Source organism: Narcine bancroftii, chromosome 3 (assembly GCF_036971445.1).
Source record: "Narcine bancroftii isolate sNarBan1 chromosome 3, sNarBan1.hap1, whole genome shotgun sequence".
In the NCBI taxonomy this organism is placed as follows: domain Eukaryota; kingdom Metazoa; phylum Chordata; class Chondrichthyes; order Torpediniformes; family Narcinidae; genus Narcine; species Narcine bancroftii.
The window spans coordinates 561,026-633,114 of record NC_091471.1 but is presented as its reverse complement, the minus strand read 5'-3'; the positions used below and the strand labels follow the sequence as shown (position 1 = coordinate 633,114).

At 46.7% G+C, this 72,089-nt stretch overlaps 1 pseudogene; it reads left to right on the top strand.

Annotated features, from left to right (window-relative positions):
- The first annotated feature begins 29,053 nt into the window (after positions 1-29,053).
- LOC138756916 (zinc finger protein 229-like) lies at positions 29,054-59,636 on the top strand (annotated as a pseudogene).
- The last annotated feature ends 12,453 nt before the right edge of the window (positions 59,637-72,089 follow it).

The following is a 72,089-nucleotide window of genomic DNA, read 5'->3' as shown; positions in this document are numbered from 1 at the left end:
TCAAAGGATTGACACAGAGGAGACAATTTTGATTAAAGGTGTTGAAGGTGAGGTGGAGTCGATATCTCTTCATAATATCGAGCTAAATTCAGAATTAGTTAAAGGACCTGTTGCAGTAGGAGTAATTTCAAAGTTACCCATGCAGGGAGTCTCACTTTTATTAGGGAATGATTTGGCAGAGGATAAAGTTGGGTCAGTTTTGAGATTAACAAATCGGCCTAGTCAGGATGAGGTTGAAGAGGATTGTGAGATATATCCTGCATGTGCAGTTACAAGGTCTTTGGCGAAGGAAATGATGAGAGCTGAAGATCGAGTTGATAGAGACTTGCCCAGCGCTTCTGAAATAGTTTTGAAAGAGCAGGGTAATTGTCAGAGTAAAGAATTTCTCTTTGTCATGGTAAAAGTTAATTCAATAACAGAAAACAGGTACAGATTTTGTTGACTTAAGGGACAAACCAGTAAGTGAACAGGAGATTAAAGAAATGGCTAGTGGACATTACTTGAAGGGTGAATTGTTGATGAGAAAATGGAGACCTCTTGATATTCCTGCTAATGAAGAGTGGGGAGTGATTAATTAGGTGATAGTTCCTAGAAATTACTGGAATGAATTTTTAAATCTAGCCCACAGTACACCTTTGGCTGGTCATCTTGGTGTAAAGAAAACCATTAATAAGATTTTGAGACAATTTTTATGGCCTGATCTGAGAAAGGATGTTGTAAATTGGTGTCAGACATGTCATTTTTGTCAGGTTGTGGGGAAACCTAACCAGAGTCCTCCAGTGGCTCTAGTGGAAGATCTCTGAGATGCATTTATTTCAATGCAAGGAGTGTGGTAAACAAGGTGGATGAACTAAAGGTGTGGATTGACATGTGGCCTTATGATGTGATAGCAATTAGTGAGACATGGTTGAAGGAAGGTTGTGACTGGCAGTTAAATATTCTGGGATTTTGCTGCTTTAGATGTGACAGAATTGGCGGGGTACGAGGGGAAGGTGTGGCGTTGCTTGTCAGGGAAGATATTACAGCAGTGCTGAGGCAGGATAGACTGGAGGACTCATCGCGGGAGGCTCTGTGGGTTGAACTAAAAAATAAGAAAGGTGAGGCTACAAATATAGGGATATGTTATAGGCCACCAAAAGAGGATAGGGAAGTGGAAGAGCAAATGTGCAGCGAAATAGCTGAAATGTGTAGTAGAAAAAGGGTGGTGATAGTTGGGGATTTCAAATTTCCTAACATTGATTGGGAAAAACAATCAGTGAGAGGGCAGGATGGTTTAGACTTTGTACAGTGAGTTTACAATTGCTTTTTACATCAGTATGTTGAGGTGCCTACTAGAGGGGAGGCAGTGTTAGATCTATTGTTAGGGAATGGAATAGGGCAGGTGACTGAAGTGTGTGTTGGTGAGAACTTTGGATCTAGTGATCATTGGTCCATTAGCTTCAACTTAAATATGGAAAGGGATAGGTTAGGTCTGCACTAGGTGTGTCGAGCTGCAGATTCTCAGGGACCGTGTTAGGGAACTAGAGCTGCAGCTCGATGACCTCAGGCTGGTTAGGGAAACAGAGGAAGTCATAGACAGGAGTTACAGCCAGGTGGTCACGCCAGGGCCACGGGAGGATGAAAGGTGGGTAACTGTTAGGAGAGGGACAAAAAAATGTAAGGTGCCAGAGATGAGCCCTGTGAAAGTAACCCTCAGCAATAAGTACGCCTCTTTGAGCACTGTTGAGGGGGACGTCAAGGTTGGGGGGAGCGACAGTGGCTGTGCCTCTGGCACGAGGTCGGCCCCTGTAGCTCAGAAAGGGAGGGAAAGGAAGAGGAGGGCAATTGTGGTAGGAGACTCCATAGTTAAGAGGACGGATAGGGGATTCTGCGGACGCAGCAAGGAGAACCGGATGGTGGTTTGCCTCCCTGGTGCCAGGGTCCGGGATGTTGCTGCTCGTGTCCCGGATATCCTAAAGTGGGAGGGACAGGAGCCAGAGGTCGTGGTACATGTAGGTACCAATGACATAGGGAGAAATAGAGAGGAGGTCCTAAAAAGTGAGTACAGGCAGTTAGTTAGGGAGTTAAAAAGAAGGACCGCAAAGGGGGTAATCTCTAGATTACTCCGTGTGCCACGTGACAGTGTGAATAGAAGTAGAATGAGGTGGAGGATTAACATGTGGCTGAAGGGGTGGAGTAAGGGGCAGGGTTTTAAGTTTCTGGATAACTGGGACCTTTTTTGGGGGAGATGTGACCTGTACAGTAAGGACGGGTTACACTTAAATCCCAGGGGGACCAGAATCCTGGCAGAGGTATTTGCTAGGGCTACTCAGGATCCTTTAAACTAGAATGGTTGGGGGGAGGGAACAAAATAGTACAGAGCAGTAAAGAGAAGGTTAGAATGCAAACAAAGAAAGTTTGTAGTAAGTATTTGAATATGGATGGGCAGGTGATAGAGAAGGGAAATGCTCTGGAAGAAGATGAAGGGCAATTGGCAGGAAAAGTAAATAATGTTGTTATTAAAGATGAGGGAAAACAGGGATTAAAAATTGGGAAATCTCTGAAATTCATATATTTTAATGCCAGGAGTATTGTAAAAAAGGTGGATGAGCTGAAGGTGTGGATTGATACTTGGAAGTATGATGTGGTAGCGATTAGTGAGACATGGTTGCAGGAGGGATGTGATTGGCAGCTGAATATCCCTGGGTTTCGTTGTTTTAGGTGTGGTAGAGTTGGAGGGGCAAGAGGAGGTGGGGTTGCATTGCTTGTCAGGGAAATTATTACAACGGTGCCTAGGAAGGATAGATTAGAGGGCACATCCACGGAGGCTATTTGGGTGGAACTGAGGAGTAGGAAAGGAGAGGTTACACTTGTAGGGGTGTATTATAGACCACCCGGAGGGGACCGCGATCTAGAGGAGCAAATCTGTAGGGAGATAGTAGATATTTGTGATAAGCACAGGGTTGTAATTATGGGAGATTTTAATTTTCCACATATAGATTGGGAAACACATTCTGTGAAAGGACTGGATGGGTTAGAGTTTGTGAAATGTGTGCAAGATAGTTTTTTACAACAATATGTAGAGGTGCCAACCAGAGAAGGAGCAGTGTTAGATCTACTGTTGGCAAATGGGATGGGTCAAGTGACGGAGGTTAGTGTTGGCGAGCACTTCGGGTCCAGTGATCATAATGCCATCAGCTTCAATGTCATTATGGAAAGAGAGAAGTCAGGGCCAAGGGTTGAGGTTTTTGATTGGGGAAAAGCTAGATTTGAGGAGATGCGAAAGGACTTGCAGGGTGTGGATTGGGACAATTTGTTTTATGGGCAGGATGTAGTAGAGAGATGGAAGTCTTTTAAAGATCAGATTTTGAGAGTGCAAAAGCTTTATGTTCCTGTTAGGTTAAAAGGAGGGGCAAAAGGTTTGAGAGAGCCGTGGTTTTCAAGGAATATTGGAAACTTGGTTCGAAGAAAAAGGGAGGCATACATTAGATATAAGAAGCATGGAGTTAAGGGGATGTTTGAAAGATACATTGAATGTAAGAGGAATCTTAAGAGAGGAATTAGGAAAGCTAAAAGAAGGTACGAGGAAACTATGGCAAGCAGGGTGAAAACTAATCCAAAAGAGTTCTACAAATATGTTAATGGTAAAAGGAAAGCTAGAGACAAAATTGGTCCCTTAGAGAATCAGAGCGGAAAACTGTGTGTGGAGCCTAGAGAAATGGGGGAGATATTGAACAGTTTCTTTTCTTCGGTATTCACTAAGGAGAAGGATATTGGGAGATGTGAGATAAAAAAAGCAAATTGGGTAAATATGGGGAATATAGAGATTACAAAAGATGTAGTTTTAGGGCTTTTGAAGAATATAAAAGTCTCCAGGACCAGACGGGATCTTCCCCAGGACATTGAGAGAAGTGAAGGAGGAAATAGCAGAGGCTCTGGCGGTAATTTTCCAAATGTCATTAGATATGGTGATAGTGCTGGAGGATTGGCGCATTGCGCATGTGGTTCTGTTATTTAAAAAGGGTTCAAGGAGGAAGCCTGGCAACTATTGGCCTGTAAGTTTGACGTCTGTGGTAGGTAAATTAATGGAGAAAATTCTTAGAGATAGTACTTATAAACATCTGGATAGACAGGGTCTGATCAGGAGCACTCAACATGGATTTGTGGGAGAAAGGTCATGTTTGACCAATCTGATTGAATTTTTTGAAGAGGTGACTAGGAATGTGGATGAGGGTAGCGCAGTGGATGTTGTCTATATGGACTTCAGTAAGGCCTTCGATAAGGTACCACATGGAAGGTTAGTTAAGAAGGTGCAGTCTTTCGGTATAAATTTTGAGATAGTCAAATGGATTGAACATTGGCTGAAAGGGAGAGGCCAGAGAATGGTAGTGGATAATTGTCTGTCAGGTTGGAGGCCGGTGACCAGTGGTGTGCCTCAAGGATCTGTATTGGGCCCATTGTTGTTCGTTATATACATTAATGATCTAGATGATGGGGTGGTAAATTGGATTAGTAAATATGCAGACGATACTAAGATAGGTGGAATAGTGGATAATGAAGAAGGTTTTCAAGGATTGCAGAGGGATTTGGGCTGCTTAGAAAAGTGGGCTGAAAAATGGCAGATGGAATTTAATGCTGATAAGTGTGAGGTGCTTAATTTTGGTAAGAAGAATCAGAACAGGACATACGTGGTAAATGGGAGAGCATTGATGAATACAGAAGAGCAGAAAGATTTAGGAGTAACGGTACATCGTTCCCTGAAGGTAGAAACTCACGTGAATAGGGTGGTGAAGAAGGCTTTTAGTATGCTGGCCTTTATCAATCATTGGATGGAATATAGGAGTTGGGAGATGATGTTGAGACTGTATAAGACGTTGGTGCGGCCTAATTTGGAGTTCTGTGTGCAGTTCTGGTCGACTAATTATAGGAAGGATATAAACAGAGTGGAGAGAGTGCAGAGAAGGTTTACCAGAATGTTACCTGGGTTTAAGCATCTAGAGTATAGGGAGAGATTGGACAGATTAGGTCTTTATTCTTTGGAGCGTAGAAGGTTGAGAGGAGATTTGATAGAAGTATTTAAGATTATGAAAGGGATAGACAGAGTGGATGTGGATAGACTATTTCCGTTAAGAGGAGGAAAGATTAAAACAAGAGGACTTGAGTTAAGAATTAAAGGGCGGAGGTTTAGAGGTAACATGAGGGGGAACTTCTTTACTCAGAGAGTGGTAAACATGTGGAATGAGCTTCCGGGAGAAACAGTGGCGGCAGAGTCAATTGTATTATTTAAGAAAAGGTTGGACAGATATATGGATGAGAAGAAGATGGAGGGTTATGGGCATTGTGCAGGGAGGTGGGACTAGAGAGGGGTGTTTGGTTCGGTGCGGACTAGAAGGGCCTAATGGCCTGTTTCCGTGCTGTAAATTGTTATGTTATGTTATGTCTGAGGTTGAAGGTCCTCAACTGTGGGTAGGCTAGATTTGAAGAAATGAGAAGGGATTTGCCGAAAAGTATATGGGCTGATCTTTTTTCTGGAAAGGATGTAGAGGGGACTTGGAGAGTATTTAAAGAAGAGATAAGGGTTTTTATAGATACATGAACAGTAAAAGGAGGGTTAAGGATAGGACTGCTGGAAAATGGGAGCAGTGAACTGTGCGAGGAACCATATCAGATGGGAGAGATATTAAACGATTTTTTCTCATCTGTGTTCACTAAAGAAAAGGACATTGGACTATGTGAGATAAGTGAGGCAAATGGCTTAGTTATGGAAAGGATAGGGATTAGTAAAGAGAGGGTTTGGGAGCTTCTAGGGTCAGTAAAAGTGGATAAATTTCCTGGTCCTGATGGGATTTTCCCCAGGATGTTAAGGGAGGTCAGGGAGCAAATAGCTGAGGCACGATCAGTGATTTTTCAACAATCACTGGAGGAGGGTGTAGTGCCATGGGACTGGAGGGTTGCTAATGTAGTTCCGTTGTTTAAAAAAGGCACGAGGTATCGACCAAGTAATTATAGGCCTGTAAGTTTCACTTCGGTGGTAGGGAAAGTTATGGAGGGTATTCTTTGAGATGGTGTGTATGAATATCTGGATAGGCAGGGATTGATCAGAAGCACCCAGCATGGGTTTGTGAAAAGGAAGTCATGTTTGACGAACTTTGTTGAGTTTTTCGAAGAAGTGACAAGAAAGGTGGATGAAGGTAGTGTAGTTGATGTAGTCTATCTGGATTTTAGCAAAACTTTTGATAAGGTTCCACATGGAAGGTTAATAAGGAAGGTTCAGTCACTAGGGATTAATAGAGAGATTGTGAGATGGGTTCAGAGATGGCTGGAAGATACACAGCAGAGAGTCATGGTGGACAACTGTCTGTCAGGATGGAAGCCTGTGACAAACGGCGTGCCTCAAGGATCGGTGCTTGGTCCCCTGTTGTTCATAATTTATATTAATGATTTGGATGATGGGGTGGTTAACTGGGTAAGTAAATACGCAGACAATACGAAAATAGGGAGAGTCGTGGTGAAGTGCCAGTTGATGAAGTAGACAAAGAGGATGTGGTCAAACAATAATCATGGCTTTTATTAGCAGAAACTAATGGTACAATAATGAAAGACAATGGGTGCATATACAGTTATACACAAGGGGAGTGTCCTTAACAGTAGAGATAATGCACAGCCAATGTTAGTACAGCAAGGCTCATCAAAGAGAAGACAGGCAGCTTAGCAGAGATTCATCACAGGTGGATAGCGAGGAGGGTTTTTAGGGATTACAGAGGGATTTGGTTTGTCTCAAAAAATGGGCTGAAAGATGGCAGATGGAATTTAATGTCGAGAAGTGTGAGGTGCTTCATTTCGGAAAAAATAATCAAAATAGGACATTTGTAGTAAAGGGGAGGACATTGTGGAATGCACAAGAACAAAGAGATCTTGGAGTTACGGTGCAGCGTTCCTTGAAAGTGGATTCCCACGTTGACTGGGTTGTTAAGAAGGCATTTGGTATATTAGCCTTCATAAATCATAGCATAGATTATAGGAGCTGGGAAGTGATGTTGCGGCTGTTTGAGGTATTGGTGTGATAGTATAGATTCTATCACCAATGTGTATATGTACAGATGGTCGTGTAGGATGACTGTGATTGGCTGAGAGTGTAGCACCACCTACTGGCAGGTCTTAAAGGATTGCTCCTAGCCAGACCAGGTCATTCTGGACTGGTCGACCTACATGTGATATGCTCCAGACTTTTAGTTAATAAAACCTTGGTTTGGATCAACAAGTCTTTGGTTCTTTTGACGCGCATTACAATTTTATTAACTAAAATAAATTTTGAAGGGATGAAGCGTATGCTACGGCTGGAAAGCCTCAACATCGACCCACAGTCAGCTACAGCTTGAATGACTTTAAGTACTGGGTGAAATGCTTCAAAACTTATAGCTATACTTATAGCTCTCTGATCCTGCCATGATAGAGGACAGCCATCGACTACTAATATTGATGACTATGGTGTCCCCGAGAGTCTACCAGAGTGTCCAGGATGCGACCACATATGCCGCAGCCATGAAGATGCTGGAAGAGCTCTACAAGCGACCGGTGAACAGGGTCTATGCTCGGTACAAACTTACTACAAGGAGGCAACAGCCCGGTGAGTCCTGTAAAGCTTATATTCAGGCACAAAGGGCAATGGGCAGGGACTGTGCCGGCACAGACAAAACTGCTGTGGAGACTACAGATGATCTCATTTGGGATGCTTATGTAGTTCGATCCAATGAGGTGAGGCAGCGCCTGCTAGAGCATGGGGGAGAAAACCTAGAGGATGTGATCTGGATCGCAGAGACGATGGAGGCTGCAATCTTAAGTATGGACATGTACTCTCGGGGCTGGACCCCACACTCTAATGTGAGTAGGATGCCCTCCATCTACCCTACTACTGCCGCTACACTGCCCGATGCAACCCCAAAGTGTTATTTCTGAGCACAGAGCTGCGGCAGTACCTTCTGGAGCGTGGTATTGCTTCAAGCAGGACCACCAGCTATAACCCACGCGGTAATGGGCAAGTCGAAAGAGAGAATGCCATGGTCTGGAAAGCGGTTACACTTGCCCTCTGGTCCAAAGGTCTCCCCACCTCTCACTGGCAGGATGTGCTTACTAGTGTCCTACACTCCATCCACTCCCTCCTATGCACCGCGACCAATGCCACCCCCCATGAAAGGATGTTCTCTTTCCCGAGGAAATCTGAATCGGGTACAACCATACCAGCATGGCTCATGGTTCCCGGTCCAGTCCTTTTATGACGCCATGTCCGGTACTCTAAGAATGACCCCTTGGTTGACCGAGAGACTCTGCTCCATGTGAATCCGCATTATGCCTATGTTGAGTACCCGGACGGACGGGAGGATACTGTCTCGGTAAGAGACCTAGCCCAAGCCGGATCAGGCGCAGCAGTGCCTTTAACCCAACCTCCCCCTATTCCTTCTCTCCCAGGTCATCTGCTTGAACAGAGAGACCAGCATCACCCCACCAGCTCAGGCCAGACTGTCGACAATGCCGTTGGGGAATTGAGCGAAGCAGTGGCCGCACCTGGTGACACGATTCCGGCAAACCCTATCCCGGCACCACAGTTGTCACGCCGGATGGTCAGGCCCCCTGACCGGTACAGCCACTAACTTCCATCCACCCTGGGGTCGGTTCTCAAAGAAAGGTTGAATGCAATAGTAGATTCAATCACCAATGTGTTTATGTACATATGTACAGATGGTAGTGTAGGATGACTGTGATTGGGTGAGAGTGAGGCCACACCTCCTGGCAGGTCTTAAAGGATTGCTCCTAGCCAGACCAGGTCATTCTGGAGTGGTCGACCTACTTGTGATATGCTCCAGTCTTTTAGTTAATAAAAGCCTTAGTTTGGATCAACAAGTCTTTGGTTCTTTCGATGCGCATTACAATTGGTGAGGCTAGGTTTGGAGTATTGTGTTCAGTTCTGGACTCCAAATTATAGGAAGGATATAGATAAGATGGAGAGGGTGCAGAGAAGATTTACAAGGATGTTGCCTGGCTTAAAATACCTAGAGTACAGAGAAAAATTGAAGATGTTAGGACTTTATTCATTGGAATGTAGATGGTTGAGAGGGGATTTGATAGAGGTGCTTAAAATTATGATGGGCATAGATAGACTAGATGCAAGTAGACTCTTCCACGAGAATAGGGGAGGTTGAAACAAGAGGACACAAGTTGACGGTAAGGGGGCAAAATTTTAGGAGAAACAATAGAGGATGCTTCTTCACTCAGAGAGTGGTGGCTGAATGGAATAATCTTCCGGAGGAAATAGTTGAGGCAGATTCAATTCTTTCATTTAAGAGGAGGCTGGATATATACAGGGGGTTGGAGGGTTATGGCTGGAGAATAGGTGGGGGGATCTAGCGGAGTTGTTTGAGTGAATCAGCATGGACTTGAAGGGCCGAGATGGACTATTTCCATGCCATAAACTGTTTCTTCCAATCGACTCCTTTCTCATTTCCACAAAATTGGCCTTTCTCCAATTTAGGACCTCAACTCGAGGACCAGACCTATCCTTATCAACAAGGAACTTGAAACTAATGACATTATGGTCACTGGGCCAAAAATGTTCATCTACACAGACTTCTGCACCTGACCTGCCTGGTTCCCGAGAAGGAGATCCAGTATTGACTTCTCTCTCATTGGTACCTGTACATATTGATGTAGAAAACATTCCTGAACACATTTGACAAACTCTAAGCCATCCAGTCCTTTTGCAGTATGGGAGCCCCAGCCAATATGTGAAAAGCTGGATGTTAGTTCCCCTCCAGTTCAGATGCAAACCGTCCCATCGGAACGGGACCCACCTTCCCTGGAACAAAGCCCAATGATCCAGAAACATGAAGCTCTCCCTCCTGCACCATCTCATTAGCCATGTGTTTAACTGTATTTTCATTTGTTTCAAGTATCACTAGCATGTGGCATGGATAACAATCCTGGGATCACCACCCTGGAGGTCCTTTGCTTCTAACTTTGATCCAACTCCATAAACTCGCCTAGCAGGACCTCCACACCCTTCCTACCCACGTCATTGGTCCGTACCTGGACCACGACATGGGGCTGCTCATGCTCCCCCCTTAGTGCCAGGAGAACTCAATCCGAGATAGAGGAGCTGCAGCTGGATGCACCTCTTGGGCACAGACTGTAATGGTCTGGGGTTTTCACAAACCCTCTGATTCTACATATATGATAAGTGTCCATTTGCAAAAGATACTTATAAAGGGGTCAACTGTGATATAGAGAATTTAGGTTAAAAAGACTTAAGTTAAAATGTGATGATTAATCATAAACAGGGAAGCCAGAACGGACAGAGAGTTTACTAGCAGTCAAGGACAGAAGGAGCTGCTGAATATGTTTTTTTAAACCTATCTTTTCATGGTCATAGTGAGAGACATGCAGGAGACAAAGGATTGATAAGAAGTGTGAGAAACAGAATTCAGTGAATGTAGAGTTCACAGCGTACGTAACGAACGTGATAATTAATAATGCAGTTATACTTAGAATGTTTTTGTAATACTAACCAATTAAAACAGTATTAATAAGAAGGGGAAGGGCAAATAATAAAGGTATAAAAATCAATGCACTGTATGTATCGGGGCTTAACTGGTGAGAAACCAGTTGAGTCCAACTCTGCAGACTTGTAAATAAAGCTTGTCGTGTCATCAGTTTTAAAGAGACTCATGTGTGAGAAGTTTTATTTCTGACAAATGGGGGCTCGTCCGGGATCTACACTCCGGCCGTGAGGGGAGGCGAGAAGAGGGACATCGGAGGCGGTGCACCCCACTGAGTTCAGCGGCTCCTAGTCCCTTGCTCGTCGCTTCGGGCGGCTTGAGCGAGTGGTATCCGGACAGGGTGACACGACAAGATGGAGAGGAGAAGGGTGACGGTTCAATCCCCGGGAAGACACCGGTAAGTGACGACTTACGATTGTGGTGTGGGGATTGGGTAACAGGTGTAACGGGATACACCTGTTTGGATAAAAACCTAACGGAATAGATTAAGTATAGATCTTTTGTCGTTGTGTGAGAACCCTGTCGCGGGACTCTAGGATAGACCCCAGGGAAACCTCGGCGGTAACCGAAGGAGGGACAGCACCTCCGACGAAGTGCCGAGAAGAGAGGGGTCAACCCCAGGAAAACCTCAGCGGTAACCGAAGGAGGGACAGCACCTCCGACGAGGCGTCTGAGAGGAAGGGAGTAGGGTCCAGAGCGAGAGGGTCCTCAGCAACGATAAACAGATCTAGGTGGGAAAATGGGAGGATCAAAATCTAAGGGCTCGTCTGAAAATTCAGGACAATTCCTGGGAGTACCCCTTGACAGCCCTTTGGGGAGAATGTTTGAAAATTGGGATAGTAATAGATATCGGGACAAAAACCAAGAAAAAGATGGTTCAATATTGTCTCCTTTGGTCGAAACAACCTATTAAAGGTTCCTCGGTCTGGTGGCCGAAATTTGGATCTGATGAGGATTGGGTTAGACAAGCATTAAACATATATGTAAATTCGAGACCAAAGGTGAATCAAGAAGAGTCAGCATATGCATTTTGTTGGGTTCCCTGGCCAGGATCCTTAACAGAATGTTTTAAATTGAGAGTGGCAGGAGAAAAGAAATGGGAACCTCTGGACAACCTTCCCCCTCCTTATATTCCCCCGGTGCCTACTGCGCCCGAGGAAAGCTTATTACCGGAGGGGAAAGGTGATGAATCTGATTGCCCCGAAGGGGGCCGGGATAAAAAGGATGAATTAAGGGAGTCGGACCCTAAACTTCCACCGGTAAACCGACCCTGGACAAGATCCCAGACTGGTCCAGGACCATCAAAGTTTTCAGTAAGCCTAAATCCCCTGAGGGAAGTTCCTATGGGAGGACCGGGAGGGGGAACGGGATATGTGAATGTTCCCCTAACTAGTACAGAGGTGCGGGGATTTAAGAAAGAAATGAAAAAGTTATTGGAAGATCCTATAGGACTGGCCGAACAGCTCGACCAATTCCTGGGACCAAACACATATACGTGGGAAGAGATGCAGGCAATAATGGGAACATTATTTTCACCCCAGGAGAGGCAGATGATTCGACGGGCTGCCCTCCTCATGTGGGAATATGAACAACCTGGGGACCCTAGACCCCATGAACAAAAATATCCCTTAAATGAACCCAGGTGGGACAAACGAACACCCGAGGGATTGGCAAGTATGAGACAATATAGAGAGTGGACAATTAAAGGGATACGGGAGGCTGTGCCAAAGGGTCACAATTTCACCAAGGCATTTGGGAACCACCAGGGGAAAGACGAGTCCCCTACTGATTTTTTGGAGAGGGTGAGAAAGAATGTCCAACAGTATGCGGGCGTGGACCCTAGTACACCAATGGGTGAACAGCTTATTCGAATTGAATTTGTTTCAAAATCATGGCAGGACATTAGAAAGAAACTAGAAAAGGAGGAGGACTGGAGCGAAAAACCCCTAAGCGACCTGTTAAAAAAGGCGCAAAAAGTATATGTGCAGAGAGAAGAAGAAGATCAAAAGAAGGCGACAAAGGTTATGGTACAGACTATCCGACAGATGAATGCCGAATCCAGAGGGGAAAGAAAACAAAACCTTCCTCTAAACAATCCAAGATATCCAAGAGAGGGAAGACCCCGGAGATTCGTTAAGTGCTATTACTGCAATGAGGAAGGACACTTTAAGAGGGAATGCCCCCGATACAAGAGGGAATTGCGTGCCCTCTAACTTATGGAAGAAGATTAGGGGTGTCAGGGGTTCCAAATGTTAGGGACCAAGTATAAGAGGGAACCCCTGGTAAAACTAAAAATTGGTCCCAAGGGAGAAGAGGTGGTGTTTATGGTGGACACAGGAGCGGAACGAAGTAGTGTAATAACTGTGCCAATCGGAACTGAGCCTATAAAAAGTAATTTGACAATTTCTGGGATAGAAGGAGCTCCCAGAATGGTATCAATAATTCCCCAAGTAACAGTGAAACTGGAAGAAAGAGAAGGGGTACAAGACCTCTTGTTATTACCTTCGGCTGGATTTAACCTCCTAGGAAGGGACTTACAGGCTCTCCTAGGTTTGGGTGCTCTCCCTGTGGACGGAGAAGTGCGAGTCCACCTCTGCGCTTTAAAGGAAGAGGATGAACGGCAGATTGACGAGAGAGTCTGGTATAAGGAGGGAAATCGAGGAGGTCTGGACATCCCACCTTTACATGTCACATTAATACCAGGTCATCAGCCGGTAAGGAAACGTCAGTATCCTATTTCTTTGGAAGGGAGAAAAGGGCTACAGCCGGTAATTGAGACTTTAATACGAGACGGACTATTAGAAGAATGCATGTCACCTTATAACACCCCTATACTCCCAGTAAAAAAGTCAGATGGATCCTATCGCCTAGTTCAGGATCTAAGAAGTTTGAATGCTATTGTTCAGACCCGCCACCCAGTGGTGCCTAATCCCTATACTATTATGAGTCGGATTCCCCCAGACCATGAGTGGTTTAGTGTTATCGACTTGAAGGATGCCTTCTGGACTTGTCCGTTAGAAGAGGAAAGTAGAGATATGTTTGCGTTTGAATGGGAAAATCCATGGACAGGTAGACGGAGACAGCTTCGGTGGACTGTATTGCCCCAAGGGTTCACTGAATCTCCGAACCTGTTTGGACAAATGTTAGAACAAATCCTGGCGGACTATCCACAATCTGATGATTCCCAACTAATGCAGTATGTGGACGATTTACTATTATCAGGACCCAAGGAACAAGAAATGAGGGGAGATACAATTAGACTCTTGAATTATCTGGGGAAAAAGGGTCTACGGGTGTCCAGGAACAAGTTACAGTTCGTTGAGAGAACTGTGGTATATCTGGGACACCAGATAAGTAAAGGACAGAAACGGATTACCCCTGAACGGATTGCGGGAATCACTAGAATGCCGTTACCCCGTAATAAGAAGGAAATAAGACAATTCCTGGGACTCTTAGGATACTGTAGGTTATGGATAGAGGACTACTCAGCTTTGGTGAAGTTTATGTATGATAAACTGACAAATGAAAATGACTATCCATTAAAATGGACCCAGGAGGAGGAGGGATGGTTCGAGGACTTGAAACATCGCCTAACACGAGCCCCAGTGCTCACTCTGCCCTCTTTAAAACAGCCCTTCCAGCTATTTGTCACTCATAACCAAGGAACAGCTGTGGGAGTTTTAACACAGGAAAAAGGCGGTCAGCGACACCCAGTAGCTTTCCTTTCCAAAATGATGGACCCAGTGTCTCGCGGATGGCCGACGTGTATCCAGGGAGTAGCGGCTGCTGCTCTGTTGGTAGAGGAAGCACGTAAACTTACTTTTGGAGGAAAGATGACTGTGTACACCTCCCATTCTGTGAGTGTTTTATTAACACAAACTGCCCATCGATGGCTGACTGATTCTCGTATATTAAAGTATGAAACCATTTTAATGGTTGGAGAAGATTTACAGTTTGCAAAAATTAATAGCTGCAACCCAGCTCAGTTTTTATACGGCAGTGAAACAGAGAAAGAGGTGGAGCATGACTGTGTCGAGTTGACAGATCTTCAGACCAAGACCCGAGAAGACCTTTGCGATACTCCGCTGGGAGAAGGATATGAATTCTACATTGACGGCTCCGCCAGATGTGTTGACGGAATGAGAAGAAATGGGTATGCTATAATAGAAGGAAATACTTGGAAAGTAGTAGAATCCACGAGACTACCCGGAAGCTGGTCAGCACAATCCTGTGAACTATATGCCTTGCAGAGAGCCCTCAGAATATTGGCAAAGAAAATTGGAACGATTTACACAGATTCCAAATACGCATACGGAGTAGTGCATACCTTTGGTAAGATCTGGAAGGAGCGTGGTCTAATTACATCAAGAGGAAAGGAATTGGCACACGAACAGATGATTACTCTGACTCTAGAAGCCTTAACATTACCCCAAGAAATAGCAGTGGTCTACATACCAAGCCATCAAAGGGGAGATAACCCGACAGCAATTGGAAACAGACTGGCTGATGAAGAAGCCAAAAGAGCAGCCATGCAACAAGAAGTCCGTTTGCTGACTTTAATCCCAATAAGGCAAGGCATAAAGACAGCTCCCATTTTCACTGCTAAGGAAGAAAAGAACATGGATCAGCTGGGCGCAAGCCAATTACCTGATGGAACATGGAAAACACCAGATGGAAGAACTGTTCTAAATAAAGAAATAACTCGCAACATTTTAAAACACCTGCATCAACAGAGCCACTGGGGCACTCAAGCCTTATGTGACACAGTGCTTCGAGAATATGTGTGTAAGGGAATCTACACCTTGGCCCAACAAGAGGTGCAAAATTGTTACCTATGCACAAAAATTAATAAGAAGATAATGAGGACAGGGACCATGGGAGGTCAACCATTAGCCATACGCCCTTTTCAACGTATCCAGATCGACTTCACAGAGTTACCTCAAGTTCAAAGATGGAAATATCTGTTGGTGATAATAGATCACTTTACCCGATGGGTAGAAGCCTTCCCAACAATAAATACTACAGCCTCTACAGTAGCTCGCCTCCTCTTAGAGCAGATAATCCCCAGATATGGTATAATGGATTCTATAGACTCAGACAGGGGTCCACATTTTTCTTCAAAAATCCAGCAATTGATTTGTGATGCATTACAGGTCTCTTGGAAATTACATACCCCTTGGCATCCACAAAGCTCAGGGAAGGTCGAGCGTATGAATGGAACACTAAAAATCCAATTGACAAAATTAATGGTGGAAACTAAAATGCCTTGGATAAAGTGTCTGCCCCTAGCCTTATTGAGAATTCGTACTGCCCCACGAAAAGATGTAGGGCTGTCCCCTTATGAAATGATGTTTGGGCTTCCCTTCTGGAGTACAGTTGAGGGGTGTCCCACCTTGGGGGAAGGGGATATATTTGTTAGGAACTATTTACAGGCACTGTCACGCTCTCTTACAGATTTACGAAAGAGAGGACTATTGGCACAAACACCGCCTCTAGACTTTTCTTTACACAAAGTGGAACCAGGAGACTGGATTCTTATCAAGACCTGGAAGACTGAAAAACTCCAGCCCCAGTGGGAAGGTCCATACCAAGTTCTCTTAACTACAGAAGCTGCAGCACGAACAAGAGAGAAGGGGTGGACACACGCATCCAGATTTAAGGGACCTGTAGAGGCGCCACAGGACCCTGATACGAACTCAGATTGGACTTGTATTCCTGGAGAAAAACCTCTTACCTTACGATTTCGCAAAAAGACTTAATTCACAATGTTATTGTTATGTTCTTTGATTTTTCTTAGTTTGCCTATGTCTTTATCAGGTGTGAAATGTAAGAAATGCAGAGATACAGTGGTCCTGTTTCAGGACCACATTTGGGGAAGAAAGGAAGGTAATTTCATTTCCCATACCTCAGTTCCTGAGAAATGCTGGGCAGAAAATACCACCCAACATCCATATACCCCTTGTGTGGAAAAAGAAGGAAATAATATGGGTCATTATATACAGATTCCTAATACCACTCCTTTCCCTCTTAACGGTTGGAAAGGTGACTCAAGCCCACCATGCCCTGATGGACTCTGGTTTTGCATACACCAACGTACTGTTCCAATGAGAAGTTACACTCCACACTCGAAATTGCCTGTCCCTTTAAGACAGCCGGACTTAGTTCGAGTCCATCCAAATAACCATGTAAGTTTCGGTAATGTAATTGAGGGAGATAACCTTTTTGTAGATCTGGCAACTAAAATTGCAGGAACTTTTAATGTAACTAATTGTTGGGTCTGCGGGGGTCCACGGATGTCAGAACAATGGCCTTGGTGGGGAGAACCTCTCAATTCATTGACCATGATTTCCCGCATTTGGACAACTAACCGAACGAGATCAAGAGAAACCTGGTCTCTCTCTAACGTCCCCTCTGGTTTTTATTGTCTCTCACGAGCCGGCAAATACCCAGTAGGAGAAAGTCCCTGCAAGGCTGTATGGATTCGCATTTCGCCTGGTGTTTTCACTTGGTTTCCTAAACCTCAGACTTGGTTCTTATCCACTGTTTTTAAAACTAATTGCCTACCCCTGTCTAATAGCAGTATTCAGTTTTGGAATTGTACCACTTCCACCATCACAGGACCATACCAATCAAATCCTGTTCTTAAAAGAGTTTGGGAAAGGGGGTATGGAGTATCCCCAAATGGATTATTCTGGGTATGTGGTAATAAAGCTTATACTCGTCTTCCCTCACAGTGGAGTGGAACTTGTTTCCTAGGAATAATCCGCCCAGAATTTTTCCTTCTACCCCACGATCACGGTCATAAATTAGGCGTGAAGCTCTTTGATACATTACATCGTGAACCCCGCTCTACCACGGTACATTTGGGAGAATGGAGAGATGATTGGCCTCCAGAGCGCATAATTCAATATTATGGTCCCGCTACATGGGCTCAAGATGGATCTTGGGGTTATCGTACTCCTATATATATGTTAAATTGCATAATTCGCTTACAAGCAGTGCTTGAAATTGTTACAAATCAAACAGCTATAGCCCTGCAATTACTTGCATCCCAGCAAGGTCAAATGCGCTCTGCTATATTATCAGAACCGTCTAGCCCTAGACTATCTCCTAGCCACGGAAGGAGGTGTATGTGGCAAACTTAATTTGACTAACTGCTGCTTACAGATTGATGATAATGGAAAAGCCATTCGTAAAATCGCTGATAATATTCGTACATTGTCCCATGTACCGGTTCAAACCTGGCATCCTTTCCCACAATTTAATTGGATGGACAAATGGTTTGGAGGAACCTGGTGGCGTACCTTCTTGTGGGTCATCGGAGGTATTTTATTCCTCCTACTTATTTTGCCCTGTATTATTCCCTGTCTACGCAGCCTGGTGATTTCCATGGTCGAACAAGCTATGCAACCAGGGGGGATGGGAGACCCTGTAAGACTTTTATTTCAGCGTGAGATTAATGTATCATAAAACATTTCTCTTCCCTAGCTTAGAATCCCCATTCATATCTATACATATATTCAACACATTTTAAAGAGAGAAAGGGGTGGATTGTGATATAGAGAATTTAGGTTAAAAAGACTTAAGTTAAAATGTGATGATTAATCATAAACAGGGAAGCCAGAACGGACAGAGAGTTTACTAGCAGTCAAGGACAGAAGGAGCTGCTGAATATGTTTTTTTAAACCTATCTTTTCATGGTCATAGTGAGAGACATGCAGGAGACAAAGGATTGATAAGAAGTGTGAGAAACAGAATTCAGTGAATGTAGAGTTCACAGCGTACGTAACGAACGTGATAATTAATAATGCAGTTATACTTAGAATGTTTTTGTAATACTAACCAATTAAAACAGTATTAATAAGAAGGGGAAGGGCAAATAATAAAGGTATAAAAATCAATGCACTGTATGTATCGGGGCTTAACTGGTGAGAAACCAGTTGAGTCCAACTCTGCAGACTTGTAAATAAAGCTTGTCGTGTCATCAGTTTTAAAGAGACTCATGTGTGAGAAGTTTTATTTCTGACATCAACTGTGTTAGATATTATGGATAATAGTCATTTAATAGAGATAAAATTTAACCCTTTTGAATTGCATCTTCTGTTGTTGCTGGTTTGAGACGTAACCCTAAGAGTCTCAATGTTCCAGCCTCCACCACCATCCCTGGCAAGGGATTGCAGTCCCCCACAACTCTCTGCGTCTCCTCTAAACTTCCCTCCCTTCACTTGTACACGTCCTCTGGTGTTGCTATTCCTTCCCTGCAAAACTGGTGCTGTCTGTTCAACTTATATCTTGAAGACATCTACAGTCTCCATTCTCACACACCAGTGCAAGAACGGTTCCTGAGTCCGTGGCACGCATGCGCAGGGGGACGGAGCCTAGGTCCGTGGCACGCATGCGCGGGGACGGCTTCCCTTTCGCTTCATTCTTGAACAGGTTTGTTGTCGCGGATCGAAGTCGATTCAACGCCGAATCCGGGAGCGGAGATCCGGATCCCGAACTGGGGGCTCCCGTGGTTCCAGGGCTTGCACCACCCGGCTAGAGATCGCTTCTCCCCGGGTCCCAGCCTTGGTGTGGATTCCTAGCTCTCCAGGAACCTCCATCGGGCTGGGCACACGCTGTGTGCTCCAGGGGCAGGACTGCATTGATTTATCCCCTGGTCACACCCTCTCGTTCCCGCAGAGATGAACCCATTTCACTGCTCCGATTGCGGGAAGAACTTTAAAAGGTCGAGTGACTTAACGAAGCATCAACGGGTCCACACTGGGGAAAAGCCTTTTGTCTGCTCCGAGTGCGGGAAGGGCTTCACCCAGACCTCCAACCTCCGGATGCACCAGCGGGTCCACACCGGGGAGAGGCCCTTCACCTGCCCCGAGTGCAGCAAGGGCTTCACCAACAGGTCCAGCCTTGAGATACATCGACGGATCCACACCGGGGAAAGGCCCTTCACCTGCCCAGAGTGCGGCAAGGGCTTCACCCAGACTTCCGACCTGCTGATCCACCAACGAGTCCACACTGGGGAGAGACCCTTCACCTGCGCCAAGTGCGGCAAGGGCTTCACCCATACCTCCAGCCTGCGGATGCACCAGCGGGTCCACACTGGGGAGAGGCCCTTCACTTGCCCCGAGTGCTGGAAGGGCTTCACCAACAGGGCCAACCTTGAGATACATTGGCGGGTCCACACCGGGGAGAGGCCATTCACCTGCCCTGAGTGTGGCAAGGGCTTCACCCAGCCCTCCAACCTGCTGACTCACCAGCGGGTTCACAGCAGCGAGAGTCCATTCACCTGCTTCAGCTGTGGCAAGAGCTTCACCCAGTCAGCCGGCCTGTTGAAGCACCAGCAAATCCACAAATGAGCCAGATTTTGTGGTTGATCTGACCCCTCACTCCTGTTGTTCTAACCAGGGTCGGACTGTGTCCAATGTCCAGCTGATCTTAACATCCTGTAACCATCATGCAGGTTAATGTACTTGACACATGCCAATTAAATGACCTGGACCTTGAACATCCAGCAGATTGTCTGTTGAATAGTGAATGGTCTTTCTGCTGCTCAACCACAGAACTTTACAGAAGCAGGTCATTTGGCCCGTCTATTCTGTGTTGAACTATTCTACCCAGTTCCATTGACTTTAAGTCAACCAAGAGCTTCTCCCTCCTCTGGTGATGGAGGGAGCTGGGGCGGGGGGGAATCTGGATGAGGGAGCCTGGCCATTTGAGGAGCAGTACCTGGGGGGGGGGGGGGGGGTGGGTGGGTAAGAGTCTGGAAACCTTTGCCACAAGTGGGGATGGGTGTTTCATAAACTGATATTTGGAAACTCAAGGTGAATAAATGTTTTCCGAACCAAGGGGCATGGGGTGTGGGTGGTCATTCGGAGTTGTGTCGCAGATCAGCCTTGATAGGTCATAAAGTTATGCAGCCCATAAAGCAGGCCCAGCTTGTTCATGCTGCCCCATTTGGCCCACACCCCTGTTATACCCTTCTGATCCATGTTCCTGAATATATTTCTTATAAGTTCACCCACCTCTGGTGGTTCATTCCACATGCCCTCCCCCCACCCTCTGTGTAAAGTTAAATAGGGGAGTCTGCAGACGCTGGGACTGCAGAGCGATACTGGAGAAACTCAGCATCAATAGGGTGACCCACGTTTCGGGCCTGGCCCTTGATTGGGTCTGAGCAAAAAGCAGGTAGACACCTATATAAAAAGGAGGAGAAGAGGGAGGAACAGGGGAAGCAGAGACATGATGGGGGTAGCTCTCTGGGGAAGGGGTGGGGAGCTGGAGGAAAGGAGACAGGGAATAGGGAAAGAGAGGGACTCGGGGGAGGGGTTTAATGGAAACAGGAGGTCGATGTTAATCCCACCTGGTTGGAAAGTGACTGGATGGAATATTAGAGGTTCCTTCAATTTGCAGGCAGCCTGAGTTTGGCTGTTCTTGAGGCCGTGGACAGACGTGGGTGTGGGATTGGGACCTAGAATTGAAATGGTTGCTCACTGGGAGATCTGTTATTTACAGCAGACAGAGGCAAGGTGCTCGACGAAACGAGCTCCCCGTCTTGGGTCCAGTCTCTGACATAGAGGAGGCCACATTGGGAACAATATACCTCTGAGTCATGGTGTTCCCCTTCAGACTGTTCTAAACCTTGCCCCTCTGCCCTTAATTCTCTGCCCTCTAGTGTTAGATCCCCTCCATCCTGGGGAAAAGATGATGCCTGATGCCCTTCTCCATACCCTTGGTGATTTTATACATCTCCATAAGGTCCTGCCTCCCTCAGCTCCAGCCTCTCCTGACAATTCACAAGAATGTTGAATCCTTTTTTTGGCTCATTCAACCTGTTATTAACCAGGGATCTCTGATGGTGTAGGTGGGGATGTCTTTGTGGGTATATGTATGTGGGGGTGTGTCTGTGTGTGTTTGTGTATGTGTGTCTGTTATTGCTTTGTGTGTCTGTGGGTGTCTTATTTGTGTCTGTGTGTGTGGGTGTGTGTGTAGGTGTGTATGTATGTGGATGTGTGTGTGTGTTTTTTTCCTGTGTGAATTCTATAGTTTACACTAAGACATGCCCAGGACCTACTGCATTGTGAATCCTTCCAACATGTTCCACCATCACAGCCCTCTGTCCTCTTCCCCATCACCTCTCAGCTTCTTTCCCTACCACCTGTACCAGCCTATTACCCACTCCCTCCCCCTCAGTTTTCATTGCCACACACACACTCTAACTTGCTTTACCATTTCTCTAGTCCCTTTCCTCCTCGTTCCTCTCCCCCGAACCACCTTCCTTGTCCAACACCCCCACCTTCCCTCCTCCAGCTCCCCACCTCCCTCCGTTCCACCAATCAGAATGCACCTTTCTCAGCCCTTTACTCCCTCCCCCTCCATCACCTCTTGGCCCTTTTGCTTCTTCCTCCTGCCACCTGTCAGAGGCCAGCCCATGCCCCTTCCCCACCACCCAGCCCATTTCTCGGGTGAAGGGTTCCAGCTCGAGACGACGACTGTTGATTTTGTTGCACAGTTGCTGCCCGACCCACTGAGATCCTCCAGCATTCTGCGCCCTGCTCCAGCTTCCCAGCATCTGTGGGCTTCTCGTTGGATCATCTTCACTACTGGATCCCCGTGTGGGTTTGAACATCTTCGATCAGTGGGTGGCCCAGTTCACCCATGTGAGCTCACGGCTCGGTTCAAATCTCGTCTGGAGAAAGTCCATCCTTGACTCTCCACCTTCCCCTCATCCATCTTGCTGGATTCCCGTGTCCACATTTCAGGAATTGGAGAGAATAGGAAGGGGAAGAGGCTGAAAGAGCAGAGCACCCTTGTGGCCATTCCTCTCAACAATTACACTGTTTAGATACAAGGAAAAGTAGAGGTGGTGACATCTCTGGCACAGAAGCTAGCCCCCCACCCCCCACACAGCTCAGAAGGGAAGGGAAGAAGACAAGAGCAATGGTGATTGGGGACTCATTGGTTAGACAAGTGGATAGGAGATTTTGTGAATGTTTTCAATGTCAGGGGAGTCTCTGATTGAGTTCATTGCATTCTAGAGTGGGTGGGGGTGCAGCTGGATGTCATGGCCCATGTGGGGACCAATGACATAGATAGGAGTGGGGATGAAGTCTTGATGAGGGAATATAGGGAGTTAGGGAAGGAGTTAAAAAGCAGGACCTTGGAGGTGGTGATCTCGGGATCGCTGCCTGTGCCACGTACCAGAGAGGTTAGGAATAGGAAGTTGTGGCAGATGAATGTGTGGCTGAAGAGTTGGTGCTGGGGGCAGGGGTTTGGATATGTGGATCATTGGGATCTCTTCTGGGGAAGGTCTGACTTGTACAAAAAGGATGGGGTGCACCTAACTGGAGGGGAACCAATATCCTGGTGGGCAGGTTTACTAGTTGTTGGGAAGGGTTTAAACTAGTTTGACAGGGGGTGGGAATCAGAAAGTGAGTGCAGAGATTAGGGTAGAAGGACAAAAGCATGATGCTATGTGTTCTGAGTTGGGGAGGAAAGATGGACAGGGGACAAAACATAGAAGGAGAGAGTTAGAGGGGTTGAAATGTGTCTGTTTCAACGCTAGGAATATTAGGAATAAAGGGGGTGAATTTAGAGCTTGGATCAGTACGTGGAACCACGATGGTGTGGCCATTACAGAGTCTTGGCTGAAGGAAGGGCAGGATCGGCTGATATAGGAACTGGAGTTTAGGGATTTTAAAAGAAATAGGATGGGAGGGAGAAAAGGAGAAAGGGTGGGAGTAGGATTACTGGTCAGGCTGTAGAAAGGGAGGGTCCACTGAGTCAGTGTGGGTGGAAGTCAGAAACAGGAAGGGAGCTATCGCTGTGCTGGGAGTTGTCTATAGGCCCCAAATAGCTCTCGGGACATGAGGAGCAGATGAGCAGGCAAATTTTGGAATGGTGGGAAATACAGGGTTGTAGTTATGGGTGATTTCATCTTCCCTAACATTGACTGGCACCTCCTGACTGCAAGAGGGATGGACGGGGCTGAAGTTGTCAGGTGTGTTCAGGAAAAATTCCTTACACAGTACGTGGAGCGGCTGATGAGAGGAGAGGCCAGACTGGATCTGGTTCTGGGGAATGAACATGGTCAGGGGACGGACCTCTTGGTGGCAGAGCATCTTGGTTAGAGTGATGACCACAACGAAGCTCAGGGAATAGATAAAAACAGACAAACTGGGGTAAGTGCTTAACTGAAGAAGGGCTAATTATGCGTATGTGAAAAACAGAAGGATGTCGAGAGTGAAAGAGGGGCCACTCAAGGATAAAGGAGGGAACATGTGCCTGGAGGCGGAGGTGGTTGTGGAGGGGGATCCTAAATGAATACTTTCCGTCAGTATCACAAGAGAAAAGGACCTTGATCAGGGTGAGGTTGGAATAGAACAGGCCTGTGTGCTCGACAGTGTGGAGATTAAGGAAGTGTTGGATCCGCTTAAAAACATCAAGATTGATAAGTCCCTGGGGCCGGATGCGATATACCCCAGGCAGCTGTGGGAAAGGAAGGAAGAGATAGCTGGGGCAGTAGCTATGATCTTTGAATCCTGTTTCCGCAGGGGAAGTGCCGGAGAATGGCAAATGTCATCCCCTTGTTTAAAAAAAGGTAATATGGAGAATCCTGAGAATTTTGGAAGACCGTGAGTCTTAAGTCAATTTTGTGTAAACTAATAGAGAGGATTCTTAAGGATAGGATCTATGAGCATTTGGAGAAGTCCAGTCTACTCAAGGAGAAGGTCTATGGGATGGTGGGATTCATTAATTGGGGAATTGAATTGAAGAGTCGAGAGGTCATGTTACAACCCTACAAATCTCTGGCGAGACCACATTTAGAACATTGTGTTCAGTTCTGGTCACCTCATTACAGGAAGGATGTGGAAGTTGTGGAGAGAGGCAGAGGAGATTTACCAGGATGCTGCCTGGATTGGGAAACAAGTCTTATGAGGCAAGATTAGCAGAGCTGGGCCGTTTCTCTTTGAAGCTTAGAAGGATGAGAGGAGACTATAGATGTCTACAAGATTATGAGAGGCAGAGATAAGTTGGATAGACAGCGCCTGTTTTGCAGGGAAGGAATAGCAACACCAGAGGACGTGTACAAGTGAAGGGAGGGAAGTTTAGAGGAGACGCAGAGAGTTGTGGGGGACTGCAATCCCTTGCCAGGGATGGTGGTGGAGGCTGGAACATTGAGACTCTTAGGGTTACGTCTCAAACCAGCAACAACAGAAGATGCAATTCAAAAGGGTTAAATTTTATCTCTATTAAATCCATAATATCTAACACAATTGACCCCTTTATAAGTATCTTTTGCAAATGGACAGCTGTCATATATGTACAATCAGAGGGTTTGTGAAAACCCCAGATCATTACAGTCTGTGCCCAAGAGGTGCATCCAGCTGCAGCTCCTGACAAACTGAGTTAGGGAACTGGAGCTGGAGTTGGGTGAACTCAGGATCTTTCGGGAAGCAGATGGGGTGATAGTTTTAGGGAGGCAGTTTCCCCTGGGAGACAGGTAGCTGGGTGACTGTCAGGGGAGGCGAGGGGAAGAGGGAGAAGGAGCAGAGTACCCCTGTGGCTGTTCCCATCAATAATAGGTAAACCGATTTGGATACTGTTGATGGAGACGACTCACCAGGGACAAGTTGTCGTGGTCACGTCTCTGGCTCTGAAACTGGGCCCTTGGCTCAGAAGGGAAGGAGGAGGCAGAGGAGAGCAGTAGTGATATGGGAATCAATAGTTAGGGGGTCAGATAGAAGGTTCTGTGGGAGAGATCGAGTATCTTGGATGGTCTGTTGCCTCCCTGATATCTCGGATCGTGTTCTCCTGGTGCTAAGGGTACTGAGGGTACTGGTACTGAGCAGCCAGATGTCGTGGTCCAGGTACGGACCAATGACGTGGGTAGGAAGGGTGTGGAGGTCCTGCTAGGAGAGTTTATGGAGTTGGGTCAAAGTTAGAAACAAAGGACCTCCAGGGTGGTAATCCCAGGATTGTTATCTATGCCACGTACTAGTGAGGCTTGAAACAAATGAAAATACAGTTAAACACGTGGCTAATGTTTCTGGATCTATGCCACATGCTAGTGAGGCTTGGAACAAATGAAAATACAGTTAAACACGTGGCTAATGTTTCTGGATCTATGCCACGTGGTAGTGAGGCTTGAAACAAATGAAAATACAGTTAAACACGTGGCTAATGTTTCTGGATCATTGGGCTTTGTTCCAGGGAAGGTGGGTCCTGTTCCGATGGGATGGTTTGCATCTGAACTGGAGGGGAACCAACATCCAACCTTCCACATATTGGCTGGGGCTCCCATTCTGCAAAAGGACTGGATGACTTGGAGTTTGTCAAATGTGTTCAGGAATGTTTTCTACATCAATATGTACAGGTACCAATGAGAGAGAGGGCAATACTGGATCTCTTACTGGGGAACCAGGCAGGTCAAGGGCAGAAGTCTATGTAGATGAGCATTTTCGGCCCAGTGACCATAATGTCATTAGTTTCAAGTTCCTTGTGGATAAGGATAGGTCTGGTCTTCAAGTTGAGGTCCTAAATTGGAGAAAGGCCAATTTTGTGGAAATGAGAAAGGAGTTGATTGGAAGAAGCTATTTTCTGGCAAGGACGTGTCCGGCAAGTCAAGGCCTTCAAGGGTGAGATTTTGAGGGTTCAGAGTTTGCATGTTCCTCGCAGGATTAAAGGCAAAATCAACAGGCATAAGGAGCCTTGGTTTTTGAGGGATATTGGTGATAAGATTAAGAAGGAGAGAGAGGTGTATAACAGATAGAGGCAACAAGGAGCAAATGAGGTACTAGCAGAGTAGGGAAAATGTAAGAGAATAGTAAAGAGGAAAATCAGGATGCAAAAAGAAGGCATGAGGGTGATTTGGCAGATAATGTGAAGGTAAATCCAAAGGGTTTCTACAAGTACGTTAAGAGAAAGAGGAAAACAGGGACAAAATTGGTCCCCGAGAGGTTCAGATGGTTAACTATGTGGAGTCTCACGTAATGGGGGAGTTTTTTTTTCATCAGTATTTACTCAGGAAACTGGCAGAATCTATGTGGATGGAAGTGAAACAATTGGATGGGTTATGGAATAAACAGAGATTAAGGACGAGGAGGTGGTGCTGCCTTACAGCAGATAAAGGGAGAATAATCCCCTGCGCTGGAAATGATATTCCCTGGCACCTTGAGGGAGACAAGTCAAGAAATTGCAGCGGCCGTGATGGATATATTCAAAATGTCCTCAGCAATGGGAGAGGTGCTAGAGGATGCAAGGTAGCTCACATTGTCCTGTTGTTTAAAAAGGGCTCCAAAAATAAACCAAGTAACTATTGGCCAGTGCACCTGATGTCAGTAGTAGGTAAATTATTGGAAGGAGTTCTGAGTGACAAGATATTTATGTTTATGGGTGGATTAAGGACAGTCAGCATGGATTTGTGCATGGTAAGTCCTGACCTCTTACTCAATATATTCTCTCCTATTCTTGTCCATCACTCAGCCTGGACTCTCCCCCCCCACCTGCCCCTTGTCAAACCCGGACCCCACGACAAGCCTGGACCCCCCACCTGCCCCTTGCCGAGCCTGGACACCCCCCACTTGCCCCTTGCCAAGCTCAGACCCCCACACCTGCCCTTCATTAGGCCTGGACCAACTCACCTGCCACTCAATGAGCATGAAGGGGGGTCCTGCCCCTTTGACTGTCTATTTTCCCCATTTCTGCTCAGTTTTATTCCACACTCCCATTTCCCTTCTCCACTTTATCCCCCTTGTTCCCCTCCTCTTTGCCCCTTTATCTCTTGTGCCCTTCCCTTGCCCTTTTATCCCTTGTTCCCCTGCCTTTCGCCCCTTTATCCCCCTTGTTCCCCTCCCCTTTTATCCCCCCTTGTTCCCTCCCCCTTTATTCCCCCCTTGTTCCCCTGCCCCTTTATTCCCCACTTGTTTACCTCCCCCTTCGCCCCTTTATCCCTCCTTGTGCCCTCCCCTTTGCCCCTTTATCCCTCCTTGTGCCCTCCCCTTTGCCCCTTCATACCTCCTTGTGCCCTCCCCTTTGACCCTTTATCCCTCCTTGTGCCCTCCCCTTTGCCCCTTTATCCCTCCTTGTGCCCTCCCCTTTGCCCCTTTATCCCTCCTTGTGCCCTCCCCTTTGCCCCTTTATCCCTCCTTGTGCCCTCCTCCTTTGCCCCTTTATCCCCCTAGTTCCCCTCCCCTTTGATGGATCCTGGATTTCCTCACCTCCAGACCACAATCAGTGAAGGTCGGGAAGAACATCTCCTCCACAATCTCCATCAGTACCAGAGCACCACAGGGCTGTGTTCTTAGCCCCCTGCTCTGCTTACTTTACACTTCTGAATGTGTCGCTCCGCGTGACAATAACCATTGACAATTTGCTGACGATATCCCAGAATTAAAGGGGTGATAATGTCAGCGGGCAGGAGAGACTCAATGTCACCAAATCCAAGAAAGTGATTGTGGATCTCACGAGGGGAAAACCAGAGATGAACGATCCAGTGATCATTGGGGAATCAGAGGGTGAGCACATTTAAATTCCTGGGAGCCACTATTTCTGAGGACCTTTCCTGGACCCTACACACGAATGTCATGGTGACGAAAGCACGTCAGCACCTGCACCTTCTTCAGAGTTTGCGGAGGGTTGGGACGACATCAAAAACTGGCCAACTGATTGAGAGGGTTGTGGAAAGTGTGAGCCTGGTCGGTGGGCACCAATAGCCCTGAGCGGAAAGATCTGCAAAACATCATGGACACAGCCCAATACATCACTGGCAAAAGCCTCCCCACCATCGAGGACACGGATGGAGAGCAGCAGCGACCATCAAAGACCCACCCCACCCAGCAGACGCTCTGTTCTCGCTGCTGCCATCAGGAAAGAGGGGTCGGGGCCACAGGACTCCCAGCAGCAGGTTCGGGAACAGCTGCTCCCCCTCCACCATCAGACCCGTCAACGACTCGTTGAAGGACTCTCACTTTGAACTTGATTTGTTCTTGGAGATTTCTTTCCTGCTTTGCATCGTTCGTTTGTTTGCACCAAGTGAAACCCGGAAGTGCAGACCCCGGGGTTGAAGTGGAAACACACAAGGCGGGAGAAACTCGGCAGCTCCAACCGTGTCCTGATGTAGCAAAGGGAACGATCCAGGACGGAGGTTCCGGGCTGGTTCCCATCATCCAGGGCCCTTCCTCCCCCTCCTGACAGTCGCTCAGACTCTGTCCCCCCTTCCTCGCTGCTTTCTTCCACCTTCTTCCCGGTCACGATTCACACTGCGTTTCCCCGGGGGCAGATTTCACCTGGGAACGTCTCGCTGACCCGGGCCGGCCGCTCCTCTGATGGACAGCTCACACGCCCCGCCTCCTCTGATGGACAGCTCACTCCGCCCCCTCCTCTGATAGACAGCTCGCCCGCCCCGCCTCCTCTGATGGACAGCTCACACGCCCCGCCTCCTCTGATGGACAGCTCACACGCCCCGCCTCCTCTGATGGACAGCTCACCCCGCCCCCTCCTCTGATGGACAGCTCACACGCCCCGCCTCCTCTGATGGACAGCTCACACGCCCCGCCTCCTCTGATGGACAGCTCACCCCGCCCCGCCTCCTCTGATGGACAGCTCGCTCAGCCTCGCCCCCTCTGTTGGACAGCTCACCCCGCCCCCTCATCTGATGGACATCTCGCTCAGCCCCGCCTCCTCTGATAGACAGCTCGCCCGCCCCGCCTCCTCTGATAGACAGCTCACCACGCCCCCTCCTCTGACGGACAGCTCACCCGCCCCGCCTCCTCTGACGGACAGCTCGCCTCGCCCCCTCCTCTGACGGACAGCTCGCTCCGCCCCGCCTCCTCTGACGGACATCTTACCCCGCCCCCTCCTCTGATGGACAGCTCACACGCCCCGCCTCCTCTGATGGACAGCTCACCCCGCCCCCTCCTCTTATGGACAGCTCATCCCGCCCCCTCCTCTGATGGACAGCTCACCCCGCCCCCTCCTCTGATGGACAGCTCATCCCGCCCCCTCATCTGATGGACAGCCCACCCGCCCCACCTCCTCTGATGGACAGCTCACACGCCCCCTCCTCTGATGGACAGCTCGATCAGTACCGCCCCCTCTGATTGACAGTTCGCTCCTGCCCGTCTATGATTGACAACGCTCTCAGCCATTGCTCGCAGGCTGCTGCCGACCGTCACGTGCTGCCGGTCGAGGAGTGCGTACTGACGTCATGGAGACGTTTCGCGTCATGAGCGCCGTTCCCTCCGCGCCTGGTGAAGCGTTGGGACCCCTGGCGTGGAGGTGAGAGGTATCCCGGTGCTCTCCGAGGTTGTTGGGGGGGGTGTGTGTGTCCCGCGTTCTCGAGGGGGGGGGAGTGTGTCCCGCGTTCTCGAGGGGGGGGTGTGTGTCCCGCGTTCTCGAGGGGGGGGTGTGTGTCCCGCGTTCTCGAAGGGGGTGTGTGTGTCCCACGTTCTCGAGGGGGGGGGGTTTTCCGCGTTCTCGAGGGGGGGTGTGTGTCCCACGTTCTCGAAGGGGGTGTGTGTGTCCCACGTTCTCGAAGGGGGTGTGTGTGTCCCACGTTCTCGAAGGGGGGGTGTGTGTCCCGCGTTCTCGAGGGGGGGGGGAGTGTGTCCCGCGTTCTCGAGGGGGGGGGTGTGTGTCCCGCGTTCTCGAGGGGGGGGTGTGTGTCCCGCGTTCTCGAGGGGGGGGGTGTGTGTGTCCCGCGTTCTCGAGGGGGGGGGAGTGTGTCCCACGTTCATGAAGGGTGGGGTGTTTGTGTTCTAAAAGGTTGGGTGGCGTGTTTCCGTGTTCTAAAAGGTGGGGGTTGTCCTGTGTTCTAAAAGTGGGGGGGGGGCATGTTCCCATGTTCTAAAAGGTTGGGGGTCCCATGTTCTTAAAGATGGAGTGTTCCCGTGTTCTTAATGGTGGGGGGTGAACTGTGTTCTTAAATGTGGTGGGGCATGTTCCTGTGTTCTTAAAGTTGGGGACCTTGTTCCTGTGTTCTAAAAGGTGGGGGGGGGGGGTCATTCCATGTTATAAAAGGTGGGGGTGTGTACAGTGTTCTAAATGGTGAGGTGATGTCCTGTGTTCTAAAAGGTAGGGTGGGGCCTGATCTAAAAGGTGCGGGTGTCCCATGTTCAAAAAGGTGGGGTGGCGTGTTCCCATGTTCTGAAAGGTGGGGGGAGAGTGTCCCATGTTCTAAAAGGTGGGCTGGTGTGTTCCTGTGTTCTAAAAGGTGGGGTGGCGTGTTCCTGTGTTCTAAAGTTGGGGAGTGTCCCATGTTCTTAAAGGTGGGGGGGAATCTCGTGTTCTAAAAGGTGGGGTGGGGGTATCCCATGTTATAAAAGATTGGGGCCATTCCTGTGTTCTAAAATGTGTGGGGAGTGCATGTTCCTGTGATCTAAAAGGTGGGGTAGTGCATTGCTATGTTTAAAAGGTGGGGTGAGTTCCCGTTTTCTACAATGTGGGGGACGCGTTCCTGTGTTCTAAAGGTGGGGAGTGTCCTGTGTTCGAAAAGGTGGGTGGGCATGTTCCAGTGTTCTAAATTCTGGTGGGCATGGCATTATCATGTTCTAACAGGTGGGGGGCTTTGTGTGTTCTAAAATGAGGGGGTGCATTCCTGTGTTCTAAAAGTTGGGGGTGTCCCAGGTTCTAAAAGGTGAGGTGGGTGTGTCCCATTTTCTAAAAGGTGGGGTGGCATTTTCCTGTGTTCTAAAAGGTGGGTGGGTGTTCCCATGTTGAAAAAGGTGGAGGGGTGTCCATTGTTCTAAAATGTGGGGGCGAGTTACAGTGTTCTAAAGGTGGGGAGTGTCCCGTGTTCAAAAAAGTGGGGGGGGCATGTTCTATTGTTCTAAATTCTGGTGGGCATGGCGTTATCATGATCTAACAGGTGGGGGGCTTTGTGTGTTCTAAAATGAGAGGGGTGCGTTCCTGTGTTCTAAAAGTTGGGGGTGTCCCAGGTTCTAAAAGGTGGGGTGGGTGTGTCCCATGTTCTAAAAGGTGGGGTGGCATTTTCCCGTGTTCTAAAAGGTGGGTGTGCATTACCATGTTCTAAAAGGTGAGGGGTGTTCCTGTGTTCTAAAAGGTGGGGGGTCTGTTCCTGTGTTCTAAATGGTGCAGGGCTTGTGTTTCTGTGTTCTAAAAGGTGGAGGTGTTCCAGTGTTCTTAAAGGTGGGAGGGTGTTCTCATGTTGAAAAATGTGGGGGGGGGTGTCCATTGTTCTAAAATGTGGGGGCATGTTGCAGTGTTCTAAAAGGTGGGGTGGGTGTATCCCATGTTCTAAAAGTTGGGGGGTGTCCCATGTTCTAAAAGGTGGGGTGGGTGTATCCCATGTTCTAAAAGGTGGGGTGGGTGTATCCCATGTTCTAAAAGGTGAGTTGGGTGTATCCCATGTTCTAAAAGATGGGGTGGGTGTATCCCATGTTCTAAAAGGTGGGGTGGCATTTTCCTGTGTTCTAAAAGGTGGGTGTGCATTACCATGTTCTAAAAGGTGGGGGGTGTTCCGTGTTCTAAAAGGTGGGGTGGGGTCTGTTCCTGTGTTCTAAATGGTGGAGGGATTGTTCCCGTGTTCTAAATGGTGGGGGGGAGGTCATGTTTCTGTGTTCTAAAAGGTGGAGGTATTCCAGTGTCCTTAAAGGTGGGAGGGTGTTCCCATGTTGAAAAAGGTTGGGGGGGTGTCCATTGTTCTAAAATGTGGGGGCATGTTGCAGTGTTCTAAAAGTTGGGGTGTATCCTGTGTTCTAAAAGTTGGGGTGTATCCTGTGTTCTAAAAGTTGGGGTGTATCCTGTGTTCTAAAAGTTGGGGTGTATCCTGTGTTCTAAAAGTTGGGGTGTATCCTGTGTTCTAAAAGTTGGGGGGTGTCCCATGTTCTAAAAGGTGGGGTGGGTGTGTCCCATGTTCTAAAAGGTGGGGTGGGTGTGTCCCATGTTCTAAAAGGTGGGGTGGGTGTGTCCCATGTTCTAAAAGGTGGGGTGGGTGTGTTTCTGTGTTCTAAAAGGTTGGGTGGCGTGTTCCTGTGTTCTAAAATGTGGGGGTGTCCCGTATTCTAAAAGGGGGGGGAATTTTCCTGTGTTCTAAAAGGTGGGTGGGCATTACCATGTTCTAGAAGGTGGAGGGTGTTCTGTGTTCTAAAAGGTGGGGGTACGTTCTCATGTTCTAAAAGGTGGGGGGGTGTTCCTGTGTTTTAAAAGGTGGGGGGGCATGTTTACATGTTCTAGAAGGTGGGGGCGTGTTATTCAATGTGGGGGTGTATCCTGTGTTCTAAAAGTTGGGAGGCGTTCACATGTCTAAAAGGTGGTGAGGGTGTTCCCGTGTTCTAAAAGGTGGGGGGGGCGTTCCCTTGTACTAAAAGGTGTGGGAGATCCCGTGTTCTAAAATGAGGGGGAGTTTCCATGTTCTAAAAGGTGGGTGAGGGTGCAGCGTTCCGTGTTTTTAAAGATGGGGTGGGGTCCCCATGTTATCAGGGACTGGGTGGGCTGCAAGTCCGTATTGTCAGGGGAAGGAGAAGTGAGTCTGTGTTGTCGGGGGGAGGGGGATGTTGGTGTCCCAATGAGACAATAGGTAGAATCAATGAGATAGGTAGAGTAAATGATGTAATCGTTAGAGACCATCTAGGAAATAGCGCTCATAGTAGGATTGAATTTCTCATTCAGATGGAAGGGGAAAGAGTTAGATCTAAAACTAATATATTATGCTTAAACAAGGGTGACTACCATCGGATGAGGGAGAAATTGGGCAGAGTGGACTGGGAGCACAGGCTAATTGATGAAACAGTTGAGGAACAGTGGAAGATTTTCAAATAAATATTTTGTAATGCTCAACAAAAATATATTCCGGTCAGGAAAAAGGGCAGCAAGAGAGGGAAAAATCAACCGTGGTTAACAAAGGAAATAAAGGAGAGTATGAAATTGAAGGTGCAGGTGTACAAAGCTGCAAAGAGCAGTGGGAAACTGGAAGATTGGGAAAACTTTAAGAGACAACAAGGGGTTACAAAGCGGGTAATAAGAAATGGGAAAAAGGATTATGAAAGTAAATTGGCACAAAATATAAAAACAGAAAGCAAAAAATGTTATAAATATATAAAACGGAAGAGGGTGGCCAGAGTTAACATAGGACCCTTGGAGGATGAGAAAGGAAAACTGGTAGCAAAAAATGAGGAAATGGCTGAGGCATTGAACAAATATTTTGCATCAGTCTTCACGGTGGAAGACACATCCAGCATGCCCAAGTGCAGAGTTAAGGATGCGAATGTTGGGGAGGGCCTTGATAAAATAGTTGTTACAAAGGAAGTAGTGATGGAGAAACTAATGGGACTAAAGCCAGACAAATCACCTGGTCCTGATGATATGCATCCAAGGGTTCTGAAGGAAATGGCAGGTTATAGTTGATGCATTGGTGGTCAAAGACCAAAATTCCTTGGACTCTGGGCAGGTCCCGGCAGACTGGAAGACAGCAAATGTCGCACCACTTTTTAAGAAGGGATGTAGGGAGAAGACTGGAAATTGTTGGCCAATTAGCTTGACGTCTGTAGTTGGAAAAATGCTTGAAGTCGTCATTAAAGATGAAATAGTGAAACTTTTGGAATGTAAGGGTTCAATCAGGCAGACGCAGCATGGTTTTAGAAAGAGAAGATCTTGTTTGACAAACTTGTTAGGATTCTTTGAGGATATAATGGATGCATTGGATTGAGGGAAACAGATTGATGTTGTATATTTGAATTTCCAGAAAGCGTTTGATAAGGTGCCACATAAGAGACTTATCAGTAAGTTACAGCAAAGTGGAGTCCGGGGAAGTCTATTGGCCTGGATTGAAAATTGGTGGTCTGACAGGAGGCAGAGAGTCGGGATAAATGGGAGTTTTTCAGGTGGGCAGAGAGTGGTAAGTGGGGTGCCGCAGGGGTTGGTGTTAGGCCCACAACTGTTCATCATTTACATTGATGACTTGGAGGAGGGGACAAAATGTGGTGTAGCCATGTTTGCGGATGACACCAAATTGAGTGGAAGAGCAAATTGTAATGAGGATGTGGAGAGTCTGCAGAGGGATAGAGTTAAGCTGGATGAGTGGGCAAAGGTCTGGCAGATGGAGTACAATGTTAGTAAGTGTGAGGTTATCCACTTTGGCAAGAAAAATAAGAGCTGAATATTATTTAAAGGGTGAAAAACTACAGTATGCTGTTGTGCAGAGGGACTTGGGAGGGCTTGTGCATGAATCGCAAAAAGTTAGGTTGCAGGTGCAGCAGGTTATTAAGAAGGCAAATGGAATGTTGGCCTTCATCGCTAGAGGAATTGAATTCAGGAGTAGGGAGGTAATATGGCAACTGTACAAGGTACTGGTGAGACCGCACCTGGAGTACTGTGTCCAGTTCTGGTCTCCATATTTGAGGAAAGATATACTGGCTTTGGAGACGGTCCAGAGGAGGTTTACTAGGTTGATCCCTGGGATGAAGGGGTTGACTTGTGATGAAAGATTAAATCGTCTAGGATTGTATTCGCTTGAGTTCAGAAGAATGAGAGGAGATCTTATAGAAACATATAGGGTTATGAAGGGTACGGATAGGATAGATGTAGGAAGGTTTTTTGAGCTGGCTGGGGAAACTAAAACGAGAGGACACAGTCTCAAGATTCGGGGGAGTAGATTTAGGACAGAGATGAGGAAAAGTAGTTTTCCCCAGAGAGTAGTGAATGTTTGGAATTCTCTATCCAGGGAAGTGGTTGAGGCTGCCTCATTAAACATATTTAAAATTCGGTTAGATAAATTTTTACATGATAGAGGAATTAGGGGATATGGGGAGAAGACAGGTAGGTGGAGTTAGGTCATAAATTAGATCAGCCATGATCGAATTGAATGGCGGAGCAGGCTCGATGGGCCATTTTTGGCCTCCTCCTCTTCCTACTTCCTATGTTCCTATGTAAGTTCTCTGTTGCAGTGCACTCTGTGTTAACTGAATTCAAGTTTTGCAGAAATAATAAAGTTGTACTTTTAACAAAGTTACGTCCTGAAATTTGTTCAAGGTTTAGAAGCCACAAAAACATTAACACTTGTCCTTCTTTCCAGGGTCTCAATTTAGGGGTCGCTGAGCAGGAGTGGGCTGAATAAGTTGCCAACGCCAGTCTCTGGAGACAGAGACCGAGGGGCCCACAAGGTAAGATTACCTTCGTCTCTCTGTTATCGTTGGTGCGGTGTAGACCCTTTCCCCTGTCTGACCTGGACAAGTGTGACAAGATCCCTAGAGACCCGAGTAGTAAAAGGTGGGGTTGATTTTCCACCCCAGCTGTTGATTACAGATGATGTAAGAGGAAGGGGAGGTCCTGTTGTGTTAAAAGGGTGGTGAGTTCAAGTCTCACCAAGTTACGATTAAAACAAAATGGACGGGTGTTTCAGAGAGTACAGCTATACCCCTTTCTACAAAACTAGAGTGTCCCAACGGAACCTTTCGTAAGCCGAAATGTCAAATTGAAGAGGCGATGTGATTGCCCCCTCTGGCCGTGTACTGACCATGGCAAGGAATTGGGTGGCCACTGGGAGATCTACACTATTGTGGGGGACAGGCCTGAGGTGCTTAACGAAACAATATTCCATTCTGGTCCAGTTTTTCCAATGTAGAGGAGACCACAGCAGGAGCACTGGATGTAGTAGATGATCGCTGCAGATTCACGAGTGAAATGATGCTTCAGTTAGAAGGATTGTTTGGGGCCTCGAATGAGGGAGGAGGTGTGGGTGCATCTCCTGTGGACACGGGTAGGTCCCAAGGGGATGATTGGTGGGAGAGTGGACAAGGGAGTTATGGAGAGGCCAGTCCCTGCGGAAGGCGGTGAGGGGAATATGCATCTAGGGGTGGAATCTTCTGGAGACCTTTTGCTGCAGAAGGTCAATTTGAACGGTTCCTTGTCACTACTCAGACAGGAGTTGAGACGTTTTGACACCAGCCTCTCAAAACACTCATCTGGCCTGCGGGAACACCAGAAGGTCACACCAGGGGGGAGAGACTGTTCATCTGCACCCAGTCTGGTACGGAGCTCTCCAAGCCCTCTACCCTGTTGAGACACCAAGTTTGACACCAGCATCTAGTTCAACCCGTCTCCTCCAACCTAAACAGGGAGGAGCCAGGTCCGCCTGATGCCCAGGTAGTGGGGAAACCTGTTAAAAGTGGAATGGGCTGTCGCACTCAGGGGGCAGCCACTCATGGGGGCGGGGGGTGGTTGGGGGGAGGGGAAGGTGCTCAGGCTGAGTGGGGGAATCGGTAACCAGAGGACATAGATTTATGGTGAGAGGGGAGAGCTTTATTAGGAACCTGAGGGGTAATTGTTTCCACACAGAGGGTGTTGAGTGCATGAAATGTGCTGCTGGAGGAGTTGGATGAGGCAAGTCCTGCTGCAATGTTTCAGAAACATTCCAACAGATTCATGGTTAGGAAGGGGCAGGGGTCCCCAAACCTTTTACGCTGTCGACCCCTTCAGGGACTATGTGGCCCCTCTTGGACCCACAGGCATGGAATCCCAGTGCTGGACGGGGTGGGGACTGATGAGGAGGAGGGGGGGTGGTGGCACTGGATGTGCTCCGTATCTCCTTCTCTCCTGTTCCCTCCAAACTACAGTATAGATCGAGGCCAAATGCAACATGGCAGCCACCAAGCTCTGCTCTCATGTTGGCAGTGAATAGTGCAATGCTGTCGGAGGTTGGGAAAATACAAAGGGTTTCAGACATTAAATGCTAACGATAGAAGATACAGGTTTAACCTGGATTTAAAGCAGTTGAGGTAGGGGAGAGTTTAATGGCCAGGGGAATGCTATTTCACAGTTTGGGGGCTGCAACTGTGAAGGCCTGGTCTCCCTTTGTTTGAGCTTAGTGCTCGGAACAGGTAGGTGTCCTGCGGTAGTGGAGTGGAGTAGGTTGTAAGCAGATTAGAGATGTGTGGTGGGGGGGAAGGTCAAGGTAGTTGAGGGCCTTGTATTTAAATAGCAGCATCTTGGTCGATTCTGAGCCACACAGCAGCCACTGGAGGGCAGAATTCAGGTGATATGGCCCCTCTTCTTGGCATCTGTCAGGTGTGTGGACAAAGGCGTGGTTCAGTTAGGTTCTGGGTGGTGGGGGGGAGGGATATTTTTCCTTTGTTGATGAAGAATTTTTAAAATACTCACATTTGGCAGGATATGTGTCCAGGTTTGTAGTGGGTGGAGGGCCGACAACTGACGTTATGGTGCTAAAGAAGACTCTGGGGTTACAGGAGTTATTGGCGAGGAATTTTGTTTTCTCGGCCTCCTGATGTGCGTTCAGGTTGCATTTCCAGATCTCGAGGGAGACATAGAGTTTGTCTCACTTCCACCTCTGTTCAGCTTTCCTTCATTCTGTTCTTAGGGCCTTGGTCACATTGTTAGGTCAAGGCATTGTCTTGGGATTGGGTTTATTAATTTGAATGGAGCCAGGATTGAAGAGGAGGTTGCATTGAACAGATAAGTGAGCTCCTCAGTATTGAGGTAGGGTGGGGGGGGGGGTGGTGGTGCCTCAATGGTGGGAGTACCTGGAGCAGCAATGAGGGCTCTTGCAAACTCCCACAGGTGAGCACATACCTTCTGATTTATTTTGGGCGTACCTGTGACGGCCCCATTAGCCGTATGGGGTATAAAGCCAAACACGAAGAGGAACTGGGTCTCTTTACTCCTGGAAACAAACCTGAGCTCCACTCCAGGTTGCAAACTATGGGCCATTTGCAAGGTGTGTGCTAGTAATGGGCTGGGGCTTATTGTGGTTCATGCTGAGAATCTTTATTGTGCCTGTGTTGTGACAATACTTTCCCTGACTAATCAGGGTGCTGTACCCACCCAGATCGATGGTGGCAGGTGTTTGTTGCATCTTTTAACTTTTTAATTGTCTGTTATAGTAGTGAGTGATGTAAGTGTATTGTCTGCCCCTTGTCTGTGCGCATGTGTGCATGAGCCAAGGCAGCCACGTGGTCAGGGACTCTCCCAGCTGTCATCTATAGCGATTTTCCCCAGTCCAGTCAGCTTTTTGGGGAAACTCGTGGCACCCTGACCCTCCTCTACCTCCCCATTGGAACAGGCTGGTAGAGTGAATCTGTCCCATTGGGAAGCGGGCATCCTGGGAAACAACCTGCGGGTGTCGCCGGAGGTGGCTGGCCAGGATGCATTCCTCTGGGACTGTGTGAGTGTGGTGGTCCAGGCCATGTCCCCCTCCCTTTTGGGACTGTGTGAGTGTGGTGGTCCAGGCCATGTCCCCCTCCCTTTTGGGACTGTGTGAGTATGGTGATCCAGGCCATGTCCCCCTCCCTTTTGGGACTGTGTGAGTGTGGTGGTCCAGGCCACGTCCCCCTCCCTTTTAGAATGGGATCTGCAGTGCCAGGCAGAGTGGAGCGCACTAGAACATGGAACCAGGGCTATCAGGGAATGGGCTCTGATCACTGGGTTCTACAAAGGCACCTACGACCACGACTTTCATGAAAGACATGGTAGAAAAATCAAAACAGAGGACAAAAAAAATTCAACGCAATAGACTAAGAAGGCCACATTGCAACTTGATTGAAAAAGTCATTTGGGCTCAGTCAGGTCAGACTCGGGGTCGGAGGAGACAGTGAGTCAGTGCCTGGTGTCGGGTGAGAGGAGGAGGAGGAGCTGGGAGTTAATTGGGGTTAATTGGTAAGGGGCAAATAAAAGGAGTAGAAAAGGGGGGAGCGGCCAGCGAGGAGCGGCGCAGTGAGTGAGTGGCCCAGTGAAGCAGTGGGGACTTTGGTTTGAGGGACTTCGGTGAGCAGGGGCTAAGAAGGAGCTTATTAGTAAAGGGTATTATAGTAAGAAAGGAGGAAATGGAGTCAGTTGGGGTAGTTAAGTGCTCCAGTTGTGGGATGTGGGAAGTCGGAGACACCACAGCTGTTCCTAACGACTACACCTGCAAAAGGTGCATCCAATTGCACATAATGAGTTACCGTGTTAGGGAGCTTGAGCTGCAGTTGGATGAACTGAGGATCATAAGGGAAGCAGAGGGAGTGATAGTGAGGAGTTACAGGGAGACAGTCACCCCTAGAAGGCAGGAGTCAGGGAATTGGGTGACTGTGAGGAAAGGAGGGAGAGCGCCAGTGCAGAGTACCCCTGTGGAAGTGCCCATCAGCAACATGTATTCGGCTTTGGATACTGTTGGGGGGAACAGCTTATCAGGGACAAGTCGTGGGGGTCAGGTCTCTGGCACAGGGGCTGCCCCTGAGGTTCAGAAGGGAAAGAAGGATAAGAATAGGATTCTTGTAGTTGGGGACTCATTAGTCAGAGGGACAGATAGAAGGTTTGTGGGAAGAGATCGGGGATCCAGGTTGGTTTGTTGCCTCCCTGGTGCCAGGGTCAAGGATATCTCTGATCGAGTACATAGCATTCTGCAAGGGGAAGGAGAACAGCCAGAAGTCGTGGTCCATGTGGGGACCAATGACTTAGTTAGAAGTGGGGATGAGGTCCTGAAACAGGATGATGTAGAATTAGGTAGGAAGTTAAAAAACAGGACTTCCAAGGTAGTAATCTCTGGATTGCTGCCCGTGCCACGAGCTAGTGAGGGTAGAAATAGGAGGATGTGGAGGATGAATGCGTGGCTAAAGAGATGGTGCAGGGGGCAAGGGATAAGATTTCTGGATCATTGGGATCTCTTCTGGGGAAGGTCGGACCTGTACAAGAGGGACGGACTCCACTTGAACTGGAGGGGGACCAATGTGCTGGCAAGTTGATTTGCTAGAGCTGTGGGGGTAGGTTTAAACTAGTTTGGCAGGGGGGTGGGGAACAGAGGGTGAGAGCAGTGTCCAGGGAGTATGGCCACCTAGCTAGGAATAAAAAAGATAACAAAGGTAGGATGGAGATTAGGGTAGAAGGTAAAAAAGAGAATATATGTGAGGGTCATTCTCTGAGATGCATATATTTTAATGCAAGAAGCATAGTGAACAAGGTAGATGAGCTGAGAGCATGGATAGATACTTGGGGTCACGATATTGTGGAAATTAGTGAGACCTGGCTGCAGGAGGGGCAGGACTGGCAACTTAATGTTCCAGGATACATTTGTTTTAGATGTGATAGATCAGGGGGTAAAAAAGGAGGAGGAGTTGCTCTGCTTGTTAGGGAGGGCATTACTGCCGTGAGGTCGCAGGATGGTATGGAGGGATCGACCAGTGAGGCTGTTTGGGTGGAATTGAAAGGTGGAGGAGGCAAGAGGGTGCTAATAGGGGTGTATTACAGACCACCAAATGTGCCAAGGGAATTAGAGGAACAAATTTATAGGGAGATAACGTATATTTGTGAAAATCATAGGGTAGTGATCATGGGAGATTTTAACTTCCCACACATTGATTGGGATACCCATACGGTTAGAGGGCTGGATGGGCTGGAGTTCGTTAAATGTGTTCAATTAGTAGAAGAACCGACTCGGGATGGTGTAATACTGGATCTCCTGTTAGGGAACGAGCTAGGTCAGGTAGCGGACATTAATGTTGGAGAACCAATTGGGTCTAGTGACCATAATTCTGTTAGTTTTAGGGTAGTTTTAAGGAAGAGCAAGGAGAAGCCTAAAGTTGAGGTTCTGGATTGGAAAAGAGCAAATTTCGTAGGAATAAGAAGGGATTTGGGGAGTATTGAGTGGGACAGGATATTTTCAGGTAAGGATGTTAATGAAAAATGGAGGATATTCAAAAAAAAAATTTTGAGGGTACAGAGTAGTTATGTCCCAGTCTGGATCAAAGGAAAGGCTGGAAGTCATAGGGAGGCTTGGTTTTCGAGGAATATTGGAAATTTGGTTAGGAGAAAAAGGGAGGTGTACAGGAGGTATAAAGAGCAGGGAGCTGAGAAGTTGAAGGAGGACTACAAGGAGTGTAGAAGGAATCTTAAGAAAGAAATTAGAAAGGCCAAATAAAGGCATGAAGAGGCTTTGGCTGACAGAGTAAAAATAAATCCAAAGGATTTCTATAAGTACATTAAAAGTAAAAGATTAGTGAGAGATAAAATTGGACCCCTTGTAGATAGCGAGGGTAGGCTGAGTGAGAAGTCAGAGGAAATGGGGGAAATTTTGAATGATTTCTTTGCCTCGGTATTCACTAGGGAAAAAAATGTTGAACCAGTTGAAGTGAAGAAAAATAATGGGGAGGTCATGAAGCATATAAGGATAACCGAGGAGGTAGTGATGGCTATGTTAAAAAAGATAAAGGTGGATAAATCTCCCGAACCGGACAAAATATTCCCTAGGACACTCAGGGAGGCTAGTGGACAGTTAGTGGGGACATTAACAGAGATATTTAGGACGTCACTGGCCACGGGGGTGGTACCAAAGGATTGGAGGGTGGCGCATGTGGTTCCTCTGTTTAAGAAAGGGTCCAAATGCACACCTGGGAATTATAGGCCTGTAAGTCTGACGTCTGTGGTGGGTAAGTTGATGGAACACTGTAATAGCATCTGAGGGATGCTATTTACAAATTTTTGGACGTACAAGGATTGATAGGGAGTAATCAGCATGGTTTTGTCAGGGGTAGATCATGCTTGACAAACCTGATTGAGTTCTTCGACGGGGTTACAAAAGAGGTTGATGAAGGGAAAGCTGTGGATGTTGTCTATTTAGAGTTTAGTAAAGCTTTTGACAAAGTTCCCCACAGGAGGTTAGGAAAAAAGGAGGAGGCATTAGGTATAAATGAGGAGGTAGTGAAATGGATTCAGCAGTGGTTGAATGGAAGGTGTCAGAGAGTAGTGGTAGACAATTGTTTGTCCAATTGGAGGCCGATGACTAGTGGAGTTCCTCAGGGTTCGGTCCTGGGTCCACTATTATTTGTTATATATATTAACAATCTGGATGTAGGGGTAGAGAATTGGATAAGCAAGTTTGCAGATGACACAAAGATTGGTGGTGTTGTGGACAGTGAGGTAGATTACCGTATATTAAAAGGTGATTTAGGAAGGCTGGAGGTGTGGGCTGAGAAATGGCTGATGGAATTTAATACAGATAAATGTGAGGTGCTGCATTTTGGAAAGGCAAATTTAAATAGGTCATATACATTGAATGGTAGACAATTCAGGAGTGCAGAGCAACAAAGGGATTTAGGAGTTATGGTAAATAGTACCCTCAAGGCTGATACTCAGGTAGATGGTGTGGTGAAGAAGGCATTTGGAATGTTGGCCTTCATAAATCGGAGTATTGAATTCAAGAGTAGGGAGGTTATGATGAAATTGTATAAGGCATTGGTGAGGCCAAATTTGGAGTACTGTGTACAGTTTTGGTCACCAAATTATAGTAAAGATGTAAACAAAATAGAGAGAGTGCAGAGAAGGTTCACAAGAATGTTGACAGGATTTCAGGGTCTGAGTTACAGGGAAAGGTTGTGCAGACTGGGGCTTTTTTCTCTGGAGTGTAGAAGATTGAGAGGGGACTTGATAGAGGTGTTTAAGATTTTAAAAGGGACAGACAGAGTAAATGTGGATAGGCTTTTTCAATTAAGAAAGGGGGAGATTCAAACGAGAGGACATGGTTTAAGATTGAAGGGGGAAAATTATATGGGGAACATGAGGGAAAATTTGTTTACGCAGAGGGTGGTGAGGATGTGGAATGAGCTTCCAGCAGACGTGGTCGAGGCGGGATCATTGGTTACATTTAAGGAAAGACTGGATCATTACATGGATAGGAGGGGACTAGAGGGGTATGGACCGGGTGCTGGTTGGGGATTTGCTATAGCATGGACTAGTAGGGCCGAACTGGCCTGTTCTGTGCTGTAAGTGGTTATATGGTTATTGAGTGTGAGGGCACTTTATCGGAAAGCCCAGGGCACTGGAAACCAGGTGAATAAACCATTGGCACAAATCAGTCCAAAGGGGAGTGAGTTAGTGGCCATAACACAAAAGTAGTTGGAGATTATTGGAAATTAAATATAAGGTAATTTGAAGGACAGGCAGGAAGATAGAGGAGGTGGGGAATCTCTGTTGATTCAGGGTGATATCAGGGTGACAGTGGGAGATGATAAAGTTTGTGGGGAGATGAGTGTTGGAGATGGGAGAGGTGGGGAATCCCTGTTGATTCTGGGTGAGATCGGGGTGGCAGTAGGAGATGATGTAGTTTGTGTTGGTTGATCTGGGGAGAGATCAGGGATTAGGTGACGTCATGGACATGTGGTTCTCACTGGTGGTTCTCAGCACCACCTGCTGGCCACCTGGTGTATGTGCAGTTCATGTTGAGAATTCGTCTCATTGGTCAGTTGTGGTCACGTTGTAGTTCAACAAGCAGACTCAAAGTTAGTGATTAAAGATTTTAATAACCTGAAATGTGAGGCCCTTCTTGAACCATATAATCATATACAGCACAGAACTGGCCAGTTTGGCCCTACTAGTCCATGCCGGAACAAATCCCCACCCTCCTAGTCCCACTGTCCAGCATCTGGTCCATACCCCTTCAATCCTCTCCCCTCCATGTAATTATCCAGTCTTTCCTTAAATATAAATAACGTCCCTGCTTCAACCACCTCTGCCGGAAGCTTATTCCACATCCCAACCACCCTTTGCATGAAGAAATTTCCCATCATGTGCTCCTTATAATTGTTAGAAATAGAAGTACCTTTAAAGAAATTGCTCGAGACAAATATTGAGAACAAAGAACATTTATTACAACAACAATGCAAAGTTGGGTGCTTCCCCTTACCCTGGGAATACACATGTACACTGGGGCTCACCCAACTTTTATACAGTAAATTTCAGTATCAGAATACCCTCCCCCTTACATTCTTCTGCCCCCTGGATGGGTTTGGCAGAGGCAATCCTTCCTGCCTACGTGCAGTTTCAGTATACTTGGAGGACCAGGGGGTATCCTGTCGGTGTCCCTTCATGTTATTGTCCTTATTCACACCTTCCTGATTCTCAGAGCTACAGTCTCTTGGTATGTAGAGTTGGCTCATCCTGCCTAGGGTTGACTAATTTAATATGTATAACTTTGTAAATCAGTGTAAGGTTAACTAATTAGATATGTAGAACTTGGCACTTCTGTCTATCCAGACTACCTCAACTTCCTACATTCTATTGTTCCTTACCGCTCCTTATCTTATTCTTATGGTGGCTCATTGATCTTGTCACAAAGACTAGAAGATTCATATGTTAATCGTGCTGACTCTGCTTTCCTGCATCCTAATTCCCAAGCTCATCCTGTTTGTACTGGTTACAGCCATTAACTGATGTATGAATTTTAGTTTCCTTCATGTTCATAATTTTAGATCAGTTTTCCCATCTCTCACATAATTTTCCCCCTTCAATCTCAAACCATGGCCTCTGGTTTGAATATCCCCCACTCTTAATTAGAAAAGCCTATCCACGTTGACTCTCTCTGTCCCTTTTAAAATCTTGAACACCTCCATCAAATCCCCCTCAATCTTCTACGCTCCAGAGAAAAAAGCCCTGTGAGGTGTTGTTCTCATTGCAAAGAGAGCCAGGGGGAGAACCTTTAGCCAATTTAATCCTGTCTCCTCCGCTAGTTTAGCAAGTTTATTTTATAAAGTCCCATTTATGCTTTTTACTATCCCTGCTGCCTGAGGGTGGTGGGCTCAGTGAAACTGCAGTTTGATCCTGAGATGTCTACATACTTTTCATTTACTTTAGCTGTAAAATGCGGCCCATTATCAGAACTGATGATGGTTGGCAACCAGAACCTCAGTATTATTTCTTGCCGAATATCACCTCCTGTTGTTCCAGCTACACCACCATTCAATATGATCATGGCTGATCAGTACACGGTTCCTGCCTTCTCCCCAAATCCCTTGATCCCCTTAGACACAAGGGCCAAATCTAACCTACTCTTAAATATTGACAAGGAACCAGCCTCAACTACTTCCTGTGCCAAAGAATTCCACAGATCCACCACCCTCTGAGAAAAGAAATTTTTTCTCATTTCAGTCCTGAAAAGCTTCCCCCTTATCCTTAAACTGACCAGTTCTGATTTAAGAATTTTATAAGATCCCCCCTCAATCTTCTATATTCCAGAGAATACAAGCCTAGTCTATCCAACCTTTCTTTATATGCAAGTCCTTCCATCCCCGGTATCATTCTAGTGAACCTTCTCTGCACCCGCTCCATGGCGAGGATGTCCTTCCTCAGATAAGGAGACCAAAACTGCACACAGTACTCCAGATGTGGTCTCACCAAGGCCCTGTACAGCTGTAGCAGGATCTCTGTACTCCTGGACTCAAATCCTCTCACTATGAACGCCAACATAGCATCCGCCTTCCTCACCGCCTGCTGCACCTGCACGCCCACTTTCAACGACTGATGCACAGCAACACCCAAGTCTCTCTGCAGCTCCCCTTTTCCTAAACAGATATCATTTAAATAATAGTCCTCTTTCCTGTTCTTACCTCCAAAGTAGATAGCCTTGCATTTATCCACATTATATTGCATCTGCCACATCTTGGCCCACTCGCCTAACTTGTCCAAATCACTTCGCACCCTCGTAGCATCATCAACACAGCCAACCTCGCTACCCAACTTCATGTCGTCTGCAAATTTTGAGATATTGCTATCTATTCCCACATACAAGTCATATCATAGGAACTCCCTGACCACAGCGGGATGGTAACTGGGTACAAACCCAACACTGAGACACTCCCATGGTCTTAACACGTAGGAGAGATGTACGAAAATATGTGTGGTCATGCGAAGGGCCCCCCTCATTCCCTATTACCAAGTATGTAAAAAAAAAAATCCCAGAATCAATATATGCAATGTCCATGGTGTTGTAGCAGGCTGGGTCAACCCCACACACGATGGGCTGAATTGCCGTAGCGAACAGCCAGCACGGAAGGGCACAGGGGCTTTCCCCCTACCGCGCAGAAGTTCCAGGCTGCAGGAGCGTGTTGCCAGGGGAACAGCCAAGCCTCACAGCAGCATTATGACATGACTCCCATGAGCCCGTCACCTCCCCTGAAAAGGAACACGCAAGGTTTGAATAAATGGCAATCACTGGTTTACTTGCTTGGTGTGGACAGCGTTTATTTCAGCAGCTCTGCCTTTAGCACTGATACAGTGGTGACCCTGAACAGGTTCTAACATCTTTAGAACCCACAACACACAGTAAGATGAATCCTGTTGACTCGTCCATAGCCCAAGCGGATCTCCAATAGATCTCCTGCGGCAGTTTACATCCCCAAATGTACAACGGACATTCGCCATGTCGCAGGGAAGTCCAACGTGGTAGCTGATGCACTGTCCAGGTCAACGGTCATTGAGACACAGCTCATCTTGCCAGGGACCAGGCTGAAGATGCCGACGCACAGGGATACCGCACCGCCATCACCAGCTTACAACTTGAGGAGTTTGCGCTGGACCCAGGAGGCCCAACACCCCAGGTCAATCCTGCCCACAACCTGTAGACAGTGGGTATTCAATGAAGAGCATGGACTCTGTCAAACTTCCAACAGTCTGCCTCATTTCTGACAGGTTCGTGTGGCATGGGATTTGATGCAAAGTTTCCCTTTTGGGCAAAAACCTTGAAGGATGCCAGTGAGCCAAAGCCCATTGGCACACTAAAGGCCCAGTGTAACATTTCCCACCCGCAGAAGGCAGGTTCGACCATATGCACATGGACATTTTAGGACCCCTTCCCATCAGTCGGGGATGAGTTAATTTTTCACCATGGTCAATCACTTTATACGGTGGCCAGAGGCAGTGCCCATGCCAGCCTGCAACATAGAGACCTGTGTAAGAGCCTTTACCTCACAGTGGGTTGCCCATTTTGGAGTCCCTTCACACACAACTTTGGACCAGGGAGTCCAGTTTACCTCTTCCCTCTGGGCGACCATGGCCGAATTCTGCAGCAGCCAGCTACACCACACAACTGCCTACCACCCTCAATCCAAAGGGCTGGTAGTGCTCTTTCACTGCCATCTAAAAGCAGCACTCAGATCACTGCTGCATGGGTCCATCTGGATGGATGGACTTCCATGGGTCCTGCTGGGCATCCACACAGAACCTAAAGAGGGCCTCCCCACTTCATTGGCGGAAATGGTCTACGGTGCACCGCTCTCCATCCCAGGCAAATGCCCTGGACATCCTACAGAAGCTGAGGATCCACACCGCCTACCCACGTCCACAGCCAACCACCACACACGGGACGCCAACCAGCCATGTCCCACAAGAACTCAAAGGCGTGGACTTGTGAAAGGGCTGTCAAGGTACTGAGAAGGGAGGGGGTTGTATATACTCTAGACATGGGAGGCAGGCATGACATGTTTACAGTCGACCACCTCAAGAAAGCACACTTGGACTGTTCAGAGCCTTTCCCTGCCCCTATATTATGGCATAGGGGGGGGGGTCACCTGCCCAAAGACAATATCCCAAACCTTACCCAAATAGACTACAATTCTGGGGGGTGGGGGGGGGGGGGATGGTGTAGCAGGCCAGGTAAACCCTACACATAATGGGCTGAATCGCCGTAGTGAACAGCCAGCGCGGCAAGGCACAGGGACTCCCCCCCCCCCCCCCCCCCCCCTCCTACTGCGCAGTAGTTCCAGGCTGCAGGAGCGTGTTGCCATGGGAACGGCCAGGCCTCACGGCAGCGTTATGACATGACTCCCGTGTGCCTGTTGCCTCCCCTAAAATGGAACTCGCGTGGATTGAATAAACGGCAGTTACTGGTTTATTTGCTTGGTGTGGATGGTGTTTATTTCAGCAGTTCTGCCTTTAGCGGGGCTAAAGTGTCCTGTTTATGAACGACTCTGGTTTCAGTGACATCACGAGTTCTCCCTTCTCTCACCAATCCTCTTACAGTCCTTAAAGTGTATCTACCGGGATTGCCCTTCGACCTTTACCACTGTGGGTATGGTAAGTAATACCTGAAATGGACCCTTCCACTTAGGAGCCAACTTCTGCCCCCAATTCCTGATCAATCCTGTTTCCAGTTGGACTTCCTTCCTTTGAGCATTCCGAACCTGTAAATATACAGTCTCAAGAATCTCAGTGAGTTGTCGAACATAGCTAATCATCTTTTCACTCAGGGGATGTAAATCCAGGCAAGCTTCCATACTTTTAGCAGCTGCCCAAGGGGTATGTAATGGTTTCCCAAATAAAACTTCAGCTGGTGTTAATCCTGTACCACTGTGAGATGTCGTTCTCATTGCAAAGAGAGCCAGGGGGAGAACCTTTAAGCAATTCAATCCTATCTCCTCAGCTCGTTTAGCAAGTTTATTTTATAAAGTCGCATTTACGTTTCTACCATCCCTGCTGCCTGTGGGTGGTGGGCTCAGTGAAACTGCAGTTTGATCCTGAGATGTCTGCATACTCTTCATTTACTTTAGCTGTAAAATGCGGCCCATTATCAGAACTGATAATGGTTGGCAACCAGAACCTCGGTATTATTTCTTGCAGAATACCACCTCCTGTTGTTCCAGCTATGGCATTTGGAGCAGGGATACCCTCTATCCATCTACTGAAATGATCAAGTATCACCAGACAATATATATCGTTATGTACTCCAGGTAATTCAATAAAATCAATCTGAGCGCATTCAAATGGGCTGGTAGGCAGTTGTGACTTTCCCAGCATATATTTAACAGCTTTACCAGGGTTATTTTTCTGACAAATAGTACACTCAGATGCTTTTAGAAACATAGAAAAATAGGTGCAGGAGACGGCCATTTGGCCCTTCAAGCCTACACCACCATTCAATATGATCATGGCTGATCAGTACACGGTTCCTGCCTTCTCCCCATATCCCTTGATCCCCTTAGACACAAGGGCCAAATCTAACCTACTCTTAAATATTGACAAGGAACCAGCCTCAACTACTTCCTGTGCCAAAGAATTCCACAGATCCACCACCCTCTGAGAAAACAAAATTTTTCTCATTTCAGTTCTAAAAAGCTTCCCCCTTATCCTTAAACTGAACCAGCTCTGGTTTAAGAATTTTATAAGATCCCCCCTCAATCTTCTATATTCCAGAGAATACAAGCCTAGTCTATCCAACCTTTCTTTATATGCAAGTCCTTCCATCCCCGGTATCATTCTAGTGAACCTTCTCTGCACCCCCTCCATGGCGAGGATGTCCTTCCTCAGATAAGGAGACCAAAACTGCACACAGTACTCCAGATGTGGTCTCACCGAGGCCCTGTACAGCTGTAGCAGGATCTCTGTACTCCTGGACTCAAATCCTCTCACTATGAACGCCAACATAGCATCCGCCTTCCTCACCGCCTGCTGCACCTGCATGCCCACTTTCAACGACTGATGCTCAGCAACACCCAAGTCTCTCTGCATCTCCCCTTTTCCTAAACACATACCATTTAGATAATAGTCCTCTTTCCTGTTCTTACCTCTAAAGTGGATAACTTTGCATTTATCCACATTATATTGCATCTGCCACATCTTGGCCCACTCGCCTAATTTGTCCAAATCACTTCGCACCCTCATAGCATCATCAACACAGCCAACCTCGCTACCCAACTTCTTGTCATCTGCAAATTTTGAGATACTGCTATCCCCACATCTAAGTTGTTGATATGTAATCAACTGTGGCTCCAGCACGGAGCCCTGTGGTACCCCACTTGTCTGTATTTCAGCATTTAAATGATGGAGCCACCATGTCTAGCACTATTTTCACCATTTCCTCCTTAGCAAGGTGGGTCACAGTGTGTATATAGTTAAGCAACACAAGTAAAAATGCATCAGGTACACAGTCTTGTCCAGCAGGGCTGGTCCATCATTCAGTTTCTGGATCTCTGACGCACCCCTGCTGTTTCCAGAGCTTAATCAAATGAGCAGGTGCATCCCCCTGAAGTTTTGCTACATCCCCCATATCAGGCAAGACTATTCTACAGGTGCCTAACCTTATTTTGGATTTTCGGGTCTGGACACCTGCCGTTGTTCAGAATCTTCTGGATTTCAGAATCATTTTGATTTCGATCCCTTTAAGTTCACCCAAGTAATACTGCCATCTCCCTCCCCCTTCTTACCCACCCGAGTCGCACTAGCATCTCTCTCTTTCTCTCTCTTCCCCCCACCCCCCCCCATGCTAGAGCTAGGAGAACAGCCCCCTTCTTGGTTCCCCTGTGCTGGCGCTGGCACAACGGTTGAGCTACCACTAGAGGATGTTGACAACTGTCAGAGGACTGAAAGTGGTGGCGGTGGGGGGGTTTGACAGCTGTAGAAGTGCTGGGCTACCACTAGGGGACATTGACAGCTGTCAAAGTGCAGGAACCACACGCTGGAAGTCGGTGGGCTTGCAGGAGAGTGAGCCTGCAGCTGCTAACCTCCCCACCAATGGAGAGAGCTGGAGGCAGCGCTGGGCAGCTTAAAAAACCCAGAGGATCATTCTGGAGAGGTTCATTGGTGGAGTGTGCAGGACTAACTAGTGTCTCTCCTGACCTCTTTCAAGGAAGAGGACTCATGTGCCAGAAGGGTATGACTGAACCCTAAGGAGGACTTTGGATGGTCACTCAAGAAAGGTGTCCGAAGAAGAGGACTCGTGTGCCAGAAGGTCACCTGCGAACCCTTAAGTTGGCTTCGGAGGTGTGAACCCCATCTCGTGACCAGGAAGTCATTGTGGAAATTCCTGGATAAAGGAAGTGGTAGCCCATTCAAACCCCAAGACGGCCTTGTGTTCCCCTGACAAACTTGACAAGACTTGTGTGAGGGTTTTTGGTTTTGTGGTTAATTTTTGGAAATGTTGGTGATTTTTGGGGCATTACAGCCTGGACTGTAATGGTCTGGGTTTTTTCCACATACGCTGTATATAAGTATGGAAGTATATAGAGTGGCCAATAAGACTGGTGATCTGGTGTTGGATTTATTGAGTTAATTCTATTATTGTTCGTTTGTTAATAAATTTTGTGTTAAACTTAACTCATTCGTTTGTGTGCCTCCCAATTCCTGCTGGGATGTGTAACTTTATTTTATGTTGTCTCTTCTCCCTTTGATGTGCGTTGTCCATCAGGAAATGGCGTCACAGAGAACACTGCCCACCGGCCAATCAGTGCCTCCCACGGCTGTTAGTCCCACCTGTGAGCGGATTGGCAGATGCAGCGTCCAACAGCGTGTGAGCTGGTGTCAATCAGAGAAACACAAGCAACTGCAGCAAATACACGGACGTGCTGGAGAAACTCACGCATCCATAGGGAGTAAAGGGAACCAACATTCCGGAACATTCTCTCTTGCCCTCCTCCTCCATCTCCTTCCCTACATCCCCAGCCCCTTCTCTCCGTTTCCTGTCAGAGCATCCCCTTCTCGGTCCTATCCTCGCCCCATCCCTTCTCAGCTTCTCCCCCTCCACGTACATCCTCTAATGTTCTATCCTGGGTTCCTCCCCCCACCTCTTTATTCAGGGGTTTACCTGATTCGTGACGGGGGGCTCAGGCCCCTAACATTGTTTACCTTTTACTTCCTATGGATGCTGCGTGACCTGCTGAGTTCCTCCTGCCCTCCACCCCAGCATCTGCAGATTTTCTTGTTAACAGACTGAGAAGTGGGAAATTTGTGCAAATTTACCACATAGCAGGTTATGTAAAAAGGCCACATGGGAAATTATTAGCTCATTTCCATCCCAACATTTTTCCCGCAGGAGCCCTAGAAATGTTTGCGGACCATCTGCAGTCTGAATTGAACTGCAAGCTGTCCACAACAATACGCCAATGAATATGATTTACCTGAGGATGCACGATGACAACGTTCAGCCCATCATGCGTCATCACCAACCTCCCCACAGCCTGTGTCTCACTGAGAGGATTCAGACAAGTCGTTGGATCAAAACCGCAAAACAAACTCACTGGTCCCAAATGAATTTTCAAAAGCAAATCCATTGGTGATTATCAGATTGATTTCAATATCTAAAGCAAACATGGCGGGGGGATAGCGGACGCATTGCATTCAGCATAATTTAAATTTATGGTTCAGTCGGGTGTGGTTTAATTCATGCCCTCTTCCCCCATGCCCAACTATTCATGGGAAGGAAATTCAAACTATTACTGCACCAAATCTTTGGCCTCCTCTAATTATTTTCATCTCTAACTTGCATACTTTTGTGATCCCATTCTGGTACGGAACTTAAAATAACATTAGGCTCCTGATTGCAAATAGACAAACATTTGTTCCTGTGACCAACCTCTCTCACTACTCTGCAAACTTCTGGTGAATGAGAGGCAATCATTTGCTGAATATAAGTCAACATACTAGGATTAAATGTGGCAAAATGAGTGTGTTTAGTGGATCCCAGGTTACATTTGACATTGATGTCGCTGACAACATTGATGTAGTGATACTGTACATTGACATAAGTTGCACATCCTAGTTGATGTCAACCCTCCAGCATCACACAACAGAGGAAGTCAGTGTAAACGTGCTTCCAGTGTGAACAATCATCACTCCAGAGGTAAATTTATTTTGGGAAGTTATCAGAACTTGTGTCTAAGAACCATAAAAGGCTCGTTGCTTTGTCTTTTGTTGAATGTTTTGCTGAATGTTTTCCACTGGTTATTTGCATCGTCGGACAGACAAAGGTGACAATTGGATATGGATGGGTGGGTAGGCAAGAAAAGGTTATGATTGATGTGGAAAGGAGATTGGAGTGTGGAAGCAGAGCTGGGGGAAAGGAGACGGAAATGGGAAGAGAGATTCCACTTTGTATCCGGAGGTGCCAGCATCCAGGCCTGTGTACTCTCCTTGTTCCTTGCCCATCACCCACCCCATTATCCGGCATCTGACCTTACTCAGCTCTTGGATGTGCTGAATTCCTGCCACCAGCAGCATCTTTTCAAAGGAACCATTGCTGCTCGTGGATCCCTGTGTGCAGTTGGGAGCGAATGTGATTGACTCTTGGACGTTGTCATGTGGGGTGGTAGTGATTGAGTGACAGGTCCCGAATGTGACTGTGGGTGGGTCGGGTGGTTCCAATTGGTTGGAAGTTGTTCATCCTTTTGACATCACAGTGGGAAGTTGATGTGGGGATACAGTTTACATGTGTGTTGTTGAGGCTCTTTTCTCAGAGCAGTTTCTGGACCAATAAGGATTCTGGGTAATAATGCAGTTATCGACCTCCCAAACATGAGCCTTCTGCTTAAAAATGTGAAATATTTCCTGCTACGTCTCTCATCGTTACACGTTTACTAAAGTGTTGTTCACAGAAATAGGCCCATAGAACAGTAAATCCTGGGTTCATAATGTGTTGCTTGGTCTCCAGTGTTTGTTGCTTCCTCTCCTTTCCATCAACACGTGCTAAATTTCACCCACATGTGTCTACATGTCTGTACTCATCCTCCTCACAGTTCAGGACACTCCACGGTTTGTCATGTTACTGGCCATGCCTCCAGGGTGTCGTCCTGGAACACTGGCTGCAGAGAATGCCTTGCTCCCTCTCACTCCACCATCTTATATAACCACTGAAAGCATAGAACAGGCCAGTTCGGCCCTACTTGTCCATGCCATAGCAAATCCCCAACCTCCTAGTCCCACTGACCAGCACCCGGACCATACCCCTCTAGTCCCCTCCTATCCATGTAACGATCCAGTCTTTCCTTAAATGTAACCAATGATTCCGCCTCGACCACGTCTGCTGGAAGCTCATTCCACATCCCCACCACCCTCTGCGTAAACAATTTTCCCCTCATGTTCCCCTTATAATTTTCCTCCTTCAATCTTAAACCATGTCCTCTAGTTTGAATCTCCCCCTTTCTTAATTGAAAAAGCCTATCCACGTTTACTCTGTCTGTCCCTTTTAAAATCTTAAACACCTCTATCAAGTCCCCTCTCAACCTTGTACGCTCTAGAAAAAAAAGCCCCAGTCTGCACTACCTTTCCCTGTAACTCATACCCTGAAATCCTGTCAACATTCTCGTGAACCTTCTCTGCACTCTCCCTATTTTGTTTATATCTTTCCTATAATTTGGTGACTAAAACTGTACACAGTACTCCAAATTTGGCCTCACCAATGCCTTGTACAATTTCATCATAATTTCCCTACACTTGAATTCAATACTCCGATTTATGAAGGCCAACATTCCAAATGCCTTCTTCACCACATACCACATACTCATACCTGAGTATCAGCCTTGAGGGTACTATTTACCATAACTCCTAAATCCCTTTGTTCCTCTGCACTCCTCAATTGTCTACCATTCAATGTATATGACCTATTTAAATTTGCCTTTCCAAAATGTAGCACCTCACATTTATCTGTATTAAATTCCATCAGCCATTTCTCAGCCCACACCTCCAGCCTTCCTAAATCACCTTTTAATCTACGGTAATCTACCTCACTGTCCACAACACCACCAATCTTTGTGTCATCCGCAAACTTGCTTATCCAATTCTCCACCCCTACATCCAGATCGTTAATATATATATATATAACAAATAATAGTGGATCCAGGACTGAACCCTGAGGAACTCCACTAGTCACCGGCCTCCAATTGGACAAACAATTTTCTACCACTACTCTCTGACACCTTCCATCCAACCACTGCTGAATCCATTTCACTACCTCTTTATTTATACCTAATGCCTCCACCTTTTTTCCTAACCTCCTGTGGGGAACTTTGTCAAAAGCTTTACTAAAGTCCAAATAGACAACATCCACAGCTTTCCCTTCATCAACCTTTTTTGTAACCCCCTCGAAGAACTCAATCAGGTTTGTCAAGCATGATCTACCCCTGTCAAAACCATGCTGATTACTCCCTATCAAACCCTGTACCTCCAAAAATTTGTAAATAACATCCCTCAGAACACTTTCCATCAACTTGCCCACCACAGACGTCAGACTTACAGGCTTGAATTTGGACCCTTTCTTAAACAGAGGAACCACATGCGCCACCCTCCAATCATTTGGCACCACCCCCGTAACCAGTGACATCCTAAATTTCTCTGTTAATGTCCCCACTAACTGTCCACTAGCCTCCCTGAGTGTCCTAGGGAATATTTTGTCCGGTTCGGGAAATTTATCCTCCTTTATCTTTTTTAACACAGCCATCACGACCTCCTCGGTTATCCTTATATGCTTCATGACCTCCCCACTATTTTTCTTTACTTCAACTGGTTCAACATTTTTTTCCCTAGTGAATACCGAGGCAAAGAAATCATTCAAAATTTCCCCCATTTCCTCAGACTTCTCACTCAGCCTACCTTCGCTATCTACAAGGGGTCTAATTTTATCTCTCACTAATCTTTTACTTTTAATGTACTTATAGAAACCCTTTGGATTTATTTTTACTCTGTCAGCCAAAGCCTCTTCATGCCTTTTTTTGGCCTTTCTAATTTCTTTCTTAAGATTCCTTCTACACTCCTGGTAGTCCTCCTTCAACTTCTCAGCTCCCTGCTCTTTATACCTCTTGTACACCTCCCTTTTTCTCCTCACCAAATTTTCAATATTCCTCGAAAACCAAGCCTCCCTATGACTTCCAGCCTTTCCTTTGATCCAGACTGGGACATAACTACTCTGTACCCTCAAAATTTCTTTTTTGAATATCCTCCATTTTTCATTAACATCCTTACCTGAAAATATCCTGTCCCGCTCAATACTCCGCAAATCCCTTCTTATTCCTTCGAAATTTGCACTTTTCCAATCCAGAACCTCAACTTTAGGCCTCTCCTTGCTCTTCCCTAAAACTAACAGAATTATGATCACTGGACCCAATTGGTTCTCCAACATTAATGTCCGCTACCTGACCTAGCTCGTTCCCTAACAGCAGATCCAGTATTACACTGTCCCGAGTCAGTTCTTCTACTAACTGATTTAGAAAACAATCCTGAGCACATTTAACGAACTCCAGCCGATCCAGCGCTCTAACCCTATGGGTATCCCAATCAATGTGTGGGAAGTTAAAATCTCCCATGATCACTACCTTATGATTTTCAGAAATATACGTTATCTCCCTACAAATTTGTTCCTCTAATTTTCTTGGCACATTTGGTGGTCTGTAATACACCCCTATTAGCACCCTCTTGCCTCCTCCACCCCTCAATTCCACCCAAACAGCCTCACTGGTCGATCCCTCCATACCATCCTGCCACCTCACGTCAGTAATGTCCTTCTTAACAAGCAGAGCAACTCCTCCTCCTTTTTTAACCTCCTGATCTATCACATCTTCTCTCCACAGGGTTAAGAAAGCGGCGTGTTTCCAGGCAGGAAGCTTCAGACAATGCCACGTTGTGGTCTGACCCTCTGCTGGGTCTTCTCAGTGAATTAGGAGCACAGAGATCACTGCATGGAGAATTCCTACACCTCCTGTGTGCGTGTACTGGACGTTGATGTGGGGATATAGTTTACATGTGTGTTGTTGAGGCTCTTTTGTCAGAGCAGTTTCTGGACCAATAAGGATTCTGGGTAATAATGTCCATACTGATCCTTCTCACAGTTCAGGACACTCCACAGTTTGTCATGTTACTGGCCATGCCTCCAGGGTGTCGTCCTGGAACATTGCCTGCAGAGAATGCCTTGCTCCCTCTCACTCCACCATCTTCTCTCCACAGGGTTAAGAAAGCAGTGCGTTTCCAGGCAGAAAGCTTCAGACAACGCCATGTTGTGGTCTGACCCTCCGACTGGATTCCTTGGGACCGTGGTATCGGCTAGCACAGGGATCACTATGGAGAATCCCTATACCTGTTGAGTGCATAAAATGGTCTTCAGCTGATGGCTGACATGGAGGGTCAGGTGAACAGTAATACAGCAAATAAAACACTCCAAAGTGAAGCCTGTGGTGAGGAGGGGCTTCCTGTGGACTTGTTGGAATCACATCCCTGTGCTCACCTTGGGGACCCACCGTTCCCCTGTTCCGAGTGTGGGGAGGGATTTGCCAGGTCTGACGCATTGTTGCATCACCAGTGTGTTCCCACTAGGGGTAGCCCATCCCCCTGCTCTGACTATGGGAAGAGCTTTCAAATGTCCAAGGACCTGGAGGGGCACAGGTGTGTTCCACCTAGGGAGAGTTCATTCACCTGCTGCATGTGTGGGAAGGATTGTGTTCCCCCTGGGGAGAGTCCATTCACCTGCTGTGTGTGTGGGATGGGGTGTGTTCCCCCTGGGGACAGTCCTTTCACCTGCTGCATGTGTAGGAAGGGGTGTGTTCCCCCTGGGGAGAGTCCATTCACCTGCTCCCTGTGTGGGAAGGGATTCTCTCACTCCTCCACCCTGCTGAGGCACCAGAGAATTCACAGCAGGGAGAAACCGTTTATCTGCTCACTGTGTGGGAAGGGATTCTCTCAGCCCTCCGACCTGCTGCGGCACCAGAGAATTCACACAGGGGAGAAACCATTCACCTGCTCCCTGTGTGGGAAGAGGTTTTCTCACTCCTCTGACCTGCTGAGGCACCAAAGAGTTCACACTGGGGAGAGACCATTCTCTTGCAGCAAGTGTGGGAAGGGATTCGCTGATTCCTCCTCTCTGGAAAGCCACCGAAGAATTCACACCGGGGAGAGACCGTTCACATGCTCAGTGTGTGGGATCGGATTCATCCGGTCCTCGTACCTTCTGAGGCATCAGAGAGTTCACACAGGGGAGAAACCGTTCACCTGCTCACTGTGTGGGAAGGGGTTCTCTCATTCTTCCAATCTGCTGAAGCACCAGAGAGTTCACACAGGGGATAAACCGTTCACCTGCTCCCTGTGTGGGAAGGGGTTCTCTCATTCTTCCAATCTGCTGAAGCACCAACGGGTTCACACTGGAGAGAAACCATTCTCTTGCAGCAAGTGTGGGAAGGGGTTTGCCCAGTCTTCCACTCTAGAGAGTCACCAAAGAATTCACACCGGGGAGAGACCGTTCACCTGCTCAGTATGTGGGATCAGATTCACCCGGTCCTCATACCTTTTGAGGCACAAGAGAGTTCACACTGGGTAAAAATTATTCACATGAACTGTGTGGGAAGGGATTCGCTGATTCCTCCTCTCTGGAGAGCCACCGAAGAATTCACACTGGGGAGAAACCGTTCACCTGTTCACTGTGCGGGAAGGGGTTCTCTCGGCCCTCCAGCCTGCAGGACCACCAGCGGGTTCACACTGGGGAGAAACAGTTTACATGCTCACTGTGTGGGAAGGGTGCCTCTCGATCCTCTGACCTGCTGAAGCACCAGAGAATTCACACCAGGGAGAAACCATTCACCTGCTCCTTGTGTGGGATCGCATTCACCCGATCCTTGTTCCTTCTTAGGCACACTGGGTTGAAACTGTTCACCTGATCTCTGTGCGAACAGCAATTCTTTCAGTCCTTTGGCCTTTAGGCACCCACACCAGGGAAAGATCGTTCAACTTCTCCCTGTGTGGGATTGGATTCAATCAGCCCTTGGGCCTGCGGACCTATCAGCAATTTCACACTGGGGAGAGACCGTTCACCTAATCTCTGTGTGGGAAGAAGGGTTCTTTCAGTTCTCTGGCTTGAGAACATAATCAACATGTTGTTTCTGCCATATTTGTTTGTATATATTGTATAAAAAAAGTAAAATCTACCAGATAAATGGTAGATTGGAGTTTAAAATTTTGACCTTAGAGAAGTTCAAAATTTTCTCTGTGGGAAGGAGGTTCAATGTTTTTGTGTTAATATTAATCTTTAAAGTTGTTATAGAATTATGCCTATTGTTACAGTGAGTTGTGAGTTGGTACAGGGTCACACACATTTACAGAAGATGCACACGGTTTGCATTCAGACAGAGAGGACATTTTAGAGTCACCGTGGCTGAAAAACAGGACATAATGGAACTGAAGCGGATTCTTAATTGATTCCAGGACAATGGGTGTGGATACCCAGCATTTTGCTGGCAGCTGTTCAGTCAAGCAAGCTTTCCCTTGAGTGACATGGGCTCAGACTGTCCGAAGCCATAACCACTTGGACAGAGATGAGGTCTAATGTTTTTGTGGATTTGAAGTGGTAATTTGAAGGAAGGCAAAAGGTCATCTGGGTTTCGAAGAAATGAAACTGATGTCATGTCACATGATGGCAGAGAGACATTTTGAAAAGAAGAGATTGACCCTTCCGTGGAAAGATAACTTGAAAGAGAAGTCTCTGGAGAGAGAGGGAGATGCTATTCTGTGTTATCCTTATCACAGGAGATAATCAAAGTAAGTGTTTTTTAATTAAGTAAGATCTCTTCTGATTGCCTCGAAGAAGCAGCCTCATGTGTCCCTGAAATGTGGTCATTTCTGATTAAGAAATAAATCATTATGAAGTTCACAGTTCTGTAACCCCACCCAGATAGTTCACAGTTCTGTAACCCTACCCAGATAGATCACGGTTCTGTAACCCCACCCAGATAGTTCACGGTTCTGTAACCCCACCCAGATAGTTCACGGTTCTGTAACCCCACCCAGATAGTTCACGGTTCTGTAACCCCACCCAGATAGATCACGGTTCTGTAACCCCACCCAGACAGATCACGGTTCTGTAACCCCACCCAGATAGTTCACGGTTCTGTAACCCCACCCAGATAGTTCACGGTTCTGTAACCCCACCCAGATAGTTCACGGTTCTGTAACCCCACCCAGATAGTTCACGGTTCTGTAACCCCACCCAGACAGATCACGGTTCTGTAACCCCACCCAGATAGATCACGGTTCTGTAACCCCACCCAGACAGATCACGGTTCTGTAACCCCACCCAGACAGATCACGGTTCTGTAACCCCACCCAGACAGATCACGGTTCTGTAACCCCACCCAGACAGATCACATTCTGTAACCCCACCCAGACAGACCACGGTTCTGTAACCCCACCCAGATAGTTCACGGTTCTGTAACCCCACCCAGATAGTTCACGGTTCTGTAACCCCACCCAGATAGTTCACGGTTCTGTAACCCCACCCAGATAGTTCACGGTTCTGTAACCCCACCCAGACTGATCACGGTTCTGTAACCCAACCCAGATAGATCACGGTTCTGTAACCCCACCCAGACAGATCACGGTTCTGTAACCCCACCCAGATAGTTCACGGTTCTGTAACCCCACCCAGACAGATCACAGTTCTGTAACCCCATCCAGATAGTTCACAGTTCTGTAACCCCACCCAGATAGTTCACGGTTCTGTAACCCCACCCAGACAGTTCACGGTTCTGTAACCCCACCCAGACAGATCACGGTTCTGTAACCCCACCCAGATAGATCACGGTTCTGTAACCCCACCCAGACAGAGCACATTCTGTAACCCCACCCAGACAGATCACGGTTCTGTAACCCCACCCAGACAGTTCACGGTTCTGTAACCCCACCCAGACAGATCACGGTTCTGTAACCCCACCCAGACAGATCACGGTTCTGTAACCCCACCCAGACAGAGCACATTCTGTAACCCCACCCAGACAGATCACGGTTCTGTAACCCCACCCAGATAGTTCACGGTTCTGTAACCCCACCCAGACAGATCACGGTTCTGTAACCCCACCCAGACAGATCACGGTTCTGTAACCCCACCCAGATAGTTCACAGTTCTGTAACCCCACCCAGACAGATCACAGTTCTGTAACCCCATCCAGATAGTTCACAGTTCTGTAACCCCACCCAGATAGTTCACGGTTCTGTAACCCCACCCAGACAGTTCACGGTTCTGTAACCCCACCCAGACAGATCACGGTTCTGTAACCCCACCCAGACAGATCACGGTTCTGTAACCCCACCCAGATAGTTCACGGTTCTGTAACCCCACCCAGATAGTTCACGGTTCTGTAACCCCACCCAGACAGATCACGGTTCTGTAACCCCACCCAGACAGATCACGGTTCTGTAACCCCACCCAGATAGTTCACGGTTCTGTAACCCCACCCAGACAGATCACGGTTCTGTAACCCCACCCAGACAGATCACGGTTCTGTAACCCCACCCAGATAGTTCACGGTTCTGTAACCCCACCCAGACAGATCACGGTTCTGTAACCCCACCCAGACAGATCACGGTTCTTTAACCCCACCCAGACAGATCACTGTTCTGTAACCCCACCCAGATAGTTCACGGTTCTGTAACCCCACCCAGACAGATCACGGTTCTGTAACCCCACCCAGATAGTTCACGGTTCTGTAACCCCACCCAGACAGATCACGGTTCTGTAACCCCACCCAGACAAATCACGGTTCTGTAACCCCACCCAGATAGATCACGGTTCTGTAACCCCACCCAGACAGATCACGGTTCTGTAACCCCACCCAGACAGATCACGGTTCTGTAACCCCACCCAGACAGATCACGGTTCTGTAACCCCACCCAGACAGATCACGGTTCTGTAACCCCACCCAGACAGATCACGGTTCTGTAACCCCTCCCAGACAGATCACGGTTCTGTAACCCCACCCAGATAGTTCACGGTTCTGTAACCCCACCCAGACAGATCACGGTTCTGTAACCCCACCCAGATAGTTCACGGTTCTGTAACCCCACCCAGACAGATCACAGTTCTGTAACCCCACCCAGATAGTTCACGGTTCTGTAACCCCACCCAGATAGTTCACGGTTCTGTAACCCCACCCAGACAGATCACGGTTCTGTAACCCCACCCAGACAGATCACGGTTCTGTAACCCCACCCAGACAGATCACGGTTCTGTAACCCCACCCAGACAGATCACGGTTCTGTAACCCCACCCAGACAGATCACGGTTCTGTAACCCCACCCAGATAGTTCACGGTTGTGTAACCCCACCCAGACAGATCACGGTTCTGTAAACCCACCCAGACAGATCACGGTTCTGTAACCCCACCCAGATAGTTCACGGTTCTGTAACCCAACCCAAACAGATCACGGTTCTGTAACCCCACCCAGACCGATCACGGTTCTGTAACCCCACCCAGACAGATCACGGTTCTGTAACCCCACCCAGATAGTTCACGATTCTGTAACCCCACCCAGACAGATCACGGTTCTGTAACCCCACCCAGATAGTTCACGGTTCTGTAACCCCACCCAGACAGATCACGGTTCTGTAACCCCACCCAGACAGATCACGGTTCTGTAACCCCACCCAGACAGATCACAGTTCTGTAACCCCACCCAGACAGATCACGGTTTTGTAACCCCACCCAGACAGATCACGGTTCTGTAACCCCACCCAGATAGTTCACGGTTCTGTAACCCCACCCAGACAGATCACGGTTCTGTTACCCCACCCAGATAGTTCACAGTTCTGTAACCCCACCCAGACAGATCACGGTTCTGTAACCCCACCCAGACAGATCACGGTTCTGTAACCCCACCCAGATAGTTCACGGTTCTGTAACCCCACCCAGACAGATCACGGTTCTGTAACCCCACCCAGACAGATCACGGTTCTGTAACCCCACCCAGACAGATCACGGTTCTGTAACTCCACCCAGACAGATCACGGTTCTGTAACCCCACCCAGATAGTTCACGGTTCTGTAACCCCACCCAGACAGATCACGGTTCTGTAACCCCACCCAGACAGATCACGGTTCTGTAAGCCCACCCAGATAGATCACAGTTCTGTAACCCCACCCAGACAGATCACGGTTCTGTAACCCCACCCAGACAGATCACGGTTCTGTAACCCCACCCAGATAGTTCACGGTTCTGTAACCCCACCCAGACAGATCACGGTTCTGTAACCCCACCCAGACAGATCACTTTTCTGTAACCCCACCCAGACAGATCACGGTTCTGTAACTCCACCCAGACAGATCACGGTTCTGTAACCCCACCCAGATAGTTCACGGTTCTGTATCCCCACCCAGACAGATCACGGTTCTGTAACCCCACCCAGATAGTTCACGGTTCTGTAACCCCACCCAGACAGATCACGGTTCTGTAACCCCACCCAGACAGATCACGGTTCTGTAACCCCACCCAGATAGATCACGGTTCTGTAACCCCACCCAGACAGATCACGGTTCTGTAACCCCACCCAGACAGATCACGGTTCTGTAACCCCACCCAGATAGATCACGGTTCTGTAACCCCACCCAGATAGATCACGGTTCTGTAACCACACCCAGACAGATCACGGTTCTGTAACCCCACCCAGATAGATCACGGTTCTGTAACCCCACCCAGATAGAAATTAGGCTAAAAGGAGACATGAGGGAAGGTAACAATAAATCCAAAGGGTTTCTACAGGTACAAAGTAAAAGAATAGGGAGGGAAAAATTGGGCCATTGAGGATCAGAGAGGTTGGCTATGTGAGAAGTTATGGTTTTAAATATATATATATATATATAAAAAGGAGAACAACAGAGAAGGTTTGTCTGCAATTAGAGAAGGCTTGTAGACAAAGTTTGGGGGTGGAAAGACAGGTTATCGAGAAGGAAAACTATCGATGCAGTGATGGAGGGGGGATGATGGTGATAAATTATAGAGTTGACCATAAAGATGGGACAAGCAGAGGGAAACGTGGGAAATCTCTGAGATGCATTTACTTCAATGCTAGGAGTGTTGTAAGGAAGGTGGATGAGCTGAAGGTGTAGATAGACACTTGGCAGTATGACATGGTGATGATTAATGACACTTGGTTGCAGGAAGGTTGTGACTGGCAGTTAAATATTCCAAGATTTTGCTGCTTTAGGTGTGATAGAATTGAAGAGGTGAGAGGGGGTGGTGTGGCATTGCTTGTCAGGGAGAATATTACAGCGTTGCAGGTGCAAGGTAGATTGGAGGGCTCGTTAAGGGAGGCAGTGTGGGTGGAACTGAGAAATGGGGAAGGAGAAGTTACAATTATAGGGGTATATTATAGACCACCTAATGGGGAGTGAGAAATAGAGGTGCAGATATGTAAGGGAATAGCAGAGATTTGTAATAGGGTTGTGTTAGCGGGGTTTTTAATTTTCCTAATATAGATTGGACAACACAGTCAGTGAGTGGGCTGGATGGCTGAGAGCTTGTAAAATGTGTGCAGGATTGCTGTTTGCAGCAATATGTTGAGGTACCCACTAGAGAAGGTGCAGTGTTGGATCTACTGTTGGGGCATGAAACAGGGCAGGTGACGGAGGTGTGTGTTGGGGAGCACTTCAGATCAAGTGATCATGGTACTGTTAGTTTCAATACAATTATGGAAAGGGATAGGTCTGGGGGGGGGGGTGTGGCAAGATGCAGCATAGGAGAGCTGGACTTTTAAGTACCCGTTTTTAACCCTTTGTTTTCAAGTTTGAACTTAATAAATTTTAGTTTAAAGTATTAAGGAACTGTTATGGCCATTAATGGTAAAAAGATTAAACCTCAAGTGCAGAAGAAGTTACATTTTCGAAGTGTTGAAGATTTGGGGCCTAAACAACTTGTTACAGCTTCAGGTTTAACTTCCTTAGTGCCTAAACCACAAAGACTGCCTGTGGGAGCTGAAAAAAAATGTCTACTACTCACCAAGTGAAGGACGGCGCTGGAATTACCTGTTCTCTGGAAGAAGGTGCATGTTCCCAAGAAGTGGATCCTGATTCTGGAAGCCTTTCGATTTTAACGGAGGGAGCACGCAGGAAGATGACTCCATTGTCTGAAATGCATCAGGAAGCATTTCAAACTGAAGATATCGATTTCCTCTGTGATTTTGCGCAAAAACAATGAGCTGCAGGGGGAGTCCAGTGTCAACCCGCTGAGGAAGTTGGGGTGCTGTCGCTGGGAGTCCAGACCCGCAGTAAAACCGTTAAAATGCCTTTTGTTGAGTTGCAGCAGGAGCTGCAGTTACCTGGTTCTGCCACTACATCAGAGCAAGCAGTGCTCAGCTTTTCTCAGTTACAATATATGCAGTTAAATGCTGTCACCCAAACTTTAATGAATGAGCTGGCTCAAATGAATGCTAGTATAAGTTCAGAAATGAATACAGTTAAAGCACATGTGGAAACGTCTTGTGAAGATTTTTAAAAATTTCAGTCTGCTTTTTTGGAATGTAAACAGCAAGTGGTTTCTAACACAGAAAAAGTGTTGAAGGTTTAAAAATCAGTTATAGAATTGCAAGAACGCGAGAAGGAGTTAGAGAGGAAAATAGGCTACTTGGAGAATCAAAGCAGAAGGAATAATGTGAAAATCGTTGGTCTGCCAGAAGGTATGGAAGGACAAGACCCTCTTCGTTTTTTAAAGACTGGATCCCACAAGTACTAGGGCAAGATTTTTTTTCTGGAGGCTTAGTATTGGAAAGAGCTCATAGAGCTTCAAGAAGAACACCTTTACCTGGTCAACCACTGAGACCTGTAATAATTCGATGTTTGAATTATTTGGACAGAGAAGCAATACTTCGTCTAGGAGTGCAAAATGCGAGACGACAAACTCTGTTATTGATTCAGAATAGTAGTTTTTTAAAATCCTGATTTGAGTCAAGAAGTCATTCAACGTCGATGTCGATTTAATCCAGTTAAAGAAGTTTTGTGGTGTAAAGGTTATAAGTCTACTTTTCGCTATCCGATAGTGTTGAAGGTGTTTTATGGAGACTATCAATCTCGGTTTTTTGAGAATGATCGTGAAGCAATGATTTTTGCTGATTCATTGCCAGATATAAGAGGACAAAGACGTAGTCCACTATTGTCTCCTAAAGAAAAATCTGGTTGTTCTGGAAACGGAAGAAATGACAGAAATGGGAAGAATGGGAATGGAAAGAGCCCAACTTCTTTTGAAATGGGATCTCCGAGTTTGGAATCTCTTGGATGAATAGAAGAATTTTCTTATTTTTATTTTACTTTTTATGTTATTATGATATTTTGATGTTATTCTTTGTTCGACTGGGGAGGGAGAGATTTGCTCTATTAGTCATCAGCCACCGGTGGGTGACCCACACCCAATTTTTGTTTAGGGATTACTACCTTTTGGTAGTTTTTTTTGGGGGGGGATTTTTTTTTAATTTTTATTTTCATCTTACTTAGCTTTTAATTTGTGATTTTTTTCTCCTATTGGAGGGCCTATATACGTTGATTTGGATTTTTATATAAAGATATTATTGGTATTTAGTAATATTAGTAGATATGTCAAAGTTGAGGTTTGCTACTTTTAATGCTCAAGGTTTAAACAGTCCGATGAAGCGTAAATGAATTTTGGCGTATATTAAGAAAATGAAAATTGATATTGCTTTTTTACAAGAAACACATTTGAATGTCAAAGAAAGTATGAAATTGAAGAGGGGCTAGGTAGGGCATGTATATTCTTCTTTATTTAATTCCAGGGCTAAAGGTGTAGCAATTTTGATACATAAAAATTTATCTTTTGAATTACAATCAATGGAGGAAAAGGCAGGATGTATTCTTAAATTGAATTGTAAGAATTTTAGTGAATTTTGGACTCTACTTAATATTTATGCCCCAAATGTAGATGATGAAATATTTATTTCAGATGCATTTTTATATCTGGGTCAGGCTAATGATAATGTTTTAGTTGGTGGTGATTTTAATTGTGTTTTGGAACCTTTATTAGATAAACTTCGAAAGAAAGTTAAGAAATCTAAAGTGGCAGTTCAGGTTCAAGCATTGATGAAAGATCTTAATTTAGTAGATATTTGGAGGTGACTTAATTCGACAGAGAAAGATTTCTCCTTTTATTCATCTAGACATGAATCATTTTCAAGGATTGACTTCTTTTTAGTATCGGCACATTTACAAGGGAAAATACAACAAGCGGAATATAAAAGTAGGGTGATTTCAGATCATTCTTTGTTATACTTTACATATGCAACTTCTGAGAAAATTCAAGTGGCCTATCGTTGGAGGTTTAATACAATGTAATTAAAAATATGGAATTTATTGATTTTTTTGAAAAAACAGATTAATTTTTTTTAAAGAAGATTCTAATTCTATTCAAAGTAAATTTGTATTATGTGATGCTATGAAAGCTTATTTGAGAGGACAAATAATTAGTTATATTTCTAAAATAAAAAAAGAATCAATTAAATCAGAGTTTTGAATTAGAGAAACAGATTGATAAGTTAAAAAATGAATTTCAGAAAGATGCTACAGAAGATCAGAAAATAGAATTATCAGGGTTGAAGCTGGAATAAAATAGTTTGCAATCTTATCAATTTGAATGTGTGATTAATAAGACTAAACAACGGCATTATGAATGGGGAGAGAAAGCACATAAGGTATTGGCGTGGTAATTAAAGAAAGAACAGGTTTCGAGGACTATTAATGCTGTTAGACGGAATTCTTTTATCACTTATAAACTTCATGAGATTAATGATGAATTTTATTCATTTTATAAAAAGTTATATACATCTGAAGAAAAACAAGAAACTGGATCGATTGATCTTTTTTTTTAATCACAGTTGAATTTACCAACATTAGAGGATGCAGATATACAGGAGTTGGAAGAACCATTTACTGATTCGGAAATTAAAATGGCTATGATGGAAATGCCGAATGGTAAATCGGCTGGTGATGATGGATTTTCGGTTGAATTTTATAAAATCTTTTACGATGATTTATCTACAATGTTTGGGGATGTATTACGTCAAGTTGGAGAACATTATGAATTTCCTGAGTCTTGTTCTAGTGCTTTAATTACAGTAATTCCTAAAAAAGGTAGAGATCCTTTGAAAGTATCTTCATATAGGCCAATTTCGTTGTTAAATGTAGATTATAAAATAATAGCTAAAATTTTAGCAAATAGATTGGCTAAACTTTTAGCTAAGTTGATCTATATGGATCAGACAGGTTTTATAAAAAATAGATATGCCTCAGATAATATTCTGTGTGTGATTAGTTTGATTAATAGATTTCGACAATCTTTAGATCACCCGATGGTGATATCTTTAGATGCAGAAAAAGCATTTGATAGAGTTGAGTGGAATTTTTTGTTTAAAGTTCTGGAGAAATTTAAATTTGGTCCTTTCTTTATTGGTTGGATTAAGGCTTTATATAGTAAACCGGTAGCTAGAGTATTGATGAATGGTTTGATTTTGGAACCATTTAAATTGACTCGATCAACTCATCAAGGTTGTCCTTTATCACCAGCTTTGTTTGCGTTAGTGATTGAACCTTTAGCACAGCTGATAAGACAAAATATACAGATAAAAGGTATGAAAGTTTTAGATGAGGAGTACAAAATTAATTTATTTGCCGATGATATATTGGTGTATTTAACAAATCCAGCTCAATCACTTTTGCACTTGAAGGAGTGTCTGACACAATATGTCTTTCTGGATATAAAGTTAATTGGGAAAAAAGTGAAATGTTACCGGCAAGTGAAGAAGATTATTCAGTTTATAAGAATATTATTAATTTAAAATGGATTGATCGAATTAAATATTTTGGTATAATTTTGAATGTTAATTATCAATTTTTATATAAATTAAATTATGTTCCATTAATAAAAAAAAATAAAACTGATTTGATTAAATTGGAAAGATTTACCTATTAATTTATTGGGTAGGAAAAATACAATTAAGATGAATATTTTTCCACGTATGCAATATTTGTTTCAATCTATTCTGTATAAACTTGATAATTTTTTTCAAGATTTGAATAAAATGGTTAGGGAGTTTTTATGGAGAGGTAAATTTTCAAGAGTAGCCTTGAATAAATTAACTTGGAAATATGAGTTAGGGGGATTACATTTACCACATTTTTGAAATTCTTTTAATGCCTTCCCTCACCTCTGCACTACTATTTGGAGGCCTATATACCACCCCCACTAACGTTTTCCGCCCCTTGCTATTCCTCAGTTCTACCCATATAGATTCCGCATCTTCTAAGCTAATATCCTTCCTGTCAATCGTGTCGGTCCCTTCTCTCACCATCAATACTACCCCACCCCCTTTTCTTTCTTGCCGATCCCTCCTAAATATCGTATACCCCGGGATGTTAAGTTCCCAGGCTTGCCCACCCTGCAGCCATGTTTCTGTAATCCCAATCAAATCATATTTGTTTATCTCAATTTCCACAGCTAATTCATCTACCTTGTTCCAAATGCTTCTTGCATTAAGATATAAAGCCTTCAGATTTGCTTTTTTCACCCTCCTTGCTCCACTTCTCCTTGTTGTAAGTGAGGTTGGCATCATGGTCCTGCTGGTCTCGATCGCAGATAGTGACATATCCAGATACAGGAATGTCACCTTCAGCTTGTGCCAGTCTATCATATGATCCATCTCCCGCTGGAAGATGGAGACCCCGTTCGTGACCCCAAAGGGAACTCGGCGGAACTGGTACAGGTGCCTGTTCACCTCAAAGCCTGTCTTGGGTAAACTTATACCTCTCATTTTGTTCGTTTTAGATTGGTCACAGTGTTTGAGCTACTGAAAGAAAATACACACACACACCGAGAGCAGTTCAGTTTATACAAGGCTTTATTACTAAATCTAAAGCTGAATTCACACTACAATATGCAAGCCCTTCCCAATTATACTTATCAACACCTGGACTGGTCCCAACTGCCGAAGTGAGGCAATGACTGCACACTTGTAGTAGGTTGTCGGGGCGCCGGTAGCAGCTTCTCCACCTCCCTCGACCGGGACGTTAGCTGGACTCTTGAAGTTCTTCTTGCTGAGAGATGTTGCCACCTCTTGGAGAGTCTCAAACTTCAGCAGTGGGACCATGGCTTATATTACCCAAAAGTTGTTTACTTCAGATCTTATCTCTTTGAACAAATGATTTAATTATCTTCAAGGTCTCCTGACAGTCTGCGACCAACAAAAGACAACTGCATCTCTGGGCCTCATGGTGGAAGTTGGATAATATCTACTGATTCATATGCATCCTTGGGCCCCATAGTGTAAATTTAGATAATGTCTTCTGATGCAACTGCATCCCTTCTTGCATAAGCTGGTCTAGGGTTCTCAGCCTTGCAACTGCAGAAGTAAAAAAAAACACAGTTTAAATCTTCCATTACAAAGGCGGTGTAGGGCTTGTTCCTCTGGTGGATGGGGATTTGGTGATAAGCCAACTTCAGGTCAATCGTGGAGAAAACCCAGTTGCGGGCTATCTCGTTGACCATGTCGGTGATCATCGGCAGGGGGTAAGCGTCCAGCTGGGTGTACCGGTTAATGATCTGGCTGTAATCCACAACCATTCTTGGCTTACTTCCCCCTTTGACCACCAGGACTTGGGCTCTCCAAGGGCTGTTACTGGGCTCTATGATGCCTTCCACCAGAAGCCGCCGCACCTCCGCCTTGATAAAATCTCTGTCTGTGGCGCAATAGCACCTACTTCTAGCGGTGATCAGCTTCCAGCCTGGCATAAGGTGTGTGAAGAGCACCGGGGGGGCGGGGGTGATGCGTAGTCTGGAGAAGCCGCAGGTTGGCCGGGGCTGGTAGGTCGGCGTGCTGTGTAGCATGAGTGGAGGTTGGGGCCCCCAAAGGCAAGGGTGACACTCTGCAGCTGGCACTGGAAATCCAGGCCCAGGAGGACTGGGGCGCAGTTTGTGCACAACCAGGAGCCTGAACCCTGTGTATGTCTCCCCTCCCACAGTTATATCACCCAAGCAGCGCCCGAGGGTACCAGCAGTCTTGTCCTTGGCGGTGAGGGCAATCGAGAAGGTGGTGGGGTGGACTTTTAATTTCAGAGAGTGAGCCACGCTCGGGTGAATGAAACTCTCAATGCTGCCACTGTCGAACAGGCACTTTGTTACCTGCCCGTTGACTTGCACGTCCATCATAGAGAGCCCGAGGTTGTGGGGGATGTTCCTCATCAGAGTGGTGGCAGCCAGATTAATCTCTGGGTCAGAGACATCACTCTCCAGTTGTGTGCGGCAATTTATGGCATTCAGAGGTGTGGGGAACATTGGTGGGGCGGCCTGGTCATTGCCCGTGTTGACCATATCATCCCTGTCATCGTTGGAGGACCTCCGTGTCAGCATCTTCCCGGCCCAAGATGGCGGCACCTCGGGGGGGCCTGTGGCGTGGCTGGCCTCCTTTCCCAGCTGTGTTTGTCACACTGGGGGAAGTGACATCATCGCAGCCAGCGGAAGTGATATCACTCCGTCAGCCAGAATTGATGTCATGCAGGAAGCAGGAAATGGCATAATTGTAGTCTTCGGCAAGCGGCGCTGGCAAGAGCGGGGGCTGGTCCAGGTGTACGGGACACACGGATCATCACTGGTCAAGCCAAATGCTGCACCGTCGGGGTCGGGGAAGGCAGAAGTGGTAGCAGGGACAATGGCGTCGCCCGGCAAGTGCACATGGAGGGATCTGCGGGGGTGGCGGGGGGGGGGGGTCATAGAGGGGCGCTGAGCTGCCGACTGGCTTTGAGAGGCACACTTTAGCAAAGTGGCCTTTCTTGCCACTTCGGGAACAGTACCAATTCCTAGCCGGGCAGTTTTCGTGCGATCATCAGTCTGACCCACACCAGGACCCACAGTACTTACAGGGGCACTGGGCGCACGCTGCCGCTATATTCTCTTCCCCAGCTTGGTCTAGGGCTGCAGCTGCTGTGTGAGGCAGCCATGAGGGAGCCTGGAATCGAATGCTTCAATGCGCAGGGCTGCAGCTTCCATGGTTCTGACCACTTTCATAAGTCTTGGCCAGGGTGTAGATGCTATCTTTGAGCAGCTTCTGCCGGATGGCCCTCAAGCATAGCCCTCAGATGAAGGCATCCCAGATCAGTCTCTCGACCTCCTCTACGTCTACCTGGGTTCAGCTAGATGTGGTCGGGCCAACTCTCGCAGGTGCCCCAGGTAAGACTCAGCCATCTCCCCAGGTTGCTGGGCTCATGGGGGCTTGTACAAGGTCTTGAGAGTGTCCATTGCTTCTTTATTCTTGGAGCAGCCTTTGGTTGCCTGGAAAGTGTGGGGACTC